The following is a 72089-nucleotide window of genomic DNA, read 5'->3' as shown; positions in this document are numbered from 1 at the left end:
TTGCCATGGATCCCCCTCCGGCATGCCACAGTCCAGATGTTAGTCCTCTTGAAAACAACTTTTCCATCACTATTGTGGCCAGAAAGAGTCCCTGTGGGTTTTAAAATTCGCCTCCCTATTGAAGTCTATGGCGGTTCGCCCGGTTCCCCCGTTCGCGAACGTTTGCGGAGATTCGCGTTCGCCGTTTGCGAACTGCAAATTTTAGGTTCGCAACATCACTAATGATCCGGTTACTAGGACTCCACAGATACAACCCTATTGGAAAATGTAACGCTATCTTCTCAAATGAACTTGTGATATGATTACCAAAATCCCATGCATGAAGCAAACAATGGGGTTTATTTACTAAAGGCAAATCCACTGCAAGTGCACTTGGAAGTGCAGTTGTCGTAAATCTGAGAGGGACATGCAAGGAAAATAAAAAAGCATGAGTGAATAATAGAAATTGATAGATAGATAATAGAAATCAGAAGAGCTTCCCCTCATTTTACATCTTCACTCAGAGCTACAGCGTTTAATAATAACAACTGGCGCACAACGGGGAAGAAGAAGTAATACAAGGGACTTCATGAGTGTCACTAGGAAAAACAGGGGATCAAACAAATTAATAATGTCAAACAAAGTGACAGTTCATAAGTCCATATAAAAGGTCCATAAGAATAAAAAATCCCAAAAAGCACTCCGTAGGCAGCTCTGGTGACAAGTAGAAGATGCTTGGAGCCAACTGGAAGCAAAACACAGGCGCCACTCTAAGTGCAGGATCTTGAGATTTATTTAAAAGAACCAAAGGAAAGGTACTCACAAAGATAATAGTGTAAAAAGCATTGTGGAAAATCACTCTGGTATTTGGATCAGGATGGCTTGAGCGGTTGCGGTATACAGGCAGTGAACGGTGGCAGTCCGTACTTCCTGGTCGCGAGAACACTCTAATGCCGATCCGTCGTCACTTCCGGGATACGTGATTACGTCATGGTGCCAGCGGCGCGTTCTCGGTTAATCGGTCTGAGGAAGGAGCGCATGCTCCGAGAACGCGTCGCCAGCGCCATGACGTAATCATGTATCCCTGAAGTGACGACGGATCGGCATCAGAGTGTCCTCGCGACCAGGAAGTACGGACTGCCACCGTTCACTGCCTGTATACCGCAACCGCTCAAGCCATCCTGATCCAAATACCGGAGTGATTTTCCACGATGCTTTTTACACTATTATCTTTGTGAGTACCTTTCCTTTGGTTCTTTTAAATAAATCTCAAGATCCTGCACTTAGAGTGGCTCCTGTATTTTCCTTCCACTTAGAGCTACAGTGACTGCCCTTCCAAGTGCACTTACAGTGCAATTCCAGTGCACAGTGATTTTCATTTAGTAAATACCCCAAATATGTCTATCTATCAATATAAATGACTATAAAAATTCACAATATATTCTGATACTTTAACAGAGTCAAAATCCTTTGGTTTGAGAAGATTAGCTTCTTTGGCCAATTGAAGTTGAGAATTTAATTTCCTAACCAATATTGGAAATGATTCTCAGCTAACCTTCGGTAGGAGGTCTCATCTATTAGTTGCCTTTTTACAGCTTTCTCATACATATCCACAACTAAAGGCATTACTGGCAGAGGGAGAAGCAGTACTGTGAGTAAATCTTGCTGCCGTGCAAAAGCTGTGAGTAATCAGCCTAAATTAACGTTTGTACTGCTTTGATATGAGCCACGTGTATCCAGAAAGCAGCTTCTGTATGCTGGGACCACAACCCAGAGTGTGTGTCCCAGAATTTCTTCTATTTTACTTTGCTAACTCTGCTTCAATGCTGTCTCCAACGAAGAGAGCATTCTTGAAGATGAACCCTAATGTAAACCTAATACAACCTTAACAATAAAATCCATATATTGTGGGTCTGTTTAACTACACTTAGTGGTGAGCATGCCTCATCATTCAATAGTGGGCATGCTTTGGGCATTATCTGTTAGCAAACTGGTATTGTTTACAATTACATACAGAATATGCAGTGCCGGGACAAGGGCATCTAGAGCCCAGGGTGCACAACCCAAACTGTGCTGCCCCCCTTCAAGATGTATGAAAAGTATGTGTCAGCAAAAAATTCCCCCCCAAAAGGTAAGCACTAATCTGCATGCTTACCCCCTAAGCATAAATTACCCCAGTACAAATACGCCTCCCTGCTAAAATCTCTCCTTGCAACACAAATCTTTCCCCCCTAACACAAATGTCCCCAAAAATTCATCCGTCCTACCACAAATCCTCTACCCTTCAAATTCCCCCTCTGAGTGCACATCCAACCCACTCCAAATCCTTCCTCCCAGCACCTATACCCCCCAAAAAAAATCTCCTCCCAGCACAATTCTCCCCCATTCACCATATCACCTCTTCTAGCACAAACCTCCCAAATCCCCCCTCTTAGCATAAATCCTCTTACCCCTCCCAAACAAATCCCCCAAAATCACCACTCTTAGCAATTCTTACCCCCTGCTGCTGCCCCCCCTCAATTGCCCCTCCCAACACAAATGCCCTCCCCCTCAGTCTCCTTCCAGCGCCCCCCCCCACTTCACAAAAAAAAACACAGCACCCAGGGCAGTCACCCCTCCTGCTCACCCCTTGTCCCAGCTTCTGTATGCTGGGACCACAAACCCAGAGTGTGTGTCCCAGAATTTCTTCTATTTTACTTTGCTAACTCTGCTTCAATGCTGTCTCCAACGAAGAGAGCATTCTTGAAGATGAACCCTAATGTAAATCTAATACAACCTTAACAATAAAACCCATATATTGTGGGTCTGTTTAACTACACTTAGTGGTGAGCACGCCTCATCATTCAATAGTGGGCATGCTTTGGGCATTATCTGTTAGCAAACTGGTATTGTTTACAATTACACACAGAATATGCAGTGCCGGGACAAGGGCATCTAGAGCCCAGGGTGCACAACCCAAACTGTGCTGCCCCCCTTCAAGATGTATGAAAAGTATGTGTCAGCAAAAAATTCCCCCCCAAAAGGTAAGCACTAATCTGCATGCTTACCCCCTAAGCATAAATTACCCCAGTACAAATACGCCTCCCTGCTAAAATATCTCCTTGCAACACAAATCTTTCCCCCCTAACACAAATGTCCCCAAAAATTCATCCGTCCTACCACAAATCCTCTACCCTTCAAATTCCCCCTCTGAGTGCACATCCAACCCACTCCAAATCCTTCCTCCCAGCACCTATACCCCCCAAAAAAAATCTCCTCCCAGCACAATTCTCCCCCATTCACCATATCACCTCTTCTAGCACAAACCTCCCAAATCCCCCCTCTTAGCATAAATCCTCTTACCCCTCCCAAACAAATCCCCCAAAATCACCACTCTTAGCAATTCTTACCCCCTGCTGCTGCCCCCCCTCAATTGCCCCTCCCAACACAAATGCCCTCCCCCTCAGTCTCCTTCCAGCGCCCCCCCCCACTTCACAAAAAAAAACACAGCACCCAGGGCAGTCACCCCTCCTGCTCACCCCTTGTCCCAGCTTCTGTATGCTGGGACCACAAACCCAGAGTGTGTGTCCCAGAATTTCTTCTATTTTACTTTGCTAACTCTGCTTCAATGCTGTCTCCAACGAAGAGAGCATTCTTGAAGATGAACCCTAATGTAAATCTAATACAACCTTAACAATAAAACCCATATATTGTGGGTCTGTTTAACTACACTTAGTGGTGAGCACGCCTCATCATTCAATAGTGGGCATGCTTTGGGCATTATCTGTTAGCAAACTGGTATTGTTTACAATTACACACAGAATATGCAGTGCCGGGACAAGGGCATCTAGAGCCCAGGGTGCACAACCCAAACTGTGCTGCCCCCCTTCAAGATGTATGAAAAGTATGTGTCAGCAAAAAATTCCCCCCCAAAAGGTAAGCACTAATCTGCATGCTTACCCCCTAAGCATAAATTACCCCAGTACAAATACGCCTCCCTGCTAAAATATCTCCTTGCAACACAAATCTTTCCCCCCTAACACAAATGTCCCCAAAAATTCATCCGTCCTACCACAAATCCTCTACCCTTCAAATTCCCCCTCTGAGTGCACATCCAACCCACTCCAAATCCTTCCTCCCAGCACCTATACCCCCCCAAAAAAAATCTCCTCCCAGCACAATTCTCCCCCATTCACCATATCACCTCTTCTAGCACAAACCTCCCAAATCCCCCCTCTTAGCATAAATCCTCTTACCCCTCCCAAACAAATCCCCCAAAATCACCACTCTTAGCAATTCTTACCCCCTGCTGCTGCCCCCCCTCAATTGCCCCTCCCAACACAAATGCCCTCCCCCTCAATCTCCTTACAGCGCCCCCCCCCCCACTTCACAAAAAAAATACAGCGCCCAGGGCAGTCACCCCTCCTGCTCACCCCTTGTCCCAGCCCTGAGAATGAAAACCATAGTTATTTTATACAACACACAAACCTCAGAAGGTAGCGCTAGGGGATATACGTTTATGCAGGCAAAATGAATGTTATTGCTGGCTGTTACTAGTAGTTCCACAAAGTTGGATGAATCCTCAAATAGATGATAAAAATGTATGCAAAGTTTATAAAATGAATAACCATGAAATAAAAACAATAAAAACAGACTAATGGTGGTATGTATAAAAATAAAGATCCATCAAAGCAATAAACAGCACAGGAAGCTGCACAAGGGCTTCACATACCATTCTGGAACCAGTACTGAGAAGGAGACGGGAAATGATCTGCCCGGGTAAGAATACCTTATCTCCAGGATAATAAATCACCCAATTCCCAGGGATATGCTGCTGTTTATAGCACATCTATGGGGGCTCTGGGTGTGGCAGAATGCTAAGGACAGCCAAAGATCGCTGACTGCTCGCCAAGCCAAATTAATCCACTGCCGTGTGAAAGCAGACCCGCTGTATTCTCTTGGATAGGAAGTGAGTACTCCGGCCAGATGTGGGTGGCCAGGCCAACCAAAAGGCACAGGAAGATGATGTTGGCGGCTGCAAGGGGAACCAGTAGCGATACCGTGTACACAGGAGGATGATAGATCCTATATCTAGCAGACTGTCATGGGGCTGTCATTATGACGACGCGTTTCAGGCATGGCCCTTCTTCTGGTCATGTGACATAGAAAGCCAACAACGATTTATATAGGCAAGTGTTAAAGAAGTTAGGTATTTATTATTTTTACTTTCAATAATTTTTTATTGAGGTATTTAACAAGAAAAAAAAACACATACAACAAAGTAAAGCATATCAAGATAATGTGAGTAAACAGGATATAAGGAATACATGGCTAAAACGGAGAACGAATCCTTGACCTGTCTCATTAACATGGGAACATGAATTAAGCACAACATGAGCTATCTGCTAACTGAACTATCAGCAGGGGGAGTTAAACAGGTACAAAGTACAAAGTACAAAGTAAAGAGTAAACTGTGACATACTGAACTAACCTACTTGACCTTAATAGTGTCATACTGATCTGAATTACTTGACTGTAAAAAAGTGTCAGCAGGACGGGAGGAAATATCTGCTATTAGCCCAAATTGACCAGTCTCTGTGGAACTGTGAGCTTCTGAAGGTTGCAAAGGCGTGGGCCTTTTCCAGGGAGAACTGGATGTTAACTTGTCTCAGTGCTTCCAAATGTGAAGGAGCAACAGGTTTTTTCCAGCATCTCACTATGATGGTTCTGGCTGCAATCAAGACGCCACTACAATGCGCATCTGGGGTGGGAAGGTATCCATGCCCAGGAAGAGAAGTGCTAGTGCGGGATCAGGTGTACGTAGTACACCCGTGGATTCTGAAATAATTTTGAATATCTTTCCCCAGAAGCTGGTCAACCCTTTACAGTACCAGAAAATATGAGCAATTATGCCCACCTGATCACAGTTGCGCCAACAAAGAGGGCTGTGGGTTGCATAAATTTTGGACAAACGATAAGGTGTTAGGTACCACCGGGTAAGGAGTTTCTGGGCTTGCTCCCAATGAGAGATGCACTGGGACGCTTTATAAGTGGTCCGAATGGCGATCAACCATTGCGCATCTGAGAACTCTTGTTTGAGTTCCTTTTCCCAGGTGATCATCTGCGGTGACTTTTGGAATATGGCTTTGTGCTTGATGGTATTGTGGAACAGAGAGATGCCTTTTAGGGGGCTGGTGGGATTAGTAAGAAATTGCCACAATTGAGGTGAGAGGTATTTATTATTTTTATTATACAGGATTTATATAGCACCAACAGTTTGCGCAGAGCTTTGCAATATGAGGGAAGACAATACAGTTATAATACTATTCAATATAGGAGGAATTTGAGTGCCCTGCTTGTTAGAGCTTACAATCTCAAAGGGAGGGTCAAGGGAAACAAAAGGGAATACCTGTGGGGGACGAGCTGATGGAGAAAATGGAAGTACAGTTGTTAGGTGTGGATAGGATAAGCTTCTCTGAAGAGGAGGGTTTTCAGGGATCGTCTAAAAGCTAAACGAGTAAGAGATAATTTGACAGATTGTGGTAAGGAGTTCCAAAGGATTGGAGAGGCTCTGGAAAAGTCCTAGAGGTGAATAGGGATGATCGAACGGTTCGGGTCCACCATCGGTTCGGCCCGAACATTGGGTGTTCGAGGTTCGGCCGAATTTAGAACTTTTTGCCCAAAAAGTTCGGAATTCGGCAACCAGAACCGACCAAAATGCAATGCTTCAGGAAATGGGCTTTAAAAGCCCGTGATTGGACCAGAACCATTAGCAAAAGCCAATTGAGGGGGCAGGAGAATGCTAGGAATGTAATTGGAGTGACTAGGGGGTCCCTAGACCAATCATTAGTGAATACGACCCCCAGTATATAAGATCGCCCCCGCCAAATTCCTAGCATTCTTGTACGGGACATGGAAGAGAGTGGAATGCTGTTCTGTTCTAATGTGTTACAAAGTGTCATTTAGCTATTTTTAGTGTGAGGAAAGGGATATCTAGTGTAGTTAGAGTGCTCCTTTACACTTAAGTTAGCTTCAAAAATTCGGGACAGGAATATGGCCTCTCACCAGCCAAGCATTTTTCATGCTGCAGGGGCTGCCACTGCCAGTGCTTTTTTGAGGACATGTTTGATGTCAGACATGACATCTGAACATGTGTATAGGGGGTATATATACACATATATGTCTGTATATATACCCCTAGACATATATAGGTGTGATAGTAGCAGAAATATATGCTTGCGCTAATGAAATCATTTACAGTAATATATTTCTGCTACTATCACACCTATATATGGCTAGGTGTCTATATACATATAATTATGTGTGTATATATACCACTATACACAAGTTCAGATGTTTTGCCTGCCTCAAAAGAACCCAAAAAAATGCCAAAAAAACACTAGCGTCAAAAAAAAAAAAAAAAAAGCCCAGGTGTGTTTTTTCTGGCATTTTTTGGGGGGTTTTGGAGGCAGGAAAAATGTCTGAACTTGTGTATAGTGGTGTATATACACACATACATATATTTATATACACACCTAGACATATATAGGTGTGATAGTAGCAGAAATATATGCTTGCGCTAATGAAATCATTTACAGTAATATATTTCTGCTACTATCACACCTATATATGGCTAGGTGTCTATATACATATAATTATGTGTGTATATATACCACTCTACACAAGTTCAGATGTTTTGCCTGCCTCAAAAGAACCCCAAAAAATGCCAAAAAAACGCTAGCGTAAAAAAAAAATGCCCAGGTGTGTTTTTGCTGCCATTTTTTGGGGGTTTTTGGAGGCAGGCAAAACATCTGAACTTGTGCACAGTACCACTATACACAAGTTCAGATGTTTTTCCTGACTGCAAAGAACCCAAAAAAATGCCTTCTATTAAACCGGCAAGGTGTGAAAACCGAGAAGAGAAGCCCACCCCCTGAGCTGAAAGTGTTCTAATACAAACAATCCTTTTTTTTTAATGGTTCTGGACATGCTACAGAGCTGAAACTTCACAGGTACACCTTTTAGACCCCCCAGATACGAAATCACACATAAAAAAGTTCTTAAAAATTGTCATTTTTGATAAAAAAAGCCAATTATTGAAAAAAAAAAAAAAAAAAAAAGAGATTTTTTGATTTTTACTTTGGATTTCAGATCTGGGGGGGGTCTAAAAAGTGTACATGTGAAGTTTCAGCTCTGTAGCATGTCCAGACACATAAAAAAAAAGATTGTTTTTATTAGAACACTTTCAGCTCAGGGGGTTGGCTTCTCTTCTCGGTTTTCACACCTTGCCGGTTTAATAGAAGGCATTTTTTTGGGTTCTTTGCAGTCAGGAAAAACATCTGAACTTGTGTATAGTGGTACTGTGCACAAGTTCTGATGTTTTGCCTGCCTCCAAAAACTCCCAAAAAATGCCAGCAAAAACACACCTGGGCATTTTTTTTTTGATGCTAGCGTTTTTTTGGCATTTTTTGGGGTTCTTTTGAGGCAGGCAAAACATCTGTACTTGTGTATAGTGGTATATATACACACATAATTATATGTATATACACACCTAGACATATATAGGTATGATAGTAGCAGAAATATATTACTGTAAATGATTTCATTAGCGCAAGCATATATTTCTGCTACTATCACACCTATATATGTCTAGGTGTGTATATAAATATATGTATGTGTGTATATACACCACTATACACAAGTTCAGATGTTTTGCCTGCCTCAAAAGAACCCCAAAAAATGCCAAAAAAAACCGCTAGCGTCCAAAAAAAAATGCCCAGGTGTGTTTTTGCTGGCATTTTTTGGGGGTTTTTGGAGGCAGGCAAAACATCAGAACTTGTGCACAGTACCACTATACACAAGTTCAGATGTTTTTCCTGACTGCAAAGAACCCAAAAAAATGCCTGCTATTAAACCGGCAAGGTGTGAAAACCGAGAAGAGAAGCCAACCCCCTGAGCTGAAAGTGTTCTAATACAAACAATCTTTTTTTTTTATGGTTCTGGACTTGCTACAGAGCTGAAACTTCACATGTACACTTTTTAGACCCCCCAGATACGAAATCCAAAAAATCAAAAAATCTCTCTTTTTTAAAAAATTTTTTCAATAATTGGCTTTTTTATCAAAAATGACAATATTTAAGAACTTTTTTTGTGTGATTTTGTGTCTGGGGGGTCTAAAAGGTGTACCTGTGAAGTTTCAGCTCTGTAGCATGTCCAGAACCAGAAAAAAAGATCATATAGGTGTAAAAGGAGGGTCCCACATGCCTGTTCTACTGAAAAATTATCTTTTTTTTTTCATGGTTCTGGACATGCTACAGAGCTGAAACTTCACATGTACACTTTTTAGACCCCCCAGATACTAAATCCAAAGTCAAAATCAAAAAAATCTCTCTTTTTTTTTTTTTTTTCAATAATTGGCTTTTTTTATCAAAAATGACAATTTTTAAGAACTTTTTTTTGTGTGATTAATAGTTAATGGGGCATGACCCAGAACCCTAGGGACTTTTTAGGGGCATTTATTGGGTTTTAGGGCTTAAAAATTGTGTTTTTTGATTACCGAAGTTCGGGTCCCATTGATTTCAATGGGGTTCTGAAATCCGGCCGAACTTTTGGGAAGTTCGGATGTTCTGGCCGAACCGAACTTTTCAAAAGTTCGATCATCCCTAGAGGTGAACGTGGGAGGATGTGATGAGGGAACTAGAGAGCAGGAGGTTTTGAGAGGAATGAAGAGTGATTAGGTTGTTTTTTGAGACTAGGCTAGTGATGTAGCTGGAGGCTAAATTGTGAATGGCTTTGTAAGCTGTTGTAAGTATTTTGAATTTAATTTGTTGGGTGAGCGGAAGCCAGTGGAAGGATTAACAGAGAGGAGTAGCGGACACTGAGCAATTGGTAAGGTGGATGAGTTTGGCAGCAACATTCATGATGGATTGAAGGGGGGATAGCCTATGTAGAGGTAAGCCAATGAGAATGGAATTTCAGTAGTGGACATGCGAGATGACCAGGGGGTAAACTAGGAGCTTTGTTGTGTCATTGGTTAGAAAGGGGTGTATTCTCAGTAACTAACTCAGTGAGTGAGTTAGTGGGTGGATGCAGTGAAGGACGAAGTAGAGAGTTGAAGGTACAGAAGAGTTGCTGGGGATGGGATGATAAGTTGTTAATGAGAGTGATAAAATAGGTCTGCTTGGCAGTGCGGAGACTGGAATTGTATTTTTGGAGGGCACATTTATATTGGTTGATATCTATCTAGTCTTGTGCCATAAGCGCTCAAGAGCATGGCAATACTTTTTCAGACTTCTAGTGTTATCTGGTTGCCAAGGTTGAAGGGGTCGGGGTCTAATTCAATGTGTAGTGAGGGGGGCCAGTGTATCTAGGGAGGCTAAAAGTTAAGCGCTCTAGACAGAAGTGACAAGGTTGGTGCAGGACAGGGGTGAGATTCTGTCATAGAGGTGGTCAGTAGCAGAGTAGAGAAAAGAAGGGTTGAGGTGGCGTAGGTTTCTTTGGGTAACTGTAAGGCAGTTGGAGGGAGAGGAGGTGGGGGATAGGGAGAGAGTGAAACTAATAAGGTAGTAATCAGAGAGAGGGAAAGGGTAGTTGGAGAGGTTGCACAGGGTGCAAAGGTGGGGAAAACAAGGTCAGGGATATTGCCTTAAGAGTGAGTAGAAGCATGTATCCATTGCTTCAGGTCAAAGGAGGAGGTTAGACTGAGAAGTTTGGAAGTGGCAGGAGTTTTAGTATTAATAGGGATTTTGAAATGGCCGAGAATTATTGTGGGGATTTCAGAAGAGAGAAACTAGGGTAGCCAAACAGAGAAGTCATCAAGAAAGGTTGATACTGGTCCAGGGGGGTGGTAGATAACAGCTATCCTTAGAGAAACTGGAGAGAAAGGACGTATGCAGTGTGCCTCAAATGATGAGAGTGACAGAAAGGGAGCAGGGTGAGGTACCTGAAAGGTGCTATGTGGGCCTAGAAGGATCCTGACACCCCCTCCCTTGCGTCCACTGGGTCTGGGGGAGTCCAGAGAAGACCACCTTAGGATAGGGCAGCAGAATACGTAGTGTTGGATTCAGGAAGCCAGGTTTCAGTATTGGCGAGTAGATTAAATAGGTTAATCATAAAGAGGTCATGGAGAGAGGTGAGTTTATTAACCACTTCTGGACCCCCTTGCCCCCTTAATGACCAGGCTATAAACAAAAAAAGAGCGGCAATTCTGAAAAAAAAAATATTTTCACATTCTGCTATATAACATTCCCCAAAAAAAAAATAAAAATCAAAACTTTTTACATTTTAGGCCAATTTGTTTTCTGCTACATATTTTTGGTAAAAATAAATTGCAATAAGTGTATTTTTATTGGTTTGCGCAAAAGTTATTGCGTCTACTAGCTACGGGAAAGATTAGTGTCATTTTTATTGTTTTTTTTTTACTAGTAATGGTGGCGATCTGCGATTTTTTGTGGGACTGCCACATTGCGGCGGACAGATCGGAAGCCTGACTGACATTTTTGACACTTTTGGGGGGGACCAGTGACATTACTACAGTAATCAGTGCTAAAAATATGCACTGTTACTGTAATAATGACACTGGCAGGAAAGGGGTTAACATTGTGGGTGATCAAGGGGTTAAATGTGAGCCTAGGAAAGTGATTCTAACTGTGGGGGAGGCGTGGCTTGTAAAATTATCATAGAGACCTGTGATCCTATATAGAAGGATCACAGGGGCTCTATGATCATTTCAGGGATAAGAACGGTCAGCTGTGTTTACAACAGCTGACCATTCTTCTCTATTAGCAGGGAAAATATTGGGGGTGTCAGGCGGCAATCGGAGCTGCCTGCCCCATGCATCTGCTTCCATGCTGATGGGGTCGTCTTTCGGGTTTTTTGGGGACAGTAGTTTTTGTCTGTCACTAGTAATGGCTTTTTTGTAAGCCTTTTTACGAGTAGTTTTTGAGTATCCTCTCAATACTAGTCTATCTCGTAGTTCATTAGCAGCTTTCTGGAACATTTCAATGTCTGTATAATTTTGTCTAATACGTAGGTATTGACTAAACGGAATCGAACGTATGAGGGTCTGGGGGTGGAAACTCGAAGCATGGAGGATGCTGTTCCCCGCAGTGGGCTTCCGAAAAAGGCCACTGCGGAGAGCACCATCCTCACCTCTAAAGATCTTGACATCCAAGAAGGTAATGTGGTCATAATCAAAATTCATAGTAAAGGTTAAATTGAATTAATTTCTGTTCATTCTGTCTAGACAGTTTTTCAAAAGGTCAGGCGGGCCTTCCCATAATAGGAATATGTCATCTATGTAACGAGACCACATCTTTATGTGGTCCGTGTACATAGAGAAGACCTCATCTGCCAAAAAATATTGCTCCCACTCCAAGGTTTTTGCTTGGCAAACCCAGTGCCTTGGTACATAAAGAAAGTCCTCCTATAGTTACGTTTCCAGAGGGGGGGATCTTAGCAAAGTTTTATTACAAAGAGAATTACAATGGATGTTTTGTCTTCAGGCTACACAGCCAATGGCCTCAATGAGGGTATACATTTCAAACCCTATTTACAGGGTTTCCAGTCTGGGCCCAGTGAACTGGGTTTATAGCACCTTTCTCTCCTCCCCCCCTTTTTTTTTCTTTCTGTTGCTGTCGTTGTCGTCATTGATTTGTATAGTGTTTTTTTTTTTTTTTTTTGCAATGCAATTAATGGCCAGTATGTGTTGCAACAATAGTTTACATTTTGTTCATGCAGGGGCTTCATGGCTTTTCGGAACTCATATGTATCATTTCTTTCTTGACAATTCTTCATTATCTTTTATATATATAATTTTTTGTTATGTTTCAGACCAATGTCCCCAGGTTCCTGGTGCACCAAGGCCTTACCTGGAATCATTCGACGGAAGGGCCTGTTTCTTTGTGTCTTGGTGTCACCAGTTCAATATGGTGACCTCACTTCTGCTTTGCATAGCAGTTTCCATCACGCAGAGCTCACGCTCTTTGCTGTGCATGATGAGCCGGTGAAGTGATGACGCCTCCTACCGGGACGTGGTAGCGCTGCGCGCCATCACATCGGTAGATCCTTACTATGCTGAGCACTTGTCGTTAGGGAAAAAAACCAACTGTGCTTGCATCTGTCACCAGCTGCATCTTATTTTCTTGATCGCTGTTTTCACACCCTAATCCAGATAAGTATTTAAGGGCATCTAGCCAACACACACACCAGTACATGCTGGATGGTGTGATGGTAACATGCTATTCATGTCTCTCTGACTTTGGATGAGGTATGCATACATTATTTTGTATTTTTTGAAAACCTTTTCACTACATCTTTTTACAATATTGGATAATGGGTAATTAAGGCTATATTTATTAATTTTAATGACACATATATTAGAACAATTTGTGTCAGTCTTCATCCAACAGTAATAGCTTTTATAATTGGGACTGTTCCGTTTGGTTGCAGTTTCCATTATTATTTTTCTGGCAAAGCATACATTATATACAATTCCTTTTTTCTATTCTATAATTATTGTATATACTTATACATACAAAACTTTTGAGCCAATGTTTGGTTATTATTTTTGATGCAGCAGCTGACTATAGGGCTTTTGGTATTTATTACGTGCCCCGGATCTTTGATACCTGAGTACAATTCAGTGGCTTCTTAGCACACATTTTGGTCTGGCACAGCTCTTCATGGTACTGAGTTCCTCACCAAGAAGCTCCAGCATTTGATATCTTTGTGAAAATTGTGAATTCTGATGGGGCTGCTGGGTCAAAATCTATTGGGCATTTAAGTACTGTGCTATGTTATGAACTATCAGCAGCACAGTATATATTCACTATTTTGACATTTGTATTTACATTTAGATCCGTGGTCAAACTTTGTTGTCACCTCTGAAGAAGGACATTTAGCAAGTCCGAAACATGTTAGGTGTCACTATGTAATGTTAGACAACTACTTCCATTGGCTTTACCAAGTCTATTGATTTTATGCAATTTGTATTGCACATTGTTGTTGTACAGTTATATATACACATGTCCATTCTTTTTTGGCATGTGTTGTTATATATTTTAATGTTTTGATATTTATATACAATAAAATATACTATTTTACCACACTGATTTTGTCAATAGTCCATGAGGGGCCTATGATACAAACAATGTTTGTTTCAAAATATTTTCTGTATTTCATAATATGGACATGACAAATTCATTTCATAGTCTTTACTACAGGGTCTTCTATACACACACAGTGGGTCTCTGTGAGGATCGCTTTTGTGTAGAGTTAAGGCCCTGCATGTTGAGAGAAGTGAATTTAAGTGTCATGATGAGAGAACTAATTAGATTTACATAGGCGGTCTGGTGAGTGACTGCTTGGATATTGCAGATGGATTTTGATAGTTGGTGAATCACTAGGGGTCAGATGTTGAGTAAGCGGCGGGTTGAGATGCATGAAAGGTATTTCTGAGGGTGTTGAATGGTACTTTGGTGTAGTAATGGCAGAAACAGTGGGAGTAAAGGGGAATGTAAACTGAAAAAAACATAAGGAACTAGATAACAATAAGATACAGATAACAATAGGTCAATATGGAAGACACACATATTGGACTTGTAGAACTATGGATAGGCTGAGGTTCTCCAGCTAATGGGTAGAATTAGGTTTGAGTGGTAGGGTCCATGCGTAGGACTGAAGGGCGATATTCATGTCTATTCCATCTCCATTGGATGGGGCTGGCATGTGTTCTGAGGGTGAGCTTCATCTGGAACAATGTGCCACTCTTTAAGTAGATCAAGGCCAGCTTCCAGGCTTCTGATTGTAAAAGATTTTCTCTGATGCTTGATGGTGAGCTTGGTCAGGAAGTCCCACTGGTATCCTATGCCTATGCCAATATTGTGTAAGGCTTTGGTAATCGAGACTAGCATTTTCCTGTTGAGTAAGGTCACTTTCGATAAGTCGGCGTATAGTTTGACGCCTGCATGTAAAGATGGAAGATGTTGCGCGTGTCATGCCGCAGGCATGATTATTTTCTTTCACGTGGTAGAAATGTAACCTTGCTAGTACATCTCTGGGTACTGAAGCAGGGAGGAAGTCAGGTTTGGGAATTCTGTGAGCCCTGTCGATGGCTAGTTCTAGGTCAGCGATTGAAGGGATGAAGTGTTTCATCAGCTGTTGAATATATGGGATTAATGCATCAGGCGTAACGGATTCAGGTATTCCACGGAATTTGATATTGTTCCTTCTGGAATGGTCTTCTAGGTCTGCTAATTTAAATTATACATACAAAAACTCCTGGCGCTGTAGGGCAGATATCCAGAGTTCAAAGATGAAGTAAGGTGGACAAATTGTAACCAGAAAGCACCATCAGCCAAAAGTCATGTCAGGGTTGCAGCCGACCCAAAACCCAGATAATAGTGCAACAAATAGATGAGGTGGCGCCGGAAGATGACGTCACTGGGCGCCCGCAGCTGAGTCACGGAGACGTGCTCACTGGATCCTGCTTGCCTCGTTACCAGGGACCTGAAGCGAAGGCAGCCTCACTGAGCCGGGTACAGCACACCGCCGTGTGAGCTGTCAGCTGGTTGAGAGGACATTAGTGGCCACAAATCGGGGAGGATGACATGTTTCGGGCAAAGCCCTTCATCAGCTGCTCGAGACCAGGAGTGGATGCCGCTGTGCTGCTCGAGACCAGGAGTGGATTCCGCTGTGCAGCCCGAACGTTTCCTCGTGGCCGGATTGATTTGCGGGGGCTGGGGTTTCTGCTCCCCCCCTTCTCTCACTCCTCTTCCAGCCTCTGAGTGTTTCCATCAGCAAGGCTCAACATTTGGACAAGCGTCTCCACCTCACTCCTGGGTCCTCCTTTAAGGTATTGCCAAACTGTCGGACATTTGCTGGCATCACATCATATTTTATTAGTATTTTAGCCTTTTAATAAACTTGCCAATTTGATTTAAGACAAGAGATGTATCAGAGCCCATTGGCATTGTTTCTGGGAGCGCCAACATACCCATCTATTTGTTGCACTAATTTAAATTTTAGTTGTTGTATCTCAGTTTCATGGTGAGTATGAGCATCTACTATATCATTATGGGCTGAGCACAATGCACTCATTTTTGTTTCCATACGAGTTAAACTGTGTTCATGATCTTGCACTGTTTGGGAGAGTGGGGTTATAACTGCTGTGAGATCTACATGCAGGGATTGCCTTAGGGAGAGAAGCATATTCTTCGTAGCTAGTTCTGAAATAGGCTGGTCTGTGGAAGGATAGGTTTCTATATCAGATTGGATGCTAGGTGTAGGTATAGGGAGAGAGAGAGCTGCAGGGGCTGACAGGCAGGATGGAAGATCATCTATTAGTGGTCTGGATTTTACAGTGCTTCGTGCTGAGGGGGAGAGAGGAGGAAAAGACTCACCCGGATCACCCGCTCCGGCTTTAATGGTTCCTCTTCTGTTCTGTGTGAGCCGCCACCATAGGCATCAACTTGGCCACGTGGGGAGTTCCGAGCTGAGTAGAAATCTGTCACTTTCTGCAGCTTGGATTTTCTGCATCAGGGCATTCCGCCCAGAGATGGAGGAAACTGCGCCAGGTCAGTGGGTGATAGAGGGACCCTGAAGTCAGGTTATTGCCACTGTTTAAGCTAGACTGAAAGAGGAGCCCTAGGACAATGCAACCATCAGCTTCGCTGGCCAGACACGCCCCCTTCGAAATAAATTTTTAACACTTTTCTTGGCAGATCGATGTGAATGGAGGAATCTGTTAGGTTCTCTTTTTTTCATTCAGCCCACAGGCTGCATGAACAAAAAATAACCTTACAATAAATGCCCAACAAGGACAAGCAACGTACTAGCATGTCATTGGAATTTGAGTGGTCATACCATCTGCCTGCAGATTTAGGCATCATCTTGGTATAGTTTTTTTTATAGCCAGCAGTCGGCTTTCATGTAAAAGCAATCCTAGCAGATAATTAGCCACTGACTGCTTTTACAAGCAGTGAGAGGGAACTCCCCCCCTCCCGCCGCTTCCACGGTTTTCTCTGGCTCTCCCGTCTCTCGGGACTGCAGCCAGTGGTTCAATCAGCTGATCATAGAGCTGATTGGAGACCAGAATGGCTCCAATCATCTCTATGGCCTAGGCTACCGGAAGCTACATGCATTTCATCACTTCGATTTTGCCAGATATAAACAGCGTCATTGGAAAATTTGGGAAAGCATCTTATCACACCAATTTTCGTGTGGTCAGACTTAAAGGGCAGAAGAGAGATCTAGAGTCTAATAGACCCCAATGTTTTTAAAAAGGGGTACCTATCACTACTTATTGCTATCATAGGGGACCTGTCCGTTTCTCCTCACCATTTGTACCTGGGAGTCTTCCATGTTGAGGATGGTCTGTTTTTGCATGCAATTTTAATCTGTTATGTATATCCAGTTGTAAACTGGTTGCATCATTAATCTGTGGCATATTCTTTCTTTTGTGTACAAATAAAGTTTTGATTATTTTATTACTTAGTTGTATTTTTCTGAGTGTCTAGTGGCATTCACAGTCCCAAACAATTGGGGGTACCCTCCTTGTCTCCATTTAAATTCCCTGTGATACCAATAAAAATGATTTAAAAAAAAATGAAAAGGAAAGTGTCAAAATAGAATAAATAGGCAAAATAAGCCGAATGCAAGCATCGGTCTGGTGTCATATGTAAACAGCAATTGCAGCATGCATGTGAGGTATCGCCATGAACGTCAGATTGAGGGCAGTAATTCTTGCAGTAGATCCTCTCTGTAAGGCCCCTTTCACACATACGGTCCGTTTGTCCATTTTTCATCCATCCGTTGATGGATGAAAAACTGACATCAATGCATCTCTATGTAAAAACGGATGACAACGGATGATCATTCGTTAACATCCGTTTTCATCCGCTTCCGTCAATGTCCGTTTTTTGGAACGGATGAATGCCCTATTTTTCATCTGTCAAAAAAAACAATTGGATGAAAAATGTATGTAAACATACAAACTTTTTTGCATTGGTAGTGGATGTAAAAAGAAACAGATGAAAAAACGGATGAAAAACGGATGAAATTTGGATGAAAAACTGATACATTTTGATGATGAACTGAACAGACCGTATGTGTGAAAGTTGCCTTTAATCTAAAGTGCTAACCTGTAAAGGCTTTTAAAAATACAAGTAGTTTGTTGCCACTGCACGGGCGCGCACAATTTTAAAGGATGTAATGTTTGGTATCTATATACTCGGCATAAGATCATCTTTTATATTTTACCAAACAATATGTAGTGTATTTGTGCATTCAATTAAAGAAAAGTGTTTCTACCCAAAAATTACGTTTGGAAAATCTCTGCGCAAATACCGTGAGAAAAAAAAAATTGCAACGCCCACCATTTTGTTTTGTAGGGCTTCTGCTTTAAAAAAAGATATATAGTGTTTGTGTGTTCAAAGTAATTTTCTACTAAAAAAAAAAGAAAAAAAAAATCTGCTCAGAGATACATGCCTGAGGTCCAGACGCCATCCTATTTTTTGTTTGGCAAAACAAAAGATTGTTTACTTGTTTTATTGCACTGTAGGAACCTCATCTTTGGATTTGCTACCTAGCTGTTTGTTTTTACTTTTTGACCACTAGTATACAGTAGTGAGACAGTTTTTTTTATATATACTTCCTATTTTTAATAAATGATACACTATGAGAATCTTTTCTCTCATTTCTAGAGATTATCATATTTGATCGGTCGGAACACCCTGTGGGAGGACATCAGTTCTGAGAGTACAGGAATGTATTTATTCTCATCACCAAGATCATGTCCAGGAAAGGATATTTATTCCCAAGCGCTTTTGCTGTCCTATAATATAGGCAGCATATCATTCTGGTGAGTTTGCATTTCTACTATTAGTGGAGGATATCACCGTGGCGACACTTACTTTACACTAGAGATCAAAATGGAATGAGAGATGTGAAAAAACGCATCTGTAGGAAGGGAATTTAAAGGCATGCAGCATGAGACAGATAACACCATCAAATAATAATCACATTTTATTGTTGACACAGTAAAAACACAGCATCTTAAAATAAAGGACTGATTTAAGCCAATAACACTAAATACATACAGTATGAAAATGACAAGTCATATAAGTAATGACAAAAAGCAAACCAGTTTAGAAAAGAGAAGCAGATAGAGAGTGCATTTATATCAAGGGTCGACGCATTTCGCAGCGTGCTTCTTCAAGACTTTGTAGATACACAGATGCACGTTCTCTTAAAATAAAAAAATCTATACGAATACTCAATAAGCATAACCACATATACTTTCAACAAAATTTATCATTAAGCTGTCCACTTCTTGAGTATCTTCTCTCTAAAGGCATTCAACGAAAAGCTACTTGGCCTGGGGCGGGCACAGGGGAATAAATCGACCAGAGGAATGGTGAAAATCTATGTATGTAAAAGCGGAGTAATATTAGTAAATATGGGCTTTAGAATTTACAAAATGGGTGTATGGTATTTGCATCCAATAACACATTGAACAGGGGGTGAAGAAAAAGGGGGGAAAAGGGGGAAGAGGGGAAGATAAAAGGGGGGAAGGGGGAAGAGGGGAAGATAAAGGGGTGGAAGGGAGGAAGAAAAAAGAAGGGGTGGAAAGAAAGAGAGAGGGGGGAGGGAGGGAAAAAAAAATCTGCTTCCGGGCTCTCCCCTTTAGAGGGGTATCCCAGGGACAGTTCAGGAGGGACTTGTCTTCCTGCTCCACTGCGCTCTGTGTGGGTTCCTCCATCTGTCAGGTATGGTTATTTTTCCTCTCCCAGCCATTATCTTATTCCAATACTCCTATGAAGATTTTTTAAATACTAATGGCCACTCTTTTCATCTAGGCTTAGGATACTCCCTGTTTATCCTAAGGAGGATATCCCCACCTGGGCTTCACCGATTTGGGTGACTCCACCTCGTTTCTGGTTGGATTTATACCAGTGATTATTAAGCTTGTTAGCTGTCCAGTGGCTACCTGATGCAGGCTACACTATAACAAAAAATTAACCTTATGACAGTTTGTTGCTTTCGATGGGTATTCTTGGTCCAGTGGGGTACTATATGTTATGTTGGTTAGAACCTAGCCTCACTCTTCTATACACAATCTAAAATGAATACTCTATTTGTCTGTTTGAATACTATTTAGGTGGTGAATGTTTTGCTACTATATATTCTTCCTGGATCCTGCTTTTTGAGTCCTCTTTGTTGCTTGGAGTATATACTCACCTGACAGATATTACAAGGGTGAATATAAGCTGTATTATACAACTTTCCTCTCCTTTTTTTTCCCCCTTCCCCCTTTCTCCCCCCCCCTTCTTCTCTTTTTTCTTCTTCCCTTCCCCCCTTTTATCTTCCCCTCTTCCCCATTTCCCCATCTCCCCCTTTCCCCCCTTTTCTTCACCCCCTGTTCAATGCATTATATTGGATGCGAAAACCAATCGCACCTTTTGTAAATTCTAAAGCCCATTTACTAAAATTACTCCACTTTTACATACATAGATTTTTACCATTCGTCAATTTATACCCGCTCTAAGCCGAGTTGCTTTTAGATGAATGCCTTTAGAGAGAAGGTACTACAGTAGTGTACAGCTTAATGATAACATTTTGTTGAAAGTATATATGGTTATGCTTATTGAGTATTAATATTGATTTTTTTTTTATTTTAAGACACCTGCATCTGTGTATCTACAAGATCTTGAGGAAGCATGCTGTGAAACGCGTCAACCCTTGATACAAATGCACTCTCTCTCTCTGTTCACTTTTGTAAACTGGTTTGCTTTTTGTCATTACTTATATGACTTGTAATTTTCATATTGTATGTATTTGATGTCATTGGGCTGACCTCCCTTGGCTTGAGACAGTCCTTTATTTTAAGATGCTGTGTTTTTACTGTGTCAACAATAAAATGAGATTGTTTTATGATGGTGTTATCTGTCTCATGCTGCATGCCTTTAACCTTCCTAGCAGTATTCCCGAGTGTGGCTCGGGGTTAAATTTCAGTGCCAAAAGCGGTAACCCCCGAGCCACACTCGGGGTACCGCTATGAAGATCGCTGGATCCTGGTAGAGGAGTTACTTACCTTGTCACCGGGATCCAGCGATGTATCCCGGAGGTGTGTGGCGGCTGAATCTTCCTCCCGATGCTCTGTGTGCCCCGGCTTCCGTCTCCTGCGATGTGGCGTTCGCAGGGGGGTGGAACCGGCGGCAAATTCAAATGTAAAACACACCAAACACACTGATACATTGCAAAATAAAATAAATTCACATTAGTTTGCCCCCCACTGCCCTTTCCTGCAGTTTTACTGTACTTTTTATGTGTATATGTATGTATGCATATATATATATATATATATATATATATATATATATATATATATATATACACATAAATACGTACGTACTTTAACTTATTTATAGTTTTTTATTATATTATAATTTATGATTTTGTGTTTCAAAAGTTATCATACCCAAGATGTTATAAAGAACAGTAAAAAAAAAAAATCATGTGTATATAGTTGGTTTGGGCTGCTCATTCTTAAGAATTACATGCAAAATAATTGTACCGCTTTCAGCACCTAAAATCCGAAAGAATCATACCACCAGGGAGGGTAAAGTCCATTCCTACAGATGCGTTTTTTCACATCTGTCATTCCATTTTGCGTATACCAGGATTATGGCACGCTCTTGTTAGCTCCTGTTTGTCTTTACACTGGAGATCATCACGTTTTTTTTCTACATCAACTTGTATATTTTTCTATATTATGTTTTGATATTAATATTTATAACATCACTGGTGTCACATAATACTTTCAGTGCTGCAACCTTTATTTTTATTTTTGTTGGTGTTTGTATATTCACACTGTATGCATGCTGCTTTTGTTTGATTTTAAGGCGCTGAGATATCACTGCTTTTATTATTTATTTTATACTCAATCAATTCACTTCTCTCCAATCAGGCCACTTCACTGAAAAATGATTTTATCCTTATGACAATCCCTTTTCTTTAGATCAGTTCTTTGAGATATTAGCCTGCTTGAAAAAAAAATGTATCTGCAGCATTCTGTCTCCTGTGGACGTTTGATTGAGTTAGGGTGATTCCTGCTAAGGACTTGATAAAACTATTTCTGCCCATACTGAAAAAAAAAGTGCAATTGAAAAGTTTCAGGAGAGAGGAGGGGGATGCAGCCAGGTGGACGGGAGGACAGAGCCAGGTGGACAAAGGAGAGGAGGGGATGCATCCAGGTGGAGGGGAGGACAGAGCCAGGTGGACACAGGAGAGGAGGGGATGCATCCAGGTGGAGGGGAGGACAGAGCCAGGTGGACACAGGAGAGGAAGGGATGCATCCAGGTGGAGGGGAGGACAGAGCCAGGTGGACAGAGGAGAGGAGGGGATGCAGCCAGGTGGAGGGGAGGACAGAGCCAGGTGGACAGAGGAGAGGAGAGGATGCATCCAGGTGGAGGGGAGGACAGAGCCAGGTGGACAGAGGAGATGAGGGGATGCAGCCAGGTGGAGGGGAGGACAGAGACAGGTTGACAGAGGAGAGAAGGGAATTCAGCCTGGTGGTGAGGAAGATGAAGCCAAAAGCACAGAGGATAGGAAGGGATGCAACTCAACTGGTAGGGCTCGTTTTGTCTCCCATGCTCTGCTGTGATGGACAAGGAGATCTGAAGGCCTAGACAGTAGTGTTGAGCGAACAGGACTGTATTATTCGTGTTCATACCGAATAATTTAATTTTTGTTACCCGAACACGGACCCGAAAACTTTACTGTATGTTCGGGTTTAAAATCCGTGTTCGGTCATTTTATTTCCTGTTTTGTATGTAATGGCGCGCTTTTAATGGCGGGCTTTCAACAGCCAATCAACAAGCGTTTAACTAATGTGCCTTAAGCCATCCCAGCCATGCCTACTAATGTATTAGTAGCTGTGATTGGCCATCTGAAGCATGTGACCATGTCTTATAAGTTCGAGAGCCCCCAGCGCGCCGCATCATTCTGCTGTAGTTTAGGGACAGAGCACACATCATACGTGCTGGCTGCTGATTAGGGACAGACAGTGATTTTGTGAAAAATTGTGTCCGAAAAGAATGCAGGGACAGGTCAGAGTGCAGGTAGGGAAAGTTATTAGAGCATTTTAGGGCGAGGCTGGAGATTAGGCAGGGTCAATTTTCTACATCGATTTTGCTGTGTGGGGGGTGGTGCAGTGAACAATCTTTTTGCCCTCACTTGAGCCCACTGAGAAGGAAGGAGAAAAAAAATCTATTTTTATCAGTCAGTTGTGTGCAGCGTTCATCTTAGATCTATTTTACTACAAGTTAAAAGGGATTTTTTTTTTCAGGATTGCAGGGTGTTTCAGTTTGCCTCCTGCCTGTTCCGAACTCCTCCTACTCCTCATCCTGCCTTTAGGGTACAAAAAATAGTTAACGGGGCCTAGTCTGGGTCTGTACGTGTGAGATAGATACACCTTTTGATATCATATTTTTTATTCTGCTATTCAATCTACACCCTTGGGATAAAAAAAATTAAATTGCGGCATAGTCTGTATCGGTACGTGTGAGATACACCTTTCCAATTTTTGGGGCGCATCTTACACCGCAGAGGATTGCAGGGTGTTTCAGTTTGCCTCCTGCCTGTTCCGAACTCCTCCTACCCCTCATCCTGCCTTTAGGGTACAAAAAATAGTAATCGGGGTCTAGTCTGGGTCTGTACGTGTGAGATAGATACACCTTTTGATATCATATTTTCTATTCCGCTATTCAATCTACACCCTTGGGGTAAAAAGAATTAAATTGCGGCATAGTCTGTATCGGTACGTGTGAGATACACCTTTCCAATTTTTGGGGCGCATCTTACACCGCCGAGGATTGCAGGGTGTTTCAGTTTGCCTCCTGCCTGTTCCGAACTCCTGCTACTCCTCATCCTGCCTTTAGGGTACAAAAAATAGTGATCGGGGCCTAGTCTGGGTCTGTATGTGTTAGATAGATACACCTTTTGATATCATATTTTCTATTCCGCTATTCAATCTACACCCTTGGGGTAAAAAGAATTAAATTGCGGCATAGTCTGTATCGGTACGTGTGAGATACACCTTTCCAATTTTTGGGGCGCATCTTACACCGCCGAGGATTGCAGGGTGCTTCAGTTTGCCTCCTGTTCCGAACTCCTCCTACTCCGCTTCCTCATCCTCTACCGCCTCCTCATCCGGTCAGCGTAACACCTTCACCACCAACTTCAGCACGGCCAGGGGTAAACGACAGCAGGCAGTTTTAAAACTTGCCTGTTTGGGGGAAAAACCACACACCGCGCAGGAGTTGTGGAGGAGCATGGAACAGCAGACAAATGAGTGGTTGCTGCCAGCGAGCCTCAAGCCCGGCCTTGTGGTGTGCGATAACGGGCGAAATCTCATAGCAGCTCTGGGCCTAGCCGGTTTGACGCACATCCCTTGCCTGGCGCATGTGCTGAATTTGGTGGTGCAGAGGTTCCTTAAAAATTACCCCGATATGTCAGAGCTGCTGCAGAAAGTGCGGGCCGTCTGTGCGCACTTTCGGCGTTCTCACCCTGCTGCTGCTCGCTTGTGAGCGCTGCAGCGTAACTTCGGCCTTCCCGCTCACCGCCTCATATGTGACGTGCCCACAAGGTGGAACTCCACCTTGCACATGCTGGAAAGACTGTGCGAGCAGCAGCAGGCCATAGTGGAGCTTCAGCTGCAGCACGCACGCGTGAGTCACTCTGCGGAACAGCACCACTTCACCACCAATAACTGGGCCTCCATGCGAGACCTGTGTGCCTTGTTGCGCTGTTTTGTGTACTCCACCAACATGGCCAGTGCCGATGACGCTGTTGTCAGCTTAACTATCCCACTTCTATGCCTCCTTCAAAAAACGATTCGGGCGATGATGGAAGAGGATGTGACACAGGATGAGGAGGAGGAGGAGGATGAAGAGGTAACATTTCCAAGGCTTTCAGGGCAGTCATTCGCAAGTGGCTCCGAGGGTGGGTTCCTGCACCCACAAACGCCAGGGACACAATTGTCCAGCAGGGGCACAGTTCTGGAGGATGAGGAAGATGAGGAGGAGGAGATGGAGGAGGAGATGGAACCATGTTCACAGCAGGGTGGCACCCAGGCCAGCTTATGGCCATCACTGGTGCATGGCTGGGGGGATACAGAGGACACAGACGATACACCTCCCACAGAGGAGAGTTGCCTCTGGGCAGCCTGGCACACATGAGCGATTACATGCTGCAGTCTCTCCACAACAACCGCCGAGTTGCCCACATTCTAACTTGTGCTGATTACTGGGTGGCCACGCTGCTGGATCCCCCTTACAAGGACAATGTACCGTCCTTAATTCACTCACTGGAGCGCGATTGCAAGATGCGCGAGTACAAGCGCACGCTGGTAGACGCGATGCTGCTGGCATTCCCACCTGACAGCGGGGCCACAGTGGAAGCACAAGGCCAAGACAGAGGAGGAGGAGGAGGAGGAGGAAGAGGTCGCCAATGAAACCAGGGCACCGCCAGCACCTCAGAAGGCAGGGTTAGCATGGCCGAAATGTGAAAAAGCTTTGTCAGCACGCAACAAACAGCAGCACCAGCAGCTCATATTGAACGTCTTAGCAAGAGGCAGCATTTCACCAACATGGTGGAGCAGTATGTGTGCACACGCCTACATGTAGTGAATGACGGGTCTGCCCCCTTCAACTTCTGGGTCTCCAAATTGGGCACATGGCCTGAGCTTGCCCTTTACGCCTTGGAGGTGCTGGCGTGCCCTGCAGCCAGTGGGGAACATAAGAACCCTTAACTTCAGAAGGGCAGACTTTCCAAAATTGTACTCGTTGATGGAAAGGGTAAACTGGGACTGAACCCTGGGATCCCTGACCACAGAGGAAAAATGGGAATGCTTTAGGAATATATTAAGCAAAGGCATCTTGCAGTGCATTCCTATGGGAAATACATTTAGAAGAGACAAAGCCAAACGTGGCTGGCTAAACCGTAGCGTTAAAAATCTTATTAGGGGAAAAAAATTGGCCTTCAGGAAATATAAATCAGAAGGCACAGTATTGGCTTTCGACCAATACAAGGAGGCAAATAAGTGTACACGAAATCAAGATGGCTAAAATAGACTTTGAGAGACAAATAGCGGAGGATAGTAAAAAAAAACCCAAAGAAATTCTTTAAGTATATCAACAGCAAAAAAACTAGGGCAGAGCATATTGCACACATAATTAACGATGATGGGAGGATGGTTACAGAGGACACTGAAAAAGCAACCGTGCTGAATGCTTTTTTCTTGTCAGTCTTTACACAGGAAAAGGAGGGGTACACTGACCATGACTGTATGGTTAGTAGTAATACAAAGGACTTGCCACTATGGCTAACAGAGGGTGAAATCAGGGAAAGGCTGGATAAACTTAACACAAACAAATCACCAGGCCCGGATGGCGTACATCCGAGAGTACTCAAGGAACTCAGTAAGGTTATATCCAGACCACTGTTCCTGATCTTTGCGGACAGTATTAGGACAGGAGATGTACCAGGGGACTGGAGGAAAGCTAACGTGATTCCTATATTCAAAAAGGGTCAGAGGCATATACCAGGAAATTATAGGCCTGTCAGTCTGACATCAGTAGTATGTAAACTTCTGGAGGGGATGGTAAGGGACTATATCGTAGAGTTTGCTAAGGACAACAGCATCATCAGTAGTAACCAGCACGGGTTTACAAATGGGCGTTCTTGTCAAACCAATCTCTTAACATTCTATGAGGAGGTGAGCTGTGAGCTAGATAGGGGCAGACCAGTGGATGTGGTGTACCTAGATTTTGCTAAGGCGTTTGATACAGTTCCCCATAAGCGTTTAATTTATAAAATAAGGTCTGCAGGTATCGACAGCAGGGTTTGCTCTTGGATACGGAACTGGCTAAAAGGGCGTTCCAAAGGGTGGTAATAAACAGCGCATACTCAGACTGGTCTGAGGTAGTAAGCGGGGTCCCCCAAGGCTCAGTCCTAGGACCAACCTTGTTCAATTTATTCATAAACAGCATTGAGGACGGGATCTGTAGTTCAATATCAGTTTTTGCAGATGACACAAAATTAGGCAGGGCAATAACTGCACAGCATGAAGCAGATATCCTACAGTATGACCTGGACAAAATAACGGAGTGGGCAACGACTTGGCAAATGAGGTTTAACGTGGAGAAGTGTAAGGTTTTGCACTTGGGGACTAGCAACATAAAAGCACAATACACGTTAGGAGGGGAACCCCTTGGAGTATCAAAAATGGAGAAGGATCTGGGAGTATTGGTGGATGATAGACTAGGCAACAGCATGCAATGTCAAGCGGCAGCTGCCAAGGCTAGCAGAATATTAGCATGCATAAAGAAAGGGATGTATTCCAGAGATAAAACTATAATCCTACCACTTTATAAAACTCTGGTCCGACCGCATCTGGAGTATTCTGTCCAGTTCTGGTCGCCAGTCCTCAGAAGGGATGTGTTGGAGCTGGAGAGGGTCCAGAGAAGGGCAACTAAGCTGATTAGGGGATTGGAGGAACTTAACTATAAAGAGCGTCTGCAATCACTCGATTTATTCTCCCTGGAGAAGAGACGCCTGAGGGGGGACATGATAGCAATTTTTAAATATCTCAATGGGGATCTAGGCTTAGAAGAAAAGCTGTGCAGTCGAAGGGATTGCATGAGGACTCGGGGGGCATACAATGCGATTAGAGGAGAAGCGTTTTAACCTCAGGCAACGTGAGGAGTTCTTTACTGTTAGGGCTACAAGATTGTGGAATTCTCTACCACAAGAGGTGGTTTCTGCAGGTAGTATGGTGGCTTTCAAAAGACTTCTAGACGTACATCTCAAGGATCAGAACATTCAGGGGTATGCGAGATGATTACAGCCACACACACCTACACAGGTTGAACTGGATGGACTATTGTCTTTATTCAACCTCACCTACTATGTAACTATGTAACTATGTAACTATATTATCTGAACGTGTATTTAGCACGGCTGGGGGCAATATCACAGACAAGCGCAGCCGCCTGTCCAGAGACAATGTGGACAAGCTCACATTCATTAAAATGAACCAGGCATGGATCCCACAGGACTTTTCCGTACCTTGTGCAGAATAGAGATGGATACCAAGTCGCCTTACCCAGCCATTGTTATATTTTTGATCTTTCTCACTCTTTTGGGGTGTACCCTCATTTAAAATGACTGAAAAAAAGCAGTGTTGGCTATCTCGTCCTCCTCCACCGCTGCTTCCACCTACACCGCCACATCCACCTACACCGCCACATCCACCACCACCTCAACCTCCCTCCTTCTCCATATGGGCCTCGTCCTTCACAGATGAAGAAAATTGTTTTATTTTTCTGTTCTTTTTTGTTGTTTTAAGTTATTTCCCTATCCACATTTGTTTGCAGATCACTTGCCATGCTCTTAACTACGTTTTTCTGCCATTTGCAGCACTCTAGCCCTTTCCATTGGTGTTTTAGAGCCATTTTAGTGCCTGAAAGTTCGGGTCCCCATTCACTTCAATGGGGTTCGGTGTCCGGGTAAAGTTCGGCAAAAGTCCGGGACACGGACCCAGACTTTTTTTTCAAGTTCGGCCGAACCCGCCGAACACGGACATCCAGGTGTCTGCTCAACTCTACTAGACAGTAAGGCGGGAGCAAGTGGCTGCATTGACCGGCTGCTATCACCTGCCACAGCCAGCTTTTTCCACCGCCGCATCATGTCACTAAGTTCAGTCAACTACAGGTAGCGCCCATTGCTTAGCTCGGACAGCTCCAGTGCGCAGGCTTTTAATGGATGGAGTGCGGCAAAGGCAGGGCGCATTTAGGTGGAAGTGCAAGGAGAGTGACAGCACATTTGGGAGTTGGGACTTTTCTGTGCCCCCCTAGATCTTGTGGCCGGGGCGATAGCTACTGAATTAGCAATAAATATAGCTCTTTGAGCTGCATGCAACCCGTCTTTGTTTCCTTTTTTATATTGGAGGTTATCAGTTACACAACTGGTTGCATGTGTAAACTTTATGCTGACCAAACTGTAAAAAAAGAAAATGTGTGTGTGTGTATGTATGTACAGTATTTATGTATGTATGTATATATATATATATATATATATATATATATATATATATATATATATGAGTATATATACAGTAAGTGTATATATAAGTATAACAGAGCCTCTGTTAGCACTCCCTGAGCGCCTGTGCTCTCTGAGGTCCAAAGGTAAATATTCACTGGATTTATGCTACCAATTAAGCCCCTTGCCTATTTTGGGAACTTTGATCAGGAAACCTGTCCTTGTCTCTTTTTTAGGTTGGACTTTTTTTACGTTGGACTTTGTTCTTACCTCAGTATGTCTCTACTACGGGTGTCTTAGTTCTTGTGGATGTGTCATAATTAGGGTTGAGCGGACACCTAGATGTCCGTGTTCGACGGGTTCGGCGGAACTTGAAAAAAAAGTCCGGGTCCGTGTCCCGGACTTTTACCGAACTTTTCCCGGACACCGAACCCCATTGAAGTCAATGGGGACCCGAACTTTAAGGCACTAAAATGGCTCTAAAACACCAATGGAAAGGGCTAGAGTGCTGCAAATGGCAGCAAAACGTAGTTAAGAGCATGGCAAGTGCTCTGCAAACAAATGTGGATAGGGAAATAACTTAAAACAACAAAAAAAAACAGAAAAATAAAACAATGTTCTTCATCTCTGAAGGACGAGGCCCATATGGAGTAGGAGGGAGGTTGAGGTGGTGGTGGATGTGGCAGTGTCATAGGCGTGCGCACAGGGTGTGCCTGGTGTACCTGGGCACACCCTAATCACCTAGGGCACATAGCATTATCGCTCTGTTTGCCAGTGAGGAGATGGGAAAGATCTCCCTCGCACCTGCTCTGCTCTATTTCTCTTTGCCAGCAGGGAGAGTAATGTATCGGGGCCATGTACATGTAGGCAAACACATGCATGTGTATTTCAACTTTGGGGTGCACACCCTAATGCAATAGGCTGCGCACACCTATGGGCGGTGTAGGTGGAAGCGGCGGTGGAGGAGGACCAGGGCCGGATTAAGAGCATCATGGTCTTGGTGCTGAGGATTTTGAAGGGCCTTAAGGGCCGTGCCTTGGCATGCACCCAGAGGAGGAAGGGTGCAGCAATGCATGCCTAATTCAACATGGGATGCTGTCTCTGAAGCCCATAAACACATCCATGCATCGGCAACTGTCCCTCCTTGTCCGGCCTTCGTGCTGTGTGGGGAGGTTCTGAGGGTGCTGCCTGGGGAAGCGAGCATAGAAGCCAGACTTCTGTGTTTACAAGTGACAGAAGAGCGGTCACAGTGAATATGGCCAACCCGGGGCCTATATAAAAGGTAGGGGCCTGCATGGAGCTGCAGCTCCAATAGCCCCTACGTTAATCTGGCCCTGAGGAGGAGGACGAGGTAGCCAACACTGCTTCTTTTCACAAATTTTAAATGAGGGTACACCCCAAAAGAGTGAGAAAGAGCAAAAATGGAACAATGGCTGGGTAAGGTCGGTATCCATTGCTATTCTGCACAAGGTACGGAAAAGTCCCGTGGGATCCATGCCTGGTTCATTTTAATGAACGTGAGCTTGTCCACATTGTCTCTGGACAGGCGGCTGCGCTTGTCTGTGATATTGCCCCCAGCCGTGCTAAATACACGTTCAGATAATATAGTTACATAGTTACATAGTAGGTGAGGTTGAATAAAGACAATAGTCCATCCAGTTCAACCTGTGTAGGTGTGTGTGGCTGTAATCATCTCGCATACCCCTGAATGTTCTGATCCTTGAGATGTACGTCTAGAAGTCTTTTGAAAGCCACCATACTACCTGCAGAAACCACCTCTTGTGGTAGAGAATTCCACAATCTTGTAGCCCTAACAGTAAAGAACTCCCCACGTTGCCTGAGGTTAAAACGCTTCTCCTCTAATCTGTTATAACACCCCCAGCCGTGCTAAATACCCGTTCAGATAATACACTGGCTGCAGGGCACGCCAGCACCTCCAAGGCGTAAAGGGCAAGCTCAGGCCATGTGCCCAATTTGGAGACCCAGAAGTTGAAGGGGGCAGACCCCTCATTCACTACATGTAGGCGTGTGCACACATACTGCTCCACCATGTTGGTAAAATGCTGCCTCCTGCTAAGACGTTCCATCTGAGCTGCTGGTGCTGCTGTTTGTTGTGGCGTGCTGACAAAGCTTTTCCACATTTTGGCCATGCTAACCCTGCCTTCTGAGGTGCTGGCGGTGCCCTGGTTGAGTTGGCGACCTCCTCCTCCTCCTCCTCCTCTGCCTTGTGCTTCCACTGTGGCCCCGCTGTCAGATGGGAATGCCAGCAGCATCGCGTCTACCAGCGTGCGCTTGTACTCGCGCATCTTGCGATCGGGCTCCAGTGAGTGAATTAAGGACGGTACGTTGTCCTTGTAACGGGGATCCAGCAGCGTGGCCACCCAGTAATCAGCACAAGTTAGAATGTGGGCAACTCGGCGGTCGTTGTGGAGACACTGCAGCATGTAATCGCTCATGTGTGCCAGGCTGCCCAGAGGCGACGAAAGGCTGTCCTCTGTGGGAGGTGTATCGTCCGTGTCCTCTGTATCCCCCCAGCCACGCACCAGTGATGGCCATGAGCTGGCCTGGGTGCCACCCTGCTGTGAACATGGTTCCATCTCCTCCTCCAGCTCCTCCTCCTCCTCATCCTCCTCATCCTCCAGAACTGTGCCCCTGCTGGACAATTGTGTCCCTGGCGTTTGTGTGTGCAGGAACCCACCCTCGGAGCCCCTTGCGAATGACTGCCCTGAAAGCCTTTGAAATGTTACCTCTTCATCCTCCTCCTCCTCATCCTGTGCCACATCCTCTTCCATCATCGCCCGAATTGTTTTTTCAAGGAGGCATAGAAGTGGGATAGTTAAGCTGAGAACGGCGTCATTGCCACTGGCCATGTTGGTGGAGTACTCAAAACAGCGCAACAAGGCACACAGGTCTCGCATGGAGGCCCAGTTATTGGTGGTGAAGTGGTGCTGTTCCGCAGAGCGACTCACGCGTGCGTGCTGCAGCTGAAACTCCACTATGGCCTGCTGCTGCTCGCACAGTCTTTGCAGCATGTGCAAGGTGGAGTTCCACCTTGTGGGCACGTCACATATGAGGCGGTGAGCGGGAAGGCCAAAGTTACGCTGCAGCCCTGCCAGGCGAGCAGCAGCAGGGTGAGAACGCCGAAAGTGCGCACAGACGGCCCGCACTTTCTGCAGCAGCTCTGACATATCGGTGTAGTTTTTAAGGAACCTCTGCACCACCAAATTCAGCACATGCGCCAGGCAAGGGATGTGCGTCAAACCGGCTAGGCCCAGAGCTGCTATGAGATTTCGCCCGTTATCGCACACCACCAGGCCGGGCTTGAGGCTCGCTGGCAGCAACCACTCATTTGTCTGCTGTTCCATGCTCCTCCACAACTCCTGCGCGGTGTGTGGTTTGTCCCCCAAACAGGCAAGTTGTAAAACTGCCTGCTGTCGTTTAGCCCTGGCCGTGCTGAAGTTGGTGGTGAAGGTATTACGCTGTCCGGATGAGGAGGCGGTAGAGGATGAGGTAGCGGAGTAGGATGAGTTAGGAACAGGAGGCAAACTGAAGCGCCCTGCAATCCTCGGTGGTGGAAGGACATGTGCCAAATTGCTATCCGCCTCAGGCCCATCCGCCACTGCATTTATCCAGTGTGCCGTTAGGGAGATATAACGCCCCTGACCGTGCTTACTGGTCCACGTATCGGTAGTTAGGTGGACCTTGGCACAGATGGCGTTGCGCAGTGCACACCTGATTTTTTCCCCCACTTGGTTGTGCAGGGAAGGGATGGCTTGCCTGGAAAAGTAGTGGCGGCTGGGCACGACGTACTGTGGGACAGCCACCGACATAAGCTTTTTAAAACTGGGCGTCTCCACCAGACGGAATGACAGCATTTCAAAGGCCAATAATTGTGAAATGCTGGCATTCAGGGCCAGGGATCGCGGGTGGGTAGGGGGGTACTTCCTCTTCCTCTCAAGTGTTTGGGAGATGGAAAGCTGAACGCTTCCACGGGACATTGTGGAGATGGTTGTTGGTGACCCAGGTGGTGGTGTTGCTGACAGATCGTCTGTTTGCGGGGTGGCAGGTGCCGGTATGACTACAGAGGTGGCTGGAGCGGCCGAGACTGCAGCAGAAGAGGAAGCAGGATGAGCCAGAGACGTTTCTTGGTTTTGAAGGTGTGTACTCCACTGCAGCTCGTGCTTTGCACTTAGATGCCTGATCATGCAGGTTGTGCTCAGGTTGAGAAGGTTTATGCCTCGCTTCAGGCTCTGATTGCACAGGGTGCAAACCACTCGTGTCCTGTCATCAGCACATTTTCTAAAGAACTTCCACGCTAGAGAACTCTTTTGAGCTGACTTTGGTGCGCTCGTTCCCTTGCTGCGTTGGGCAGTAGCAGGCGTAGTGTCTAGGGCACGGCCGCTCCGCTTCTGCACCCTGCTCCCTCTTCTGCTGTGCTGGTGGCTCTGTGCGACCACCGCCTCTTCCTCCAAACTACTCAGGTCACCTGCAAGAACTTCATTCCATGTGGGGTCGAGGACCTCATCGTCCTCCACATCATCTTCCACCCAGTCTTCACCCCTGCCCTCCCTGTCGGTCTCCACAATGCTGAACGCCGCATTAGTTGGCACCTGCGTTTCGTCATCATCGGAGACGTGCTGTGATGGTCCTTCCATGTACTCATCTTGAGAAATAAGTGGTTGGGCATCGCTGCACTCAATCTCTTCCACTTCTGGGGCAGGGCTAGGTGGATGGCCCTGGGAAACCCTGCTGACAGAGTCCTCAAAAAGAATAAGAGACTGCTCTATGGCTTGGGGCTCAGACTGCTTGCCTGATTTGCAAGGGGGTGAGGTGAAAGACGGTTGGACATTGGCTGCAGGTGCCAACTCTGACCTTTCTGCAGTAGACTGGGTGGGAGACAATGTGAAGGAACTGGAGGCACTGTCAGCAGCAAACCAATCTACTATCGCCTCTCTGTGTTCTGGCCTCATCACTTCTAGAGGCGTATGATGCCCTACTAAATACTGATGCAGGTTCTGTCGCCTACTCACACTTGAGGAAGGTGTTTCACTTGTGCGTGTAGCTGGCACAGATCGACCACGTCCTCTCCTTGCAACAGGAGCTCTAGCAGCAGCACCACCACGACCCAGGCCACGGCCCCTATTTGACGCTCTCCTCATATTTCTGAAATTTAAGATCTTGCCCTAGAAAGGTCTTTATTGAATAGCGGAACAAAAGAACAACAGTATCGCACGGGTGTATCTCACAGTCAAATATGCAAACTATGCCGCAATTTAATGTTTTTTACACCAAAAGGGTGTGTATTGAATAGCGGAATAGGATAAAAAACTCACAGGTACAAACACAGACTAGGCCCGATTAAATTTTTTCCTACCCTAAAGGGAGGATGAGGAAGAGGAGTATGGAACAGGCAGCACCCTCAAATCTTCAGAAGTATGAGATGAACCCCAAAAACTTGGAAAGGTGGATCTCACACGTACCGACACAGACTATTCCGCAATTTAATTGAGCCACAAAGGTTTTTATTGAATAGCGGAATAGGAAATATGATCAAAAAAAAGTGTATGTTTTTCACACGTACAGAAGCACACTAGGCCCCAATTACTATTGTTTGTACACCTAAAAGGATGGATGAGGAAGAGGAGGAGGAGGAGTATAGAACAGGCTGCACCCTCAAAGCTTCAGAAGTATGAGATGAACCCCAAAAACTTGGAAAGGTGGATCTCACACGTACCGACACAGACTATTCCGCAATTTAATTGAGCCCCAAAGGTTTTTATTGAATAGCGGAATAGGAAATATGATCAAAAAAAAGTGTATGTTTTTCACACGTACAGAAGCACACTAGGCCCCAATTACTATTGTTTGTACACCTAAAAGGATGGATGAGGAGGAGGAGGAGGAGGAGTATAGAACAGGCAGCACCCTCAAAGCTTCAGAAGTATGAGATGAACCCCAAAAACTTGGAAAGGTGGATCTCACACGTACAGACACAGACTATTCCGCAATTTAATTGAGCCCCAAAGGTTTTTATTGAATAGCGGAATAGGAAATATGATCAAAAAAAAGTGTATGTTTTTCACACGTACAGAAGCACACTAGGCCCCAATTACTATTGTTTGTACACCTAAAAGGATGGATGAGGAAGAGGAGGAGGAGGAGTATAGAACAGGCAGCACCCTCAAAGCTTCAGAAGTATGAGATGAACCCCAAAAACTTGGAAAGGTGGATCTCACACGTACCGACACAGACTATTCCGCAATTTAATTGAGCCCCAAAGGTTTTTATTGAATAGCGGAATAGGAAATATGATCAAAAAAAAGTGTATGTTTTTCACACGTACAGAAGCACACTAGGCCCCAATTACTATTGTTTGTACACCTAAAAGGATGGATGAGGAGGAGGAGGAGGAGGAGTATAGAACTGGCATGACCCTCAAAGCTTCAGAAGTATGAGATGAACCCCAAAAACTTGGAAAGGTGGATCTCACACGTACCGACACAGACTATTCCGCAATTTAATTGAGCCCCAAAGGTTTTTATTGAATAGCGGAATAGGAAATATGATCAAAAAAAAGTGTATGTTTTTCACACGTACAGAAGCACACTAGGCCCCAATTACTATTGTTTGTACACCTAAAAGGATGGATGAGGAAGAGGAGGAGGAGGAGTATAGAACAGGCAGCACCCTCAAAGCTTCAGAAGTATGAGATGAACCCCAAAAACTTGGAAAGGTGGATCTCACACGTACCGACACAGACTATTCCGCAATTTAATTGAGCCCCAAAGGTTTTTATTGAATAACGGAATAGGAAATATGATCAAAAAAAGTGCATGTTTTTCACACGTACAGAAGCACACTAGGCCCCAATTACTATTGTTTGTACACCTAAAAGGATGGATGAGGAGGAGGAGGAGTATAGAACAGGCAGCACCCTCAAAGCTTCAGAAGTATGAGATGAACCCCAAAAACTTGGAAAGGTGGATCTCACACGTACCGACACAGACTATTCCGCAATTTAATTGAGCCCCAAAGGTTTTTATTGAATAGCGGAATAGGAAATATGATCAAAAAAAAGTGTATGTTTTTCACACGTACAGAAGCACACTAGGCCCCAATTACTATTGTTTGTACACCTAAAAGGATGGATGAGGAAGAGGAGGAGGAGGAGTATAGAACAGGCAGCACCCTCAAAGCTTCAGAAGTATGAGATGAACCCCAAAAACTTGGAAAGGTGGATCTCACACGTACCGACACAGACTATTCTGCAATTTAATTGAGCCCCAAATGTTTTTATTGAATAGCGGAATAGGAAATATGATCAAAAAAAAGTGTATGTTTTTCACACGTACAGAAGCACACTAGGCCCCAATTACTATTGTTTGTACACCTAAAAGGATGGATGAGGAGGAGGAGGAGGAGTATAGAACAGGCAGCACCCTTAAAGCTTCAGAAGTATGAGATGAACCCCAAAAACTTGGAAAGGTGGATCTCACACGTACCGACACAGACTATTCCGCAATTTAATTGAGCCCCAAAGGTTTTTATTGAATAGCGGAATAGGAAATATGATCAAAAAAAAGTGTATGTTTTTCACACGTACAGAAGCACACTAGGCCCCAATTACTATTGTTTGTACACCTAAAAGGATGGATGAGGAAGAGGAGGAGGAGGAGTATAGAACAGGCAGCACCCTCAAAGCTTCAGAAGTATGAGATGAACCCCAAAAACTTGGAAAGGTGGATCTCACACGTACCGACACAGACTATTCCGCAATTTAATTGAGCCCCAATGGTTTTTATTGAATAGCGGAATAGGAAATATGATCAAAAAAAAGTGTATGTTTTTCACACGTACAGAAGCACACTAGGCCCCAATTACTATTGTTTGTACACCTAAAAGGATGGATGAGGAGGAGGAGGAGGAGGAGTATAGAACAGGCAGCACCCTCAAAGCTTCAGAAGTATGAGATGAACCCCAAAAACTTGGAAAGGTGGATCTCACACGTACCGACACAGACTATTCCGCAATGTAATTGAGCCCCAAAGGTTTTTATTAAATAGCGGAATAGGAAATATGATCAAAAAAAAGTGTATGTTTTTCACACGTACAGAAGCACACTAGGCCCCAATTACTAATGTTTGTACACCTAAAAGGATGGATGAGGAAGAGGAGGAGGAGGAGTATAGAACAGGCAGCACCCTCAAAGCTTCAGAAGTATGAGATGAACCCCAAAAACTTGGAAAGGTGGATCTCACACGTACCGACACAGACTATTCCGCAATTTAATTGAGCCCCAAAGGTTTTTATTGAATAACGGAATAGGAAATATGATCAAAAAAAGTGCATGTTTTTCACACGTACAGAAGCACACTAGGCCCCAATTACTATTGTTTGTACACCTAAAAGGATGGATGAGGAGGAGGAGGAGGAGGAGTATAGAACAGGCAGCACCCTCAAAGCTTCAGAAGTATGAGATGAACCCCAAAAACTTGGAAAGGTGGATCTCACACGTACCGACACAGACTATTCCGCAATTTAATTGAGCCCCAAAGGTTTTTATTGAATAGCGGAATAGGAAATATGATCAAAAAAAAGTGTATGTTTTTCACACGTACAGAAGCACACTAGGCCCCAATTACTATTGTTTGTACACCTAAAAGGATGGATGAGGAGGAGGAGGAGTATAGAACAGGCAGCACCCTCAAAGCTTCAGAAGTATGAGATGAACCCCAAAAACTTGGAAAGGTGGATCTAACACGTACCGACACAGACTATTCCGCAATGTAATTGAGCCCCAAAGGTTTTTATTAAATAGCGGAATAGGAAATATGATCAAAAAAAAGTGTATGTTTTTCACACGTACAGAAGCACACTAGGCCCCAATTACTATTGTTTGTACACCTAAAAGGATGGATGAGGAAGAGGAGGAGGAGGAGTATAGAACAGGCAGCACCCTCAAAGCTTCAGAAGTATGAGATGAACCCCAAAAACTTGGAAAGGTGGATCTCACACGTACCGACACAGACTATTCCGCAATTTAATTGAGCCCCAAAGGTTTTTATTGAATAACGGAATAGGAAATATGATCAAAAAAAGTGCATGTTTTTCACACGTACAGAAGCACACTAGGCCCCAATTACTATTGTTTGTACACCTAAAAGGATGGATGAGGAGGAGGAGGAGGAGGAGTATAGAACAGGCAGCACCCTCAAAGCTTCAGAAGTATGAGATGAACCCCAAAAACTTGGAAAGGTGGATCTCACACGTACCGACACAGACTATTCCGCAATTTAATTGAGCCCCAAAGGTTTTTATTGAATAGCGGAATAGGAAATATGATCAAAAAAAAGTGTATGTTTTTCACACGTACAGAAGCACACTAGGCCCCAATTACTATTGTTTGTACACCTAAAAGGATGGATGAGGAAGAGGAGGAGGAGGAGTATAGAACAGGCAGCACCCTCAAAGCTTCAGAAGTATGAGATGAACCCCAAAAACTTGGAAAGGTGGATCTCACACGTACCGACACAGACTATTCCGCAATTTAATTGAGCCCCAAATGTTTTTATTGAATAGCGGAATAGGAAATATGATCAAAAAAAAGTGTATGTTTTTCACACGTACAGAAGCACACTAGGCCCCAATTACTATTGTTTGTACACCTAAAAGGATGGATGAGGAGGAGGAGGAGGAGTATAGAACAGGCAGCACCCTTAAAGCTTCAGAAGTATGAGATGAACCCCAAAAACTTGGAAAGGTGGATCTCACACGTACCGACACAGACTATTCCGCAATTTAATTGAGCCCCAAAGGTTTTAATTGAATAGCGGAATAGGAAATATGATCAAAAAAAGTGTATGTTTTTCACACGTACAGAAGCACACTAGGCCCCAATTACTATTGTTTGTACACCTAAAAGGATGGATGAGGAGGAGGAGGAGGAGTATAGAACAGGCAGCACCCTTAAAGCTTCAGAAGTATGAGATGAACCCCAAAAACTTGGAAAGGTGGATCTCACACGTACCGACACAGACTATTCCGCAATTTAATTGAGCCCCAAAGGTTTTTATTGAATAGCGGAATAGGAAATATGATCAAAAAAAAGTGTATGTTTTTCACACGTACAGAAGCACACTAGGCCCCAATTACTATTGTTTGTACACCTAAAAGGATGGATGAGGAGGAGGAGGAGGAGTATAGAACAGGCAGCACCCTTAAAGCTTCAGAAGTATGAGATGAACCCCAAAAACTTGGAAAGGTGGATCTCACACGTACCGACACAGACTATTCCGCAATTTAATTGAGCCCCAAAGGTTTTTATTGAATAGCGGAATAGGAAATATGATAAAAAAAAAGTGTATGTTTTTCACACGTACAGAAGCACACTAGGCCCCAATTACTATTGTTTGTACACCTAAAAGGATGGATGAGGAAGAGGAGGAGGAGGAGTATAGAACAGGCAGCACCCTCAAAGCTTCAGAAGTATGAGATGAACCCCAAAAACTTGGAAAGGTGGATCTCACACGTACCGACACAGACTATTCCGCAATTTAATTGAGCCCCAAAGGTTTTTATTGAATAGCGGAATAGGAAATATGATCAAAAAAAAGTGTATGTTTTTCACACGTACAGAAGCACACTAGGCCCCAATAACTATTGTTTGTACACCTAAAAGGATGGATGAGGAGGAGGAGGAGGAGGAGTATAGAACAGGCAGCACCCTTAAAGCTTCAGAAGTATGAGATGAACCCCAAAAACTTGGAAAGGTGGATCTCACACGTACCGACACAGACTATTCCGCAATTTAATTGAGCCCCAAAGGTTTTTATTGAATAACGGAATAGGAAATATGATCAAAAAAAGTGTATGTTTTTCACACGTACAGAAGCACACTAGGCCCCAATTACTATTGTTTGTACACCTAAAAGGATGGATGAGGAGGAGGAGGAGGAGTATAGAACAGGCAGCACCCTCAAAGCTTCAGAAGTATGAGATTGTGTTCACTGTACCCCACAAAGAGTGTGTTCACTGTACCCCACAAAGATTGTGTTCACTGTACCCCACAAAGGTTTTGTTCACTGCACCCCACAAAGATTGTGTTCACTGTACCCCACAAAGGTTTTGTTCACTGCACCCCACAAAGATTGTGTTCACTGTACCCCACAAAGATTGTGTTCACTGCACCCCAAAAGGATTGTCTTCTCTGCACCCCACAAAGATTGTGTTCACTGTACCCCACAAAGGTTTTGTTCACTGTACCCCACAAAGATTGTGTTCACTGCACTCCAAAAGGATTGTCTTCACTGCACCCCACAAAGATTGTGTTCACTGTACCCCACAAAGGTTTTGTTCACTGCACCCCACAAAGATTGTGTTCACTGTACCCCACAAAGGTTTTGTTCACTGCACCCCACAAAGATTGTGTTCACTGTACCCCCCAAAGATTTTGTTCACTGCACCCCACAAGGATTGTTTGTCTTCACTGCACCCCACAAGGATTGTCTTCACTGCACCCCACAAGGATTGTCTTCACTGCACCCCACAAAGATTGTGTTCACTGCACCCCACAAAGGTTTTGTTCACTGCACCCCACAAAGATTGTGTTCACTGCACCCCACAAAGATTGTGTTCACTGTACCCCACAAAGATTGTGTTCACTGCACCCCAAAAGGATTGTCTTCTCTGCACCCCACAAAGATTGTGTTCACTGTACCCCACAAAGGTTTTGTTCACTGCACCCCACAAAGATTGTGTTCACTGTACCCCACAAAGGTTTTGTTCACTGCACCCCACAAAGATTGTGTTCACTGTACCCCACAAAGATTGTGTTCACTGTACCCCACAAAGGTTTTGTTCACTGCACCCCACAAAGATTGTGTTCACTGTACCCCACAAAGGTTGTGTTCACTGCACCCCACAAAGATTGTGTTCACTGCACCCCACAAAGATTGTGTTCACTGTACCCCACAAAGGTTTTGTTCACTGCACCCCACAAAGGTTTTGTTCACTGCACCCCACAAAGATTGTGTTCACTGTACCCCACAAAGATTGTGTTCACTGCACTCCAAAAGGATTGTCTTCACTGCACCCCACAAAGATTGTGTTCACTGTACCCCCCAAAGATTTTGTTCACTGCATCCCACAAGGATTGTCTTCACTGCACCCCACAAGGATTGTATTCACTGCACCCCACAAAGATTGTGTTCACTGTACCCCACAAAGATTGTGTTCACTGCACTCCAAAAGGATTGTCTTCACTGCACCCCACAAAGATTGTGTTCACTGCACCCCACAAAGATTGTGTTCACTGTACCCCCCAAAGATTTTGTTCACTGCACCCCACAAGGATTGTCTTCACTGCACCCCACAAGGATTGTCTTCACTGCACCCCACAAAGATTGTGTTCACTGTACCCCACAAAGATTTTGTTCACTGCACCCCACAAAGATTGTGTTCACTGTACCCCACAAAGATTTTGTTCACTGCACTCCAAAAGGATTGTCTTCACTGCACCCCACAAAGATTGTGTTCACTGTACCCCACAAAGGTTTTGTTCACTGCACCCCACAAAGATTGTGTTCACTGTACCCTACAAAGGTTTTGTTCACTGCACCCCACAAAGATTGTGTTCACTGTACCCCACAAAGATTGTGTTCACTGTACCCCACAAAGGTTTTGTTCACTGCACCCCACAAAGATTGTGTTCACTGTACCCCACAAAGGTTGTGTTCACTGCACCCCACAAAGGTTTTGTTCACTGCACCCCACAAAGATTGTGTTCACTGCACCCCACAAAGATTGTGTTCACTGTACCCCACAAAGGTTTTGTTCACTGCACCCCACAAAGATTGTGTTCACTGTACCCACAAAGATTGTGTTCACTGCACTCCAAAAGGATTGTCTTCACTGCACCCCACAAAGATTGTGTTCACTGTACCCCACAAAGGTTTTGTTCACTGCACCCCACAAAGATTGTGTTCACTGTACCCCACAAAGGTTTTGTTCACTGCACCCCACAAAGATTGTGTTCACTGTACCCCCCAAAGATTTTGTTCACTGCACCCCACAAGGATTGTCTTCACTGCACCCCACAAGGATTGTCTTCACTGCACCCCACAAAGATTGTGTTCACTGTACCCCACAAAGATTTTGTTCACTGCACCCCACAAAGATTGTGTTCACTGTACCCCACAAAGATTTTGTTCACTGCACTCCAAAAGGATTGTCTTCACTGCACCCCACAAAGATTGTGTTCACTGTACCCCACAAAGGTTTTGTTCACTGCACCCCACAAAGATTGTGTTCACTGTACCCCACAAAGGTTTTGTTCACTGCACCCCACAAAGATTGTGTTCACTGTACCCCACAAAGATTGTGTTCACTGTACCCCACAAAGGTTTTGTTCACTGCACCCCACAAAGATTGTGTTCACTGTACCCCACAAAGGTTGTGTTTACTGCACCCCACAAAGGTTTTGTTCACTGCACCCCACAAAGATTGTGTTCACTGCACCCCACAAAGATTGTGTTCACTGTACCCCACAAAGGTTTTGTTCACTGCACCCCACAAAGATTGTGTTCACTGTACCCCACAAAGATTGTGTTCACTGCACTCCAAAAGGATTGTCTTCACTGCACCCCACAAAGATTGTGTTCACTGTACCCCACAAAGGTTTTGTTCACTGCACCCCACAAAGATTGTGTTCACTGTACCCCCCCAAAGATTTTGTTCACTGCACCCCACAAGGATTGTCTTCTCTGCACCCCACAAAGATTGTGTTCACTGTACCCCCCAAAGATTTTGTTCACTGCACCCCACAAGGATTGTCTTCACTGCACCCCACAAGGATTGTCTTCACTGCACCCCACAAAGATTGTGTTCACTGTACCCCCACAAAGGTTTTGTTCACTGCACCCCACAAAGATTTTGTTCACTGCACTCCAAAAGGATTGTGTTCACTGCACCCCAAAAAGATTGTGTTCACTGCAGCCCACACACAAAAAAATGGATGTGGATCACTGACACCTGCCTATCTCCTATCCCACACCACACAGCAATATCGATTGTAGTTTGTAGAACACACTTTCCCTAAAATTCAGCAGACTCTGTCCCTAACAGGATTGAGAAGAGATCGTAGATCAGGAGAACTAAGTGCAGACCCCACCCCACACAGCAATATCGATTGTAGTTTGTAGAACACACTGACCCTATAATTCAGCAGACTCTATCCCTAAAATGCCTACAACTCGCCCTGCCTAAACACTCCGACCTGTCCCTCAATTCTATCCGGACACAAATGGTTTTTTCCTGCCTATCTTTCCCTAATCATCAGCCAGCACGTTGATGTGTGCTCTGTCCCTGATCTAAGCAGCATAATGACGCCGCTGCGGCTGCCTCGAACTTATAAAGACTTGGTCACATGCTTCAGACGGCCAATCACAGCTACTGAGACATTTGCAGGCATGGCTGGGATGGCTTAAGGCACACCAGTTAAACGATTGTTGATTGGCTGTTGAAAGCCCGCCATGAAAAGAGCGCCAAAGCATGCAAAACCCGGAAATAAAACGACCGAACACGGATTTTTACCCGAATATACAGTAAAGTGTCCGTGTTCGTGTTCGGGTAACAAAAATCCAATTATTCGGTACGAACACGAATAATACAGTCCGTGTTCGCTCAACACTAGTCATAATCCCTTTTGTGCATACATTGAAAGGATTTTTTCCTGTATACCTCTCCACTTTTCATTTTTTTGTTGACAAAATTGGAGACTTTTTTGAGGATGAGATACTTTCATACATGAAACCTTTGAGACTATAGAGCGCTTCAGGTGTATAGGCTGCAGCAGCGATATATGTAAGTATTCTTGCCTTTTGTTCCTCGACTCATGGATAGCTGTTATAAATCTAGGTCTGAGTACCTTAACCTCCCTGGTGGTCTGATTATGTCCAGATTTCTGTGCTAAAAGTGGTACATTGTTTTGCATAGAAATCTGTTTTACATTTTAAAACTCACCTTCCCCTGCGATCCCCCGCCATCCTCCCGTGCCATCCATCCGCTTTCCTCCCGCCATGTGTTCGGCCGATGCCGGCACCTGTCTTCCGGTTCCCTTCTCTGCGAGCGTTGCAACGCAGGGGGGTGGAGCCAGAGGCAAATTCAAAAGTTTAAATACACCAAATTACATAATACAAAGTTGTGATCCTAACGAATTACACTGTATCATGCCATTTCACCAAAGGATTTCACCTGGTGACTTTTCCAGTGCCCTGCCTGTGCTTTTCCAGTTCTTTGTGCCTGGAAAATTGAGAACGACCATGGCATCCAAAAAGCATTCATTTTGTGCAAAAGCGCCTTTAGTTGAACTGGAAAACAGCGACAGTGAAGCAGAGTTACTTAAAGAACTGAGCGATAGTGATTCATGGGAAAATTCGTCTTCAGGTACAGAAAGTGACGACAGCGACGATTCTGATGTCTCTTTCTGGCACATAGCTTCATTGGAAATTCTGAAGAATCATTTGCTAAACTTCCCAAATTCCACAAGCTATGTGCCAGAAAAAGACATCAGAATCGTTGCTGTCATCACTTTCTGTATCTGATGACAAATTTACCACTAATCGCTATCGCTCAGTTCTTCAAGTAACTCTGTTTTGCTGTCGCTGTTTTCCAGTTCATCTAAAAGCGCTTGGTCGTTCAACATTTTCCAGGCACAAAGAACTGGAAAAGCACAGGCAGGGCACTGGAAAAGTCACCAGGTGCAATCCTGTGGTGAAATGGCATGATACAGTGAAATCCGTTCACAGCTTTGTATCATCTCATTTAGTGTTTTTACACTTTTGAATTTGCCGCCGGTTCCACCCCCCCTGCGTCCCAATGCTCGCAGGAGGGAACCAGAAGGCCAGTGCTGGCAATTGGACATGCACAGAGTGGGGAGGGCGGTGGGGGAGCGCAGGGAAGGTGAGCACGATTCTGGAGTAATCTCGAGTGTGGCTCGGGGTTACCGCTTTTGATACTGGAAGTTAACCCTGAGCCACAGTCGGGAATACCGCCAGGGGGGTTAATTGGTGTCTTGACAGGCTTTTAAATGATCTTTGCGTGTCTTTTGTGGGCTGGATATCCCCTCTGCGGGTGACCCTCTATGGCGAGGTGTCCTCCATTACTCAAGGTATGAGAGATAAATCGGTGCTAGTTTCATGAAGAGTTATGGGCCATACACACTATAAGATTTTCTGAAGACTTTTTCCTTTAGACTTACCAAAACCATATAATATGAGGTCAAACCTAAACACTTTCAATTTGTATGCTATCTGGCAGGCCCTTGCACTACATATAAAAGGTAAATCTGAAGGAAATCTAACCAAAAAGTTGGATAGTGTGTATCCAGCTTTAGAAGGAATGCGTGAGGTGAAAAATGAAACTATATAAATTCCCCTTTACTTGTATGCATTATGTGAGATGTATAAAATGTGCAAAAAACGCTTTACATGTTCTTTCTCTTTATTAGTGTATACTGTACATCTTCATTTCCCTGAAGAAGCCAATCCGGCTAAACTGGTTGAAAATTGAAGCTCAGTAATTTATCTGGTATACACATATCTATAAGACATACTTCTGATAAATGTTTTTAAGAATTTGTTAGGAATTAAACTAATATTTTTTCATATAAATATATATATCCTTGTGCATTTGTGATACACTTGATTGGTATATTGAGTACTGTTAAAGTCCCCATAACCTATACATTCTTGAATTGCTATTCATAGGGATGTTGGTACTCTACATTCCTATTCTTTGGTTCCATTCACTATCACTCAATACAGTGTAAAGGCAGGTGTCCTAATACTTTTGGCATTATAGTGTGTGTGTGTATGTATGTGTATATATATAAATATAAATATATATATATATATATATATATATATATATATATATATATATATATACAGTATATGTATGTATATATATATATATATTACATACATACACTGTATTGAGTGATAGTGAATGGAACCAAAGAATAGGAATGTAGAGTACCAACATCCCTATAAATAGCAATTCAAGAATGTATAGGTTATGGGGACTTTAACGGTACTCAATATACCAATCAAGTGTATCACAAATGCATAAGGATACATATATATATATATATATTTATATGAAAAAATATTAGTTTAATTTAATTCCATACAAATTCTTATAATTATGTGTATACCAGATAAATTATATATAATATTATATATTTTATATATATATATATATATATATATATATATATATATATATATATATATATATATACTGTATATACATATATACTGTATATATATATACAGTATATATATATATATATATATATATATATATATATATATATATATATATATATATATATATATATATATATATATATATATATATATATATATATATATGTGTGTGTGTATGTATGTATATATATATATATATATATATATATATATATATATATATATATATATAATGTGTGTATGTATGCATGTGTATATATATGTATGTATGCATATATATATATATATATATATATATATACATAGTACTGTGCAAAAGCTTTAGGCAGGTGTGAAAAAAATGCTGTAAATTAGGAATGCTTTCAGAAAAAGAAGCGTTTTCATTTTTTTTTTTTTTATTAATTAACAAAATGGAACGAAAACAAACAGAAGAGAAATCCAAATGAATATTTGGTGTTACCACCCTTTGCCTTTAATACAGCATCAATTCTTCAGTTCTTCTAGGTACACTTGCACACTGGAGAAAACAAAAAGAAGGCCACACACCACAGTGAGATGCTATCAAATGCAAATCATTCATTCCAATGATGACAGCATACATGCAACACAAGACATGTCAACATTTCCTGTATCTCGTGCTGCATGTGTGCTGTCATCATTGGAATAAATGTATTGCATTGGATAGCATCTCACTGTGGTGTGTGGCAGTCATTTTGCTGCAAGTGAGAGCTGTGATAGAGTTCAGCTGTTACTCAAAGTAACTCAGCAGGTAGGTAGTTCCAAACATCTTTGAGAACTGACCACAGATCTTCTGTGGAGGTAGGCTGCCTAAAAATCCTTCTGTCTCTTCATATCTTCCCAGAATCGGTGATGTTGATATCAGGACTCTGTGGTAGCCAAACCATCACTTTCAGGACTCCTTGTCTTCTTTACACTAAGGACAGTTCTTAATGACATTAGCTGTATGTTTCGGATTGTTGTCCTGCTGCGGAATAAATTTGGGGCTAATCACAAGCCTCCTTGATGGTATGGCATGGTGGATAAGTATCTGCCTGTATTTCTCAGCATTGAGGATACTATTGATTCTGACCAAATCTCCAACTCCATTTACAGAAATGCAGCCCCAAACTTCAATGGAACCTCCACCTTACTTCACTATTGTCTGCAGACTCATTATTTTACTGCTCTCCAGCCTTTCACAAACAAACTGCCTCTTGCTACAGCCTACTATTTAACATTTCAACTCATCAGTCCAGAGCACCTTCTGCCATTTTTCTGCACCTCAATTCCTATGTTTTATATGCATAAGACATGGAAACAAGGCTTAGCAACTCAACTATGTCCAAGAACATAGGAACTGGGGTGCAGGAAAATGGCAGCAAGGTCTTTGGACTGATGAGTCAAAATCTGAAATAGTTGGTTGTAGCAGAAGGATCAGGGACACTGTAACTGGGGTGGCGATGATCAGGCTCCAAAGCAATGCAGTGTCACCATATGGAAACTGTACTACTCTGGGGGATAATCAGGATTTTTTTTTGTTGATTGCTTAACCACTTTACCACCGGAGGATTTTGCTGTCTTACGTCCAGGCCACTTTTTGCGATTCAGCACTGTGCAAATGTAATTGACAATTGCGAAGTCGTGCAACGCCGTACCCAAACGAAATTTACGTCCTTTTTTTTCACACAAACAGAGCTTTCTTTTGGTGGTATTTGATCACCTGTGCGATTTTTACTTTTTGCGCTATAAGCAAAAAAAAGAGCGTTTATTTTGAAAAATTAACAATATTTTTATATGAAATCCCCCCCCCCCAAAAAAAAAATGTTAAAATCTAAACTTTTTTAAATTTTTGGCCAATTTGTTTTCTGCTACCTATTTTTGGTAAAAATCACAATAAGGGTATTTTGATTGGTTTGCGCAAAAGTTATTGTGTTTACTAACTAATGGGCCATACACACTATAAGATTTTCTGAAGACTTTTTCCTTCAGAATTACCAAAACCATATAATATGAGGTCAAACCTAAACACTTTCAATTTGTATGCAATCTGGCAGGCCCTTGCACTACACAGAAAAGGTAAATCAGAAGGAAAAAGTCTTCAGAAAATCTTATAGTGTGTATGGCCCATTAGGGAAATATTTCTGTCATTTTTGGTGTTTTTTTTTTTAACAAGTAATGGCGGCGATCTGCGTTTTTTTTTGCGGGACTGCGACATTGCGGCGGACAGATCGGACCCTTGACTGACATTTTTGACACTTTTGGGAGTACCAGTGACATTTCTACAGTAATCAGTGCTATAAATATGCACTGTTACTGTAAAAATGACACTGGCAGGGAAGGGGTTAATTTTATTGGCGCGGGAGGGGTTAATGTATGCCTGGTGCTTACTAACGGGTGTGGGGGGAGGTGACTGAGTGACACAGGGACAGATCTCATGTTCAGCTATGCTGTAAACTGCAATCTGTCACTGTTTGTCACTTGGGAGATCTGCCCGCTCTGTTTACACAAGCGGGCGGATCTCCAAACTCGATTCCCCGACGATCGGGGAAGAGCAGCGGCGATCGCCGCCACTCCTCCCCTGGCCCGACTCCCGCTGTGACTGAAAACAGCGGGAGAGCGCCTCCGGCGGTGCGCGAGCGCTGCCTACAAGGGTAGGTCTACGTCGCTGGACGGAATCGAGCCACTTTGCCGCAGTACAGTCCCAGTGACTGGTCGGCAAGTGGTTAATACAGTGATAATCACTGTAATAAGTAAACTGTAACACTGTTCAAAGGTTTCCTTCATTAAAACCTTGTTTACTATTGTGATGCAGTGATTGGTCAAGGCTATCACATGGTGCAGTTGAGGAAAGTGGAAAGATGGTGCTCGACCCATAGGTTTATTTTACTGGTATTGTTATTCTAAGGAATTACTGTTGGTGTAAATGAACTGGTTCCTGGCCAGGCAGTTTCTACTCCCCAGATGATCTCCACAGTCTCCTCAGCTTGTAGTGTGATGTAAAATGGTTTGAAACTGAAGCACCACACCACAGAGGTCCAGATACAATTACAAATACAATATTCCATTAAAGCTCAGGGGCTGCCAAACAAGCTGCTGACAAGGTCTGTGCTTTGAATTCAATTGTAAGTCCAGTTCACTTAAAGTTTGTTCACTTTGTTAACATTTAAGCCCCGATGAAGGGGGCACTTAGACCCCGAAACATGTTGGCTACTTTTTGAATTGTACCCCTGACCTTTAATGCAATAAAGTTGTATCTCTTGACCTCTTAGCAGTGGTGTGGCACTTTAATTTCAACTCTTTTTACATTATATGATGCAGGACTGCTGTGATTGGTACCATGTGATCACTGTTACCAGTCACAGAAATCACCCAGTAGTACACAAGGCATCGTGAATGACAGCATTCTTTACTACTGTAACCATGATCACTGTGATTGGTCACAGCGTTCACAAGGAGCAAACCTGCTCATAGCATCCCAGTACCTCGATTGGTGATCAGCTGTGTCCGGTGTACATAGTGGTCATAGATTGCACTGAGCGGCTGATGCAGGTACGTCCATCAGCATTCATGCTGCTCCCGTCCAGGCAATGTATATAAACCGATGGATGGGACGTGGTTAAGCTCTCATACCTTCCATGCAGCTTCTGGGCTGACAAAGTCTTTACTGAGGGGAGAAGACACATTCTTAGCCTAGAGAAGCACACAGCTAGCAAGCTTCAGGATGCACTTCAAGACCAATGACTTTAGAGGGACTGCCCTGGCAAATCTGGGACAGGTGATAAGTATGGTAGACTTCCCCAACACACAATGAAAGCTGAATTCTGGAAATCCAAACTTTTATAGTGAAATTCTGGCACATAACAAAGCCCCTAATATTGTCCCTTCTAAGCAAGATGACCTACGTTCAAAGGCCTTTCAGTGTGTTATGGTTACAAAGAGCACATTCAGCCCAATGAAATTACATGTGCACGAACCTCAAATGCTCAGGGATTGCCTCCAACCCATCAGAGAGCTGAACCTGAACATGCACCTCAACCCTAATAAGAATGAGCATCAAGGATGTTTATGTGAGGGCTTAAATTGGTTCTAAAGCCTTAAAGTGGATGTAAACCCCATTCATGAAATTTGACCTGGGCACATCTATCTGTAGTTTTTACTTATCTCTCTTCAAAGCCCTGAGTCCCATGGCTTTCTCCTGCTCCGTTCTTTTGTTATCAGCATGATACTGACAAGTTCTCCATCAATCGAGATAAAACCAAGCTGAATTTTGTGTCGGGGTAAATGCATAGAAATAGATTAGCAGACAGCTGGTCTATTCACAGCACAGCTCTGCGTTATTCTTTATTTTTCTGCCTGTGGATAGAGGGTGTGTGCCTTTCCTCCAATCAGCTGTCTCACAGTGTATGGCCAAACTTCCCTCCCACAGGTGCATCAGGAAGATAAATTTATAACAGGATGTGCAATTTCTAAACAGTGTACAAAGCTGAAGACAGAAGATATACAAGTAAAACGTATGTAAGAGGATTTCTTTCATCTCTGTGTATCATCTGAGGCTGTTCACTTCACTGGGTATATGTAAGGGTTTACATCCACTTTAAGGTTTTTCACTCTAATGAATTAAGGTGAAAAATCTTCTGTGCCGCAGCTCCCCCCAGCCCCCCCCTTTTCTTACTTGAGTCTGATTCGATCCAGCAACATGCATGTCAGCAGCAGCTCTCGCCACTGTCTCCCTCCTCATTGGGCTGATTGATAGCAGTGGAAGCTATTGCTATGACACGGGAGCGGGGGGTAGGGCTGAGTTGCCTGCTCTGTGTCAATAGTCACAGACAGGGCACCTCAGGAGCAAGCATGCATAGGTGTCCCCATGGAAAGCAGTTTTCTGTGGGGTACTTGTTAACCACCTAAGGACCGAAAGGTTTTACCCCCCTTAAAGTCCAGACCATTTTTTGCGATACGGCACTGCGTTACTTTAACTGACAATTGTGCGGTAATGCGATTCTGTACCCAATTAAAATCAATGCCCTTTTTTCCCACACATAGAGCTTTCTTTTGGTGGTATTTGATCACCTCTGCGGTTTTTTATTTTTTGCGCCATAAAATTCTGAGAAAAAAAAACAATATTTTTTACTTTCTGCTATAAAACATTCCCAATAAAAAAAAAATCTATTTTTTTCATCAATTTAGGCCAATATGTATTCTGCTACACATGTTTTTGGTAAAAGAAAAATCCCAATAAGTGTATATTGATTGGTTTGCGCAAAAGTTATAGCATCTAAAAACTAGGAGATTTATGTCATTTTTATTTAATTTTTTACTACTAATGGCAGCGATCTGCGATTTTTAGCGGGACTGCGACATTGCGGCGGACAGATCGGACACCTAACTGCCACTTTTGCCACTTTGTGGGGATCAGTGACATTACTACAGTAATCAGTGCTAAAAATATGCACTGTTACTGTACCAATGACACTGGCAGCGAAGGGGTTAACACCAGGGGCGATCAAATGGTTAGGTGTGCTCCTAGGGAGTGCTTTCTAACTGTGTGGGGTTTATACTCACTGGCTAAACATAGAGACCTATGTTCCTAAATAGGGGGGAACACAAGATCCCTTGTTTACATAGGCAGACCGCCGTTCTGTCTTTTTGGGGAGCAATCCACAGACATCAGGTTCGCTAAACCCGCTGATTGGCTCCCCCCTCTGGCCAGTCAGTGCATGTGCATGCCTCCAGCAGCGCGCGTCTGCCCCCGCTATCTGTTGCATGAAGCAACGTACAGGTACGTCATTTTGTGAACCAGAGCCGACCTGCAGCTATAAAACTACGGTGGTTGGTCGGCAAGTGGTTAAAGAGGAGGGGCCTGAAGCACCAGCGGGGGACCACAGAAGAAGAGGATCACGACTGCTTTGTAGGATTGCACAATTAAATGACGTGACACAGGGACAGGGGGTGGGGCCGAGTCATCCCCACTTTGTCAATAGATGCAGACAGTGCATCTCGGGAACGAGCAAGCACAGGTACCCCCATGGAAAGCACCTTTCTATGGGGGTAACCGTTGAAGAGGAGAGGCCTAGAGCACAAGCGGGGGACCACAGAAGAAAAGGATTGGGGTTGCTTTAGTCCCGGTTCACACTGAGGCGACCTGTGAGGCGACCTGGTCGCCTCACAGGTCGCCGTAGGTCGCCTCCCATAGGGAAGCTGCGGACCCGTTCTAATAGGAGCGACACAAGTCGCTCCAACTTAGAAAAAGGGTCCGGAGCTTCTTTGGGGCGACCAGGAGGCGACCGCCATAGAATTCAATGTTATGAAGTCCATGGCGGCCGCTCCGAGGTCGCGGCACGCTTCTAGTACCGCGACCTCGGAGGTCGCGGTGCGAAGTAGCGTCGCCCCTATGTGAACGGGGCCTGAAGGTAAGTATAGACATGTTTGTTATTTTAATTTAAAAACAAAAAACAAAGGTTTAATAACACTTTAACGTATGTGGAGCTCTTGGGCTCCATTCACACCTGAGCGTATAATTTTCAGGCATTTTTTATTTGGGCTTTTTACAGGCTTTTTTTGCAGGTGTTTGGAGGAAGGCATTGACATCTAACAAAGACGCTTGTAATCAGCCAAAAAAGAAGCTCATGTACTTTTTTGAGCTTCGGGCATTTTTCCTGTGGAGACTAAAAACTCAGATGGGAACAGGGGCCATTGAAATGAATGGGATTTTGCTTATTGGGCATTTTGAGACTTTAGAGATGAGCGTTTTACGAGCTCAAATACGCTCAGGTGTGAACCAGTCCTTATGGTAATTATTACCAATAATAATAATAACTCAGATGCACTTAAAAAAAAAAATGATATCTCATTCTCCCCTCGCCTCCCTTAACCACTTCACGACCGCCCGCCACAGTTATACTGCGGCAGGCAGCCGCTCCTGCGCAAACTGCCGTAGGTATACGACAGTCGCGCACAGGCAGCTAGGGGGGCGGGCAAGCGTGCGCCGCCGCCCGCACGCTCCTTCCCCTGCTTGTCAGTGGGGAAGACGATGCACGGGGCAGGCGGCTCCGATTGCCGCCTGACACCCGCGATCGCTTCCCGCGGAGAGAGAAGAACGGTCAGCTGTTGTAAACACAGCTGACCGTTCTTCTCCCTGGAATGATCACAGAGCGTCTGTGATCCTTCTATATAGGATCACAGGTCTCCATGATAATTTCACAAGCCACGCCCCCTACAGTTAGAATCACTCCCCTAGGCTCACATTTAACCCCTTGATCACCCACAATGTTAACCCCTTCCCTGCCAGTGTCATCATTATAGGATCACAGGTCTCCATGATCATTTCACAAGCCATGATCGTGGGCCACCCGTGATCGCTCCCCAAAAAGACAGAATGGAGGTCTGCCTATGTAAACAAGGGATCTTGTGTTCCCCCCTATTTAGGAGCATCGGTCTCTGTGTTTAGCCAGTGAGTATAAACCCCCCAACAGTTAGAAACACGCCCATAGGTACACATTTAACCCCTTGATCACACACACTGTTAACCCCTTCCCTGCCAGTGTCATTATTACAGTAACAGTATATTTTTAGCACTGATTACTGTAGTAATGTCACTGGTCCCCCCAAAAGTGTCAAAAATGTCAGTTACGGGTCCGATCTGTCTGCCGCAATGTAGCAGTCCCGCAAAAAATTGCAGTAAAAAAAAAAAAAATTACATAAATCTTTCCCGTAGTTAGTAGACGCGATAACTTTTGCGCAAACCAATCAAAATATGCGTATTTTTATCAAAAATATGTAGCAGAAAACAAATTAGTCTAACATGTTAAAAAATTTAGATTTTTAGATTTTTTGGGGGGGAATGTTATGTAGCAGAATGTGGAAAATATTGTTAATTTTTTTTTATTTTTTTTCAGAATTGTTGCTCTTTTTTTGTTTATAGCGCAAAAAATAAAAATCGCACAAGTGATCAAATACCACCAAAAGAAAGCTCTATTTGTGGGGAAAAAAGACATCAATTTTATTTAGGTACAGCGTCGCACAACTGTGCAATTGTCCGTTAAAGTAACACAGTGCCGAATCGCAAAATATGGCCTGGTCATTAAGGGGGCAAATCCTTTCCGGTCTAGAAGTGGTTAATAAAAATAGAAGCACAGACATCAGACCTTAGCCCCCATTCACACTGGTCGCCTGACAGGTTGCCGTAGGTGGCCTTGCATTGAGAAGCTATGGACCCGTTCTAATAGGAGCGACACAAGTCGCTCCGACTTAGAAAAAGGGTTCGGAGCTTCTTTGGGGCGACCCGGAGCGACCTGCATTGACTTCAATGTTATGAAGTCCGTGCCGGCTGCTCCGAGGTCGCGGTGCGAGCAGCGCGCCGCGACCTCGGAGGTCGCCCCAGGAAGTAGCGTCGCCACAATGTGAACGGGGCCTTACTGACTTGTTCTTCCCTGGGCTGTGCAATATTCAGCTCTTGATCTTAAGCAACCTCATAAGAAAACTCTTAATTTCTTTGTTTCGAAAGCTGTAAACGAGAGGACTCAAGAGTGGGGTCAGGACTGACTGGTGGATAGCTGATGCTAAGTCATACTCTGCAGAGTAGCTCTGTTGAAGCTGTATGTACATAAAGGCAACACTTCCATAGAAAACAAGCGACATAATTAGATGAGACGTGCAAGTGGAGAATGCCTTTTTCCGTTCCACCGATGTTCTCATCTTCATTATGATATACAATATATTTGAGTATATAAATACAATAAAAATGGAATTCAAAATGATTGTAAAGGAACTAACAGATAAATCCATTGCAACATGAAGATCACTACTGGAACAGGCAAGTGTCAACAATGGAGATGAATCACAGTAAATATGCTCAACTACATTGGGTCCGCAGTAAGGTAATCTGTACACCAGGATGATCATGGCTAATGGGCTCAGGAATCCAAGTACCCAACATGAACATATCAAAATCTTACAGGTCTTTAAGGTCATAATGGTGTGATATCGAAGAGCTTTGCAAATAGCTACATAGCGATCAAAGGCCATCACAGTCAGAAGGTAATTCTCCGTGACTAAAAATGCATCAAAAGCGTACATTTGCAAAAAACAACAATCAAAAGAGATGTATGCCTTTCCTTCAAAGAAAAGAGCCATCAGAGTTGGGTAGACTGTCGTGACAATACAAATTTCAACCAATGACAGGGTACAGATAAAAAGGTACATAGGTGTATGAAGGTGAGGCTCAAAAATAATCACAAGCACTACAACTGCATTTCCAAAAGTGATAAAAATATAGAGAAAAATAAACAGAAAGGAAATGAAAGTGTTATTGTACTTGTCATTAATTTCTGTGAAACCTACTATAATGAATTCAATGACAGAGTGATTAGTAAATGTTGTTTTGGCAATCATTATTGCAAAAATGATACGTTTAGCTATAAATAATATCCAAATAAAAATGTTAAATGTTTTGGAAACTCTGTCAAATGTAGACTAAGGACACTTACAAATGCACCATTAGATCAAAATGTTTGAAGTACGTCGTTCTTGACAAATAAAACAAAGAAGGCAGCGATTTGGCATTGAAAGGATTCCACAGGGCTAGGAAAAAGACAAATATATAATTATTTGTAGTTTTGGAAATTCTACAAGCATTTCAAAAATGGCACCAAATAAAGCAAACAATAGGGTTAAAGAGGAAGTTTCCTCCTTATCCCACGCTTCCACCTTCGAAAATGTGGTGCGTACGCAGCTGTGTCCTTGGGTTTGGAGACCTGTGGCACATCTGTGCATGAGTGGGGTTTCCTGAGCATTCACACACACACTTGTATATGGGGCATTGATCCCTGAGGCATCTGCCTACAGATATGATGAAGAACTCTTCTGGATCCCAAGGATCTGCACGGCATCGGCACATGTGCAGAATCTCACAGGGTGCATGCACTCGTCAGCAAAACTGTCTTCTGGGATGTAAATCCCAGGAGGAAGTGGGGAAAGGGGGTCTCTGCCAAGGAGGAAATGTTGAGGTATAGCACTTCAAAGAGCAGAACGCAGTTAAAAAATACTGTGATCTTCAATTGTGAGACTGGCAGGGGCGGAGCCGGAGGGACAAAAGAAAGTTTAATGGTTGAAAGTCAATGAATGGAGACTTTTCACTTAGGAATGTGACTGTTCATTTAGGAAAGTTTATGTTCACTTTGCAAAGTGAGGGCTCATGCAGAGATCCAACACAGACAGGTGAGATGATAGACCAAGTGCGAGTCGGATCCGTAATCCAAGCGAAAATCTAAACAAAAGATGGTGACTGCACTCAGGTATAGATGAACACATTGAAGCATTTTTTCTATCTTCACCACAGGTAACAAACATGACTAGCACATCACAGGACAGGTATATTGGTTGACGCGTTTCACAACACTATTGATCGCTTACTCATACCATACTATGGTATGGTTATGAGTAAGCGATCAATAGTGTCGTGAAACGCGTCAACCAATATACCTGTCCTGTGATGTGCTAGTCATGTTTGTTACCTGTGGTGAAGAATAAATGCTTCAATATTTTCATCTATACCTGAGAGCGGTCACCAGTGAGGGCTCATACACACAGAGCTTGGCTTAAAAACCTCTCTGTGTCTAGGCATTGATCAGTACCCAGTTTATATGAGACAAGTGGTATGCCATATTTTGATGGCTGCACGTAATACTAGTCTCAGGAATTGGGGCTCACAATACTCCCCAAACGTATCAGATGTTAAAATTACAGTAAACCGCAACCATGTATATGAACGACTGTTGGCAATTAATCAGTGGACCTGCACTAAATTTGACAAAATATGGGCTGTATGATCAGACAAACACGGTAATCAATCCTAAGTGTCCTTTTGGTGTTCTGTTGTATCTTGGGATGTGCCCGGGTGGGGGACTGCGCCTCCCCTCCCTTGACACAGTTTGCTCCCACGTGGGGTGTCGGGGGGGGGGGGGGCTGGGACTCTGCTCGTGTACACCCGACCCTTACCATTCATACTATTTTCTCTTGGCATTACAGCCGGTGAGGGCGATATGGTTCTAACTTTGTTCGTTCATGAGTTGGCTTTGGATATAGATTTAACTGCATAACTAATGTGATCACTCTTCTTGTTTTCACCATTATTTATTCTTTGCTTTGTTTTCGTACTTTGTTTTTGTCTTGTTATGTTTCGTAATGCAAAATACCTAATAAAGATTATTGAAATTAAAATAAAAACCTCTCTGTGTTAGCCAACATGTTATGTTGTTCATGCACACATAGGTGTTTACAGGTGTATAAGAAGAGGCAATTTTACGAAAATAGCTGAAAAAAAAAAAACATCACCAGCATGTTCAGATGAGGAGCTTTTGGGCAGAGAAACTAGCCTAAACGCTAGAAACGTTTATTCCAATGGCCAGTTATTCAATTAATATTCATATTATTCAATTAATATTCTGGCCAGTGGAATCCATAAATACATGAACACTTAATGTGCCTAAACATATGTGCAGTACACATTTTTTACGCTACTTTTTTTCTGCCAGAAGTATAAGGCGTTCAGAGGAGAAACTCAAATGCCCTGTGGGCATGAGGCCTAAATGTTGGTAGATATGGGGAACCTGTGTAAAGTAAAGCACATACTCTCGGCGTGCGCTTACCCCCTAGACTCCAGGGAGCGAGTGCCGTCGCAGCAAGTGTGAAAGGAGCCTAATGGGCAATAGTGTAGATGTTATAATATTGATGTAAAACACCAAATTATTTAATATTAAGTGAACAGAGCTCCCTCGTATTTAAAGCTAAATATGTCTTTAGTGCAAAACTATCTAAAGTGTGAATGTGCATATTATAACCAACAATAAATTACATATACTTCAATACTAAGAGGTTGATTTACTAAAGGCAAGTAGACTGTGCACTCTGCAAAGTTTCTCCAGAGTTAGTAAATGAGCAGAAGCTCTGCTGACTTCTCTGGGTTAGGGGTATACATATATACATATATATATATATATATATATATATATCAAAAACAACAATTTTTAAAAACTTTTTTTTGCCTGATTCATAGTCCCTAGGGCATGACCCGGAACCCTAGGCACTTTTTAGGGGCATTTATTGGGTTTTAGGGCTTCAAAATTGTGTTTTTTGATTTCAGAAGTTCTGGTCCCATTGATTTCAATGGGGTTCAGGAATCCGAACCAAACTTTTGGGAAATTCAGGTGTTCTGGTCGAACCGAACTTTTCAAAAGTTCGATCATCCCTATTTCTTAAGGCCTGTACACACTTGATGGAAATCGGACAAAATATCCTCTGATTTTTCTCTCTCTTGCTCAGCGTTCATTACCGTTTTTAGTTGACAGTGCATAAATGTTCACGAAATTTCTCGTCCGTTTTTTTTTTTTGGGACATTTGTTCCAAGACTTCCGGGTTGTCAGCAACTTCAGATCATGCGCTGTCTTTCGTATCCAATTTTTCACGGACGTACTGCATACACATTAAACGAAAATTGGTCATCTGGGGACGGACGATAAAAATTTTGGTGTTTGTTCCTCTGTTTTTTTTCGTTGAAAATGTCGGCATCGGCTGTTGAAAGTTGTGTACATACTAGCCGAAAATCGTACGATTTTACCTCGGACGGGAATTTTCGGCAGATTTTCTACTAGTGTGTACCCCACTTTACTCTGAGACTCCAGCTTTGGCATACAGGGACTGCAAGAAGCTGATGCCTGGTCAAATGTGGGTACTTACACTGCTTGCATAAAAAAAAAAAAAAAAGTAATGGCGTATTAATGATTATAGAGCTGCATCAATGTGTATATTTTATCTCTGCCTAAAATTCAGCATTAAAATAATTTCTGACCTAAATTCCCCGTAACATGTACTTTTTTTCTGCAGCAGGAAGAATATAAACGGTCTTGCTAAATGATTCCTTTTAATGTAATTTACAACTATAAAATTACAACTTGGTGGGTTGACCTAGCAATGTAACTGATATACTGTATATAGTTGGAGCCTGGTAGGTTGCGCCAGACCCTCATATTTTATATCTCTTAAATATAAGAGCATTACTGATAGTAGTGCAAAAGTGGGCTTAGCCTTTTCATAAACATACATACAGTAGGTCATTCAAATTTTACATGTTGGTAGAGTAACTTATCCTCTATAGCAGTGGTTCTCAACTCCTGTCCTCAGGACCCACTAACAGGCCAGGATAACTGAAATACATCACAGGTGATATACTTTGCTACTCATCGATTGCAGTATTCTAGTCTGCATCTCCCCAAGGTAATACTTAAAATATGGCATGTTAGTGAGTCCCGAGGACCAGAGTTGAGAACCACTGCTCTATAGTAACTCTTCTTCTTTGTCATTGCAGGTAAATAATGAATTCTAAGCAGAAGCAATGTCCTCACTGTTCTTGATGAAGCAGGAATGCAGGCTGTCTGACATCCACGGAATGCTACAGAATATTACACCATGGACACGATTCACCAATGACAAGACATTGCTCTTGTCAATGGTGCAATGGTGTCATCTCCATAGGAATTCTGTAGCCTACTGTGGATGTTGAATCAAATGGAGTCATGTTACTTCTGTTTGTAATCCGTTATTAACCTGCACTGACAAAGAAGAGTTACTATAAAGAGTTATACTACCAACAAGTAAAATTTGAATGACCTATTGAGGTTTTTTTAAAAAAAAGTTATGTCCCCTTTTTACAGCACTCATTTTTGAGCAGCAAGATCTCTTTACCATGTTGTCTAGTGTAGTTCCTGTTCATCTGGAAATTTAGGATGATTATTTGCATGTGTTAACTCCTTCAGTTGTATTTTCTTTAATATACAATAATTATAAAGACTAACAGGTAGAATAATTATATAAATAATTCCAACAGCCCAACAGTGACAACAACTTCTCTTCATTATAGTGGCAGATATGTGTACTTGGGAAGTCAGGTATACAGGAATGGTAAAGAGGAGTATATATCTTGTCAAAGCAGAAGGCCAAAGCTGAATTAAGTTGTGGACTGTTTCCCAAAATTAAAATATCAGTTTTAGCTGGAATGACCATTTACAGTATGTGTGTACTACCATAAGATAAATACTACTCCTGACAAATATAACATGACTTTAATCAGCATATGTGCAGTACATATTACTAATACATTAATCTTTATGTATTATTAATATTTATGAAGTACTTAACCTTACCTTGCTTTTAAATTCTGTAAAAAAAATATTTAGGTTTACTAAGGAAGTATCAGACAGGTAATGATTTAATTGCTGTCACGAGGTATAAAGCTCTGTGGTCCTCAGATCATGATCAATTGTGGCAGGCTTCCTCAAGACCTTCTATATGAAATAAATAGATCTATCCACTTGGGACCAAAGGATGAAAACAAGATAGATTAATTATAATCACTAGAGGTGTTACCAGGTGTCTTTCTCTACAAGAAATTGCAATTAGTATACTTTTGAGCACCTTGGTTTTTATGTCTTAAAATAATTACCTTATTTATTTTCTAAAATAAGCTGCCAAAGTGCTTTTAATAGGACCCTTAGGACATAACTGGTACATTGATTGTTCACAAATGGATAGTTAAATTAGGATCTATTTTTTTATTGGTAATGGCCACATTCTTTCTTTCAGTGCTACCTAAAATGTTAACTGGATACCAGGTCAAGGTATTTTTTTTAACATTAGATTTTTATTGAAAGCATGTATATTGAGTGAGCATACACAGATGCTTAAAAGCATACATACCAAGTGATGCATGGTAAATACAAGGAAGAGAAAAGAAACAATAGGATCAAGATTGTGTAACACAGCCATTTCAAATTTTTTAAATCATAACACAGTCCAATATATTGGTATGACTAAAATGCCACTAGGTCAAGTTTCACTTTTTTAACCTAACCCCACTCTATCCAGGGTTGCCAAACCTTCACGAATGTCAGCTATTTGTTCAGGCTATTGGCAAGGTCTTTTTCAGAAGAGAAATTGGTTCTGACCTGGGAACGGACTTTCGAAGGGTTAGGCGCTAAAAGGAATTTCCAGTGTCTGACAAGTACAGTTCTGGCACATGGATGAACCAGTGGAGGAAAATGTGGATATGCATAGAGGTGTGTAGAGATGGACGAACATCAGCCAGGGCGGTTCGCAAACATCATCCTCAAATTTTCTCAAAAGTCCGTGAACCGCAAGTTCGCATCGGGCCCCATTGACTTTAATGGGAGGCGAACTTTAAAAACCTTTAGGTCATATTTGCAGCCACAAAAAGATGTACTAGCACAATGGACAATGTCATAACAGAAGTATTGCAATTGGAAAAGTTGCCCTAAATTTTTTTCTTTTTTTTTTCACAAATCAGCCAGAACTTACAGCAGCCAGTAAATACATGTCTAATACATATAGGGTCCATTCACACATCTGTAAAATGGGTCCACATCTATTTCATAATTTGGCGGAACCTTTACAGACCCATTGTTTTTCATTTCCAGTCTGAAAAATTAGGCTTTCACAGGATAAAGAAGTAAGTGTCGGCCATTCCAGGCCCCAAAAATTAGCCCACATGCGTTTACCTGACAGTTAAGAATGTAGTATTCTGTGGCTGAAGGTACATTAGGCATTCACAGGTAAAATAAGTAAGTGTCAGCCATTCCAGGCCCCAAAAATTAGCCCACATGGGTTTACCTGACAGCTAAGAACGTAGTATTCTGTGGCTGAAGGTACATTAGGCATTCCCAGGATACAGAAGAGTAAGTGTCGGCCATTATTGGCCCCAAAAATTAGCCCACATGGATTTACCTGACAGCTAAGAACGTAGTATTCTGTGGCTGAAGGTACATTAGGCATTCACAGGTAACAGAAGTAAGTGTCGGGCATTCCAGGCCCCAAAAATTAGCCCACATGGGTTTACCTGACAGCTAAGAACGTAGTATTCTGTGGCTGAAGGTACATTAGGCATTCCCAGGATACAGAAGAGTAAGTGTCGGCCATTATTGGCCCCAAAAATTAGCCCACATGGGTTTACCTGACAGCTAAGAACGTAGTATTCTGTGGCTGAAGGTACATTAGGCATTCACAGGTAACAGAAGTAAGTGTCGGGCATTCCAGGCCCCAAAAATTAGCCCACATGGGTTTACCTGACAGCTAAGAACGTAGTATTCTGTGGCTGAAGGTACATTAGGCATTCACAGGTAACAGAAGTAAGTGTCGGGCATTACAGGCCTCAAAAATTAGCCCACATGGGTTTACCTGACAGCTAAGAACGTAATATTCTGTGGCTGAAGGTACATTAGGCATTCACAGGATACAGAAGAGTAAGTGTCGGCCAGTATTGGCCCCAAAAATTAGTCCACATAGGTTTACCTGACAGCTAAGAACGTAGTATTCTGTGGCTGAAGGTACATTAGGCATTCACAGTATACAGAAGTAAGTGTCGGCCTGTATAGGCCCCAAAATTTAGCCCACATGGGTTTACCTGTGGGGGGGGGATTTCATATAAAAAAATGTGAAAAATATTGTTATTTTTTCAAAATTGTCGCTCTTTTTTTGTTTATAGCGCAAAAAGTAAAAATCGCACAGGTGATCAAATACCACCAAAAGAAAGCTCTGTTTGTGGGAAAAAAATAACGTAAATTATTTTTGGGTATGGCGTTGCAAGACCGCGCAATTGTCAGTTAAAGTCGCACAGTGCCGAATCGCAAAAAGTGGCCTGGACGTAAGACAGCAAAATCCTCCGGTGGTAAAGTGGTTAAAAAAAAATTGTGCGGTTTACTACCGCTTTAACAAGCCCCTTTAACTTGCCAAAATCTGTGGTCATGGGACATCCTGGGTTCCGTGTCCTCTTCACTTCCTGCATCAGAATGGGGAAGTGGATCCTTCTTCTGGTGTCCATATGACTGCTTGGGTGACATAGACACTTTCTATTATTTGTGCAGTGGTTCAAAAGACTGCACGGCATGATGATATTACAACAGAAGAGTAAGTGTCGGCCAGTATTGGCCCCAAAAATTAGCCCACATGGGTTTACCTGACAGCTAAGAATGTTGTATTCTGTGGCTGGAGGTACATTAGGCATTCACAGTATACAGAACTAAGTGTCGGCCTGTATAGGCCCCAAAAATGAGCCCACATGGGTTTACCTGACAGATAAGAACGTAGTATTCTGTGGCTGAAGGTACATTAGGCATTCACAGGATACAGAACTAAGTTTCGGCCATAAAAGGACTGTACAGAGAGACTACAGTTCCCAGGATGCTCTTCTCTAGGCTCAGAAATGTGATGCAGAAAATTTGAGCCCATCATACAGAACCATGAAGAATTGGAGGATAAGTCTGCAATGTCAGATAATCATAGTCTGCTCCCAGTTACATGCAATTCTCTTGAATTCTGAAATATGTATTCTTTTTAAACAAAATTTCATATCATCTTGGTAGCCAAGATGGAAGGAAATTCTCCATCAGTTATTTCATTCTTCCTTTACTTTCATTACCAATCCTATATACTGTACATTCTATAACTCTACCTACAATTTTGTTGTGCATGACTTGTCTAATATGTATTGGTTTCTCAGGATATAGGGATGTGCCTTCAGATAAAGTAAAATATTTAAATATTGGAAAAGCCCTTTTTACTTAAGTGGAAGTAAACCAATTTTTTGCACTTGTACCTACAGGTAAGCCTATTATAAGGCTTACCTGTAGTTACAGTGACTATATCCTAAACCTGCATGGTTTAGGAAATATTCACACTGCATGCAGCCAGTGACATCACTGGTGCATGCGCTCTGAAGGGACATACCCATGCTGTCCCTTCAGAGCTCTGTGCCGCAGTCCGTGACACCCACATGCATGTGCCAGAGGACATCTGTCAGCGGTGACAGAGCACAGGGGCTTCGTTATAAGGTAAGTAATGATAGTAGATAATGTGCTAGTATGGGATGCATTCTACCACATTATGCCTTTACCTTGCAGGGTTTAACCACTTGCCAACCAGTCACGTTGACTGTACTGCGGCAAAGTGGTTGGTTATCGCATGGCGACGTAGACCTATGTCATCAGACATTCCCCCCTCTCGGCGGCGCGTGCGCGCTGCCGGAGGCTCGCTCCGGGTGTATTCAGTTACAGCGGGAGTCGGGCCAGGGGAGGAGCGGCGGTGATTACCGCCGCTCTTCCCCGATCGTCGGGGAATCGAGTCTGGAGATCCGCCTGCTTGTGTAAACAAAGCGGGCGGATTTCCTAAGTGACAGGCAGGGTCAGATTGCAGGGTTCAGCATAGCTGAACCTTCGATCTGTCCCTGTGTCACACAGTCCCCTCCCCCCACACACGTTAGTAAGCACCAGGCATACATGAACCCCTCCCTCTCCAAAAAAATTAACCCCTTCCCTGCCAGTGTCATTTTTACAGTAACAGTGCATATGTATAGCACTGATTACTGTAGTAATGTCACTGGTACCCCCTAAAGTGTCAAAAATGTCAGTCAAGGGTCCGATCTGTCTGCCGCAATGTCGCAGTCCCGCAAAAAAAATCGCAGATCGCCGCCATTACTCGTTAAAAAAAAAAAACACCAAAAATGACAGAAATCTTTCCCTTAGTTAGTAAACGCAATAACTTTTGCGCAAACCAATCAAAATACGCTTATTGCGATTTTTTTTTACCAAAAATATGTAGCAGAAAACAAATTGGCCTAAAATGATAAAAAAATTTTGATTTTTACATTTTTTGGGGGGGAATTTCATATAAAAAAATGTGAAAAATATTGTTATTTTTTCAAAATTGTCGCTCTTTTTTGTTTATAGCGCAAAAAGTAAAAATCGCACAGGTGATCAAAATACCACCAAAAGAAAGCTCTGTTTGTGGGAAAAAAAGATCGTAAATTATTTTTAGGTACGGCGTTGCAAGACCGCACAATTGTCAGTTAAAGTCGCACAGTGCCGAATCGCAAAAAGTGGCCCAGACGTAAGACAGCAAAATCCTCCGGTGGTAAAGTGGTTAAAAAAAAAAAATGGTGCGGTTTACTACCGCTTTAACAAGCCCCTTTTAACTTGCCAAAATCTGTGGTCATGGGACATGCTGTGTTCCGTGTCCTCTTCACTTCCTGCATCAGAGTGGGGAAGTGGATCCTTCTTCTGGTGTCCATATGACTGCTTGGGTGACATGGACACTTTCTATTAGTGGTGGGATCCTTTCATGGTTCAAAAGACTGCACGGCATGATGATATTACAACAAGGGGATGAGTTGTTTCTGAATAGTTTAAAGTGTATCTAAACCCTATCTAAGAACCCTCACCAGTAACATGCTTCGTGTTCTAGGCTATTCAACTTGGACTGCTGAAGTTTTCAGAAGAGAACTGGGCAGGGCTGATAAACTAGTCAAGATTTTCAGTGTTTCGCAGGTGCAGTACACAGAGTATTAAGAGCTCATACAATTTCAGCCTACTGTGTCCGTGCACACAAAGGTATTCACAGGCATTTAGAGGCAGGGACGTTTAGGGGCAGAAATCAGAATGCACAAAAATCACTTTCGAGAGAGGGACATTTGGACCCTTATCTAAATGCTAGGTATGTTTAGCACATGAGCGTTCATTAATTTCAATGGCAAGAAAAAATATCTATTTTGGCCAAACAAATAAATGGACAATAAAAAGGTGGCTGAATGCATCTAAACATTGGCTGCCAGGAAAAAAAGCATTCAGATGAGCATAGTGTGCATGAGGCCTAACAAGTCAAAAGGAAACCCATATGATAGGTTCAATGTTGGAGTTGAATGCACTTTGTCTTAAACAGACATTACCTTAACTTTTTGTTTTGTGCAAATATTGTATCCTTTACATAGACATGGAAAACTGCAATAAATGTTCTGATGATCAGTGGTCCAACAAGCAAAGGAATAAGTGCATCATGAAGACCATTGAATATGTGTCTTATGAAGACCCATTATTGAGCATTGGCCTAACCTCTGCTTCCTTTCAGTTTACACAGCTACTTTCTGCCTTTTTTTTGTAGCACCACAACAGTGTAATTGTTAGAACCAATAATCAGGAACTCAATTATGTCATTCTTATTTCCCTAATACAATGCTTTCTGTGTCCTTTATTAGTTCTTGGAAAACCCCAAAAAGTGACATGTTTTCTGAGACAAGTTGTATTTGCTGTTACGTTCACTGTTTCCATTTCACCCTATACAGTAAACCCCCCTCCATTGCGGGGGTTACGTTCCGGACCCAGCCGGGAAAAGTGAAATTCCGCGAAATAGAAAAACCCTATTAAAATGCATTGTAGGCATGTTTATTTTACTGTCACTGTACGTGTAAAAGCATTTTAAGGTCTTTAAACACACTTTTAAAACAATTGATTTTAAACACATAAAAGATACTAAGAGACAGAGCAAGAGCTATGGAAAACACAAAAATATTTAATTTTTAATGATTTATATAGTAAAATAACATTACAAAAAAAAACGCGAATTACCGGGACCGCAAAAACGGAACCGCGATGGAGCGGGGGATTACTGTAACAGATGTTGATCGGACAATTGTACACTGTGGTAGATGTTGATGGGGCACTGGTGGTACACTGTGACAGATGTTGATGGCACACTGGTACACTGCGAAAGATGTTGAAGGGGCACTAGTAGTACCATGTGACAGATGTTGATAGGACAATAGTACACTGTGCCATATGTTGATGGGGGCACTGGTACCCTGGCAGATGTTGATGGGGCACTGGTACACTGCAACAGATGCTGATGGGACAATGGTTCACTATGGCAGATGTTAATGTGGCACTGGTGCACTGTGACAGATTTGCATGGAGCACTGGTGGTACCCTGTAACAGATGTTAATTGGACAATGGTACACTGACAGATGTTGATGGGGCATTGGTTGTACACTGTGACAGATGTTGTTGGCGCACTGGAATACTGTGACAGATGTGCATGGGGGACTTGTGGTACCCTGTGACAGATGTTGATGGAAAACAACAAGAGAAGGGCGCACCGACCTTGTGCATTACCACTTAAAAGTTTATTAAAATCAAAGAAGGGTAGCGTACAATATACTCACAAACGTAGCATATGAACAAGCATATAGGAAATGGGCACCGCTCGCTTCCAGGACACTTCTCTACTGCTGGATAGTGTGATGGCGTCCTCAAAACCTGATGTGGCATACGCGTTTCGAGGGAGGACCCTCTTCCTCAGAGCCAAAAACGCCCTTGTGGGCGGTGCGCTACCGCTGTATTCATACACAGCGGGAGTCGGGCCAGGGGAGGAGAGGCAGTGATCACCGCCGCTCTTTCCCGATTGTCGGGGATGGAGTGAGGAAATCCGCCGACTTGTGTAAACAGAGCGGGCGGATCTCCTATGTGACAGGCAGGGACAGATTACAGGATTCAGCATAGCTGAACCTGCGATCTGTGACTGTATCACACAGTCCCCTCCCCCCACACACGTCAGTAAGCACCAGGCATACATTAACCCCTTGATCACCAATAAAGTTAACCCCTTCCCTGCCAGTGTCATTATTACAGTAACAGTGCATATTTATAGCACTGATTACTGTAGTAATGTCACTGGTACCCCAAAAGTGTCAAAAATGTCAGTTAGGGGTCCGATCTGTCCGCCGCAATGTCGCAGTCCCGCAAAAAAAATTGCAGATCACCGCTAGATCGCCGCCATTACTAGTTAAAATAAAAAACAATAAAAATTATTAAATTTCTCGTAGTTAGCTGCGATAACTTTTGCGCAAACCAATCAAAATACGCTTATTGCGATTTTTTTTACCAAACATATGTAGCAGAAAACAGATTGGCCTAAAATGTTAAAAAATTTTAATTTTTAAATTTTTTGGGGGGGGAATTTCATAAAAAAATGTGAAAAATATTGTTATTTTTTTCAAAATTGTCGCTCTTTATTTGTTTATAGCGCAAAAAGTAAAAATCGCACAGGTGATCAAATATCACCAAAAGAAAGCTCTGCTCTCTACTGCAGCTGCATGCTTACTCTAGCATCGGCTCCTGTCACACTGATACTGGGGGACCAACAGTACCTGCCAGCAGTACCAGCCAGCAGCACCCACCAATAGGGATGGCCTTGCGGTTCGCGGCAAATTTTGCTTGTTCGCTACCTGCCAAATTTGCGAACACATGGCATCGTTTGCAGCGGCCATATTCGTTTACATTGGGGAGAACTTTGACCCATGACACAGCCGTCTGGTGGAACAGGACAGCCATTTGAAACATTACAGCACATGGACAGTCCCCCTACCCTATAAATAGACCTGACCTGGCGGCCATTTTACATTCCGCTTTTTGCCAGTGTAGGGAGAGGTCTGCTGTGCTCATCAGGGAGAGATTGCTAGACACATATAGCGCTGTGAAGATCCACAAAAGTCCTTTTCAGGGCTGGTATTTCGGCATAGGCCTTCTACAGTCTCTTTTCAGGTTAGGGACAGGTATCCAGTGGATGCTTTAGGGGCAGTTAGAGATCGGCTGCAGTCACACAAATCGCTATGTTAATGTCCACAAAAGTGCTTTTCAGGGCTGGTATATCGGTATAGGTCCAGTCTCTCTTCAGTATAGGGACAGGTTATCCAGTCTGTGCTGTAGGGGCAGTTAGAGATTGTCATCTGCAGTGACACAAATCGCTCTTTTAATGTCCACAAAAGTCATTTAAAGTGCTCCAATGTTGTTATAGGGTATATTACAGTCTCTTTAGTATAGGGAGAGGTATCCAGTGGTTGCTGTAGGGGCAGTTAGAGATCGTCAGCAGTGACACAAATTGCTCTGTTAATGTCCACAAAAGTCATTTAAAGGGCTGCAAATTTTTTGGTATTGCTGTGCAGTGCACTAAAAAGGGGGTGGGGGAGGGGGGTAATCCACGGAATAATATACTTTGTAGAAAGCATATTATAGTGGATTTGTAGTATTATTGTGCACTGTGCAGCATTGTGACAGGTGTGGTGGTGAGACATAGCGTTTCTGCAGCAACACTACACACAGTGACAAGAGCACTTATAATGTATTATAACTGGTGTGATAGATCAATTGCCCCCCTGAATACCATATATTGAAGTGGGGTGTTATCTGAGTATACTTTTACATGTTTATTTGTGTCATGCAACAATATTGCCTCGTTTGCTGAGTGAAGTCTGGTACACACAGCGCCAAACTCACTGGCCAATTTTTTGAACTGGTGTGCTACACCAATGCTCCCCCCCAATGCCACATATTGAAGTGGGGTGTTATCTGAGTAAACTTTTACAAGTGTATTTGTGTCATGCAACAATATTGCCTCGTTTGCTGAGTGAAGTCTGGTACACACAGCGCCAAACTCACTGGCCAATTTTTTGAACTGGTGTGATACACCAATGGCCCCCCAATACCACATATTGAAGTGGGTGTTATCTGAGTAAACTTTTACAAGTGTATTTTTGTCATGCAACAATATTGCCTCGTTTGCTGAGTGAAGTCTGGTACACACAGCGCCAAACTCACTGGCCAATTTTTGGAACTGGTGTGATACACCAATGCCCCCCCCAATACCGCATGTTGAAGTGGGGTGTTATTTAACAGTATAATTTTCTAAGATCGTATTTTAGTCCTGCAAAAATTTGACCTCTTGCTGTGTAAACAGTGCTACACACAGTGACAACAGTTACTGGCCAATTATTTGTAGAACTGGTGTGATAAACCTGTGGCCCCCCAATACCACAGATTGAAGTGAGGTGTTATTTAACAGTATACTTTTCTAAGATTGTATTTTAGTCCTGCAAAAATTTGGCCTCTTTTGCTGTGTTAACTGTGCTACACACAGTGACAACAGTTACTGGGCAATTATTTGTAGAACTGGCCGACTGACGGACCAGCAGATAGGGAGGAGAGGCAGGCAGAAGTCTGCATTGCACAAGAGGTACAAAGCAGACTGCAAATGTATCAGGAGTGAGCCATCAACCATGTACAGTCACATCTGGCACTCCCAGGACGCCGGCACATGGCTCCGCAGTGTGGGCTTTTTTAATGTGTCCGTTGCTGACACCAGTGTTGCCATCTGCAGCCTTTGCAGTCAACGCATAAGTCGCAGTAAGCCCAACACTCACCTAGGGACAACCGCCTTAAGAAGGCACCTGAAATCTGCTATCACCAAGCCCAGAGGGAGCAACACCGTCAGAACCCACAAAGCCACACTCCATGCTCTCACCATCCAGCCTCTTCTCCTTCTCGTGTCTCCTCACAGTTGTCCAACACTCCACCTTCCATGATGCCACCGTCACGTTGTTCTGGAAAAAGGCAGGCTTCTGTGGCTCAAATGTTGGAGCGTAAAAAAAAGTGTCCGACAGGTGTCCGACTACATCAGGTTAACGGCCGATGTGGACGCTCTGAGGAGTGATGAACCCCTGGACTACTGGGTGGGCAGGCTTGACCTCTGGCCAGAGCTTGCACAATTTGCAATGGAACTGTTGGCTTGCCCCCTGTCCAGTGTCCTGTCCGAAAGGACATTCAGTGCAGCAGGGGGGATCATGACTGATAAGCGCACTCGCCTAGCTTATGACAGTGTTGACTACCTCATATTTATAAAAATGAATGAGGATCTCTGAGGAATTCAACACATGTGACCACCAGTAGACCATGTTTCATTCAATTCCTCATCACAGGCCACAAATATCTGCCAGACCTCCATCAACCCACAACAATTCCTGATCCTTGTATTCGCTAAATACAGTGGCATAAAAGGCATTTCATGTCCATTGAATGGCTAATTTTTGGGGCCTATACAGGCCGACACTTACTGTTCTGTGTACTGTGAATGCCTACTGTACCTCTAGCCATCATATACTACGTTCTTTGCTGTCAGTTTAGCCCATGTGAGCTAATTTTTGCCGCCTATACAGGCCGCCACTTACTTCTGTATACTGTGAACACCTACTGTACCTCTAGCCATCAAAAACAAAGTTCTTTGCTGTCAGTTCAACCCATATGAGCTAATTTTTGCTGCCTATACAGGTCCCACTTACTTCTGTATACTGTGAATGCCTAATATACCTCTAGCCATCAAAAACAAAGTTCTTTGCTGTCAGTTCAACCCATGTGAGCACATTTTTGCAGCCTATACAGGCCACCACTTACTTCTGTATACTGTGAACGCCTACTGTACCTCTAGCCATCAAAAACAAAGTTCTTTGCTGTCAGTTCAAACCATGTGAGCTAATTTTTGCTGCCTATACAGGCTGCCACTTACTTCTGTATACTGTGAACGCCTAATATACCTCTAGCCATCAAAAACAAATTTCTTTGCTGTCAGTTCAACCCATGTAAGCTAATTTTTGGAGCCTATACAGGCCGCAACTTACTTATGTATCCTGTGAATGCCTACTGTACCTGTAGCCATCAAAAACGAAGTTCTTTGCTGTCAGTTAAAACCATGTGAGCTAATTTTTTCCGCCTATACAGGCCGCCACTTACTTTTGTATCCTGTGAATGCCTACTGTACCTCTAGCCATCAAAAACGAAGTTCTTTGCTGTCAGTTCAACCCATGTGAGCTAATTTTTGCAGCCTATACAGGTCGACACTTACTGTTCTGTGTACTGTCAAAGCCTACTGTACCTCTAGCCATCAAAAATGAAGTTCTTTGCTGTCAGCTCAACCCATGTGAGCTAATTTTTGCCGCCTATACAGGCCGCCACTTACTTCTGTATACTGTGAACGCCTACTGTACCTCTAGCCATCAAAAACAAAGTTCTTTGCTGTCAGTTCAACCCATGTGAGCTAATTTTTGG

The 72089-nt window shown here is 43.2% G+C and overlaps 1 protein-coding gene across 1 annotated transcript; it reads right to left on the bottom strand.

Annotated features, from left to right (window-relative positions):
• Positions 1–54770: 54770 nt before the first annotated feature.
• LOC309569166 (olfactory receptor 6N2-like) lies at positions 54771–55715 on the bottom strand (the record flags this gene model as incomplete). The annotated part of the gene is made up of 1 exon (XM_082274927.1): positions 54771–55715. One exon carries the CDS (start codon positions 55713–55715, stop codon positions 54771–54773), a length of 945 nt encoding a protein of 314 aa, XP_082131053.1.
• Positions 55716–72089: the final 16374 nt, after the last annotated feature.

This window comes from Pelophylax lessonae (genome assembly GCF_965119305.1).
Source record: "Pelophylax lessonae genome assembly, chromosome: 13".
Classification (NCBI taxonomy): Eukaryota; Metazoa; Chordata; class Amphibia; order Anura; family Ranidae; genus Pelophylax; species Pelophylax lessonae.
This window is presented reverse-complemented; position numbering and strand designations above follow the sequence as displayed.